The sequence below is a fragment of the Triturus cristatus genome, chromosome 1_1 (assembly GCF_964204655.1).
Source record: "Triturus cristatus chromosome 1_1, aTriCri1.1, whole genome shotgun sequence".
Classification (NCBI taxonomy): domain Eukaryota; kingdom Metazoa; phylum Chordata; class Amphibia; order Caudata; family Salamandridae; genus Triturus; species Triturus cristatus.
The window spans coordinates 486470382-486542470 of record NC_140579.1 but is presented as its reverse complement, the minus strand read 5'-3'; positions in this window follow the sequence as shown (position 1 = coordinate 486542470).

Below are 72089 nucleotides of genomic sequence, written 5' to 3'. Positions count from 1 at the left end.
TACAGGCAGACTGTCACCAGTGTCCACCACATGGGTACACCAGTCAGTTTGACTAGGTATCAAGGAAAACATATGTGAAAATGATTGTAGAACCTGTCTACATTCAGTCTGCTGATGGGCAGTGAGGTTGCCTCCAAGGGTCACTCCTTCAACTGAGCCATCTTCAGGGTTCTGAGACAACAGGTCTGGGAGAGGGTCACTCTATTCCTCCTGTCCCTCATCTGTAGCCATGAGCAAGCCCATGTCTGCCCTGTCAACATATGCTTTAAGCCTGTTAACATGGATTACCCTGTGGGGACTCCTGGGAGTTCCTAGGTCGACCAAGTAGGTGACCTCTCCCTTCTTTTCCAGGATTGTATGGGTGCCAGACCATTTGTCTTGGAGTGCTGCTGGGGCCACTGGCTCCAACACCCATACCTTCTGTCCTGGCTGAAACTCAACCAAGACAGCCTTTTGGTCATGCCAAGCTTTCTGTAAGGCCTGGCTTGCCTCAAGGTTTTTGGATGCCTTCTCCATATACTCAGCCATCCTGGAGCGGAGACCAAGTACATAGTCCACTATGTCTAGCTTAGGCTTTTTGAGAGGTAACTCCCATCCTTCCTTCACCAAACACAGTGGGCCTCTTACAGGGTGCCCAAACAACAATTCAAAGGGGCTGTAGCCAACTCCTTTTTGTGGGACCTCTCTGTAAGCAAACAGAAGGCAGGGTAGAAGGATGTCCCATCTTCGCCTGAGCTTTTCAGGTAATCCTTTGATCATACCCTTTAGGGTCTTGTTGAATCTCTCAACAAGCCCATTGCATTGTGGGTGATAAGGGGTGGTGAACTTGTAGTTGACACCACATTCCTTCCACATAGCTGTCAAGTACCCTGACATAAAGTTGGTTCCTCTGTCAGATACTACCTCCTTAGGAAACCCCACTCTGGAGAATACTCCCAGCAGGGCCCTGGCCACAACAGGAGCTGTAGTGGTCCTAAGGGGAATTGCCTCTGGATACCTGGTGGCATGATCCACTACCACCAGTATAAATCTGTGCCCAGATGCAGTGGGAGGATCCATGGGACCCACTATGTCTATTCCCACTCTTTCAAAGGGGACCCCCACCACAGGTAGTGGTATTAGGGGGGCCTTTGTTGTGCCACCTGATTTGCCACTGGCTTGGCAGGTCACACAGGAGCGACAAAACTCCTTTGTATCTTCATTCATATGAGGCCAGTGAAAGTGAGGGACAAGCCTGTCCCAAGTCTTGTTCTGGCCTAAGTGTCCTGCTAAAGGAATATTATGGGCCAAGGTAAGAAGGAAGCCCCTAAATTGCAGAGGTATAACCAACCTCCTGGTAGCACCAGGCTTGGGGTCTCTAGCCTCTGAATAAAGGAGCCCTTCATCCCAATACACTTTATGGGTACCTTGAGCATTCCCAGCAGCCTCAGCAGCAGCCAGCTGTCTGAGGGGTTCAAGAGAGGGACAGGATAACTGAGCCTGCCTCAAGTCAGCCCTTAAGGGTCCCCCTGTCCCCAGAAACTCAACCTGATCAGGTTCAAGCTCTTCAGGGACAGTTCCTTCAGGGTCCTCTAGATCAGCTTCCTGGGAAGGCTGATCATCACTCTGAGGCAGGGGGGAAGGCACAGCCTTGACCCTCCTGTTCTTCTTCTTGGTAGGTGCTTGGTCCATTGTTCCAGGATCCAAGACCTGAGGTTCAGTGAGGCACTTTTTGGCCTGTGACCTAGTCACAGCAAGGACATGTGATGATATACCTAACATCTCTGCATGAGTCCTGTACTCCACTTCTGACCATAGAGAACTCTCTAGGTCATTGCCCAACAAACATTCTACTGGGAGGTCTGCACTAACCACAACCCTTTTGAGGCCAGTTACCCCTCCCCATGAGAAGTTAACAACTGCCACACTATGTGAAGTAGTGGCATTGCTGGCATTGGTCACCAGGTAGTTCTCACCTGGTATGTACTGTCCAGGGTCCACAAAGCCTGGTGTCACCATAGTGACACTGGCACATGTGTCCCTGTAGGCTTGAGCCACTTTGTCATTAATTAAAGGAGTCTGTCTGTACTTGCCCAGGTTACTGGGGCTCACAGTCAGGGACAAATCAATGTCCCCATCACAGATCAAGACTGCCTGTGTCAGGGTTCTGTCTAAGTCAGAATCTCCTTCAGTTCCCATAGTGATTCCCACTACACCCTTTGTCTGGGGACCAACACTGCTAACAGTAGTACTGGGAGCAGGTGCCTTAGGGGCAACAGTGTTGGGGGCTCCACCCTTTTTGCAATCACTAGTCCAGTGAGTTGTATTCTTGCAATGATTGCACCAGGATTTCTTTTGACCTTCTTTCTTCTTTTTGGACTGTTGTTGGGACCCACCCTCCTTAGCAGTAGTTTGGGGCCCTGTTGAAGACTTCTGGTCTTTAGATTTCTGATCTCCACCCTTTTGGTCTGTTTTCTTCTGATCACCCCCTTGGCCCTGGTTCTGGTTCTTTTGCTTAACCCTGGTTCTGACCCATTTGTCTGCCTTCTTTCCCAATTCTTGGGGAGAGGTCAGATCAGAGTCAACCAAGTGTTGATGCAGTTGCTGGTTTTGACAGTTATTTAAAATCTGTTCTCTCATCATCAAATTATACAATCCTGTAAAATCAGATACCTTACTTCCCAGCAACCAACCCTCCAAAGCCTTAGTGGCACATTCAACATATTCAGACCAGTCCTGAGTCTGTGTCTTTTGGGTGTCTCTGAACATTAACCTGTACTGTTCAGTGGTTAAGCCTAACCCATCTACCAGAACACTCTTCAGGACTCTGTAATTTCTGACATCCTCTTCTCTAACAGTGAGTAGTCTGTCTCTGCCTCTTCCTTCAAAGGAGAGCCAGAGGATTGCTGCCCACTGGTCTTCAGGAACCTGCTGTACTTTGCAGGCTCTCTCAAGAGCAGTTATCCATTTGTGGATGTCATCCCCACTTTTGTAGGGGGGCACAACCTTAGACAGGTTCCTATTATCAAAGACCCTATCTTTGTCCTTAGGGACAATGCTGCCACCAGTGGGTATAGACCCACTCTCTCTAGGTTGCCTAGCCTTGTTCAGTTTTTCTTCCATCAGGGCTACTTCTAGCTCCTGCTTCCTGATCCTCAGCTGGGCTTCCTGCATTCTGGCCTCATGTTCCCTCCTCTGAGGGGTGGTCATCCTTTTCCTGGAGTGACCTTGAGAGCCTCTAGAGCCATGGGAAGCATTGGAGTCACCTGAGCGATTCCTTTGCCTCCCAAGCCCTGTGTTAAGTCCACTGGGGAGATCCAATGGGGTAAACCCACTGTCAATCCCCAATAGCCTTAGTTTAGCTGGGCCAAGTATAACACTTGGCACTGGGCTAGTTCTCCCTTCATCATCACTACTTTCTGTATCCTCACCACTTTCCTCCCCTGTAGTATGATTCTCATCTAAGGGATGGCTATTGGAACTGGGTACCTCTGTAGCATCTTCAGAAGGGGGGCCTCCTGTTCCTGACCCTAAGGGGGCTAACTGGGAAGCTTTCCTGAGTTCTCTCTGATTCTCATCATTTTGTAAGAGTTCTCTGAGCTCAGCAGAGGTAGGGTTCTTGGGCTGTTTAAGGCCTCTAAGAGTTGCCAAATGCCTGAGCTCATTCTGGTTAAGGGTAGCAAAGCTGGATGGTGCCCTCTGGGGGTCACTCTCAACAGAGATGGGTACAGTGGACCCCTCTGCCCCGGCCATTGCTCTTAAGTGTGGGTGGATGTGTTGCAATCTACCTACACTTGGGTTTACCTACTAAACCTATCTAGTAGTTGTAGTCAGGGTGTGCTACTCCCTTTGCTCTACAACAACTAAGTTCAGTAGAACTTATGTATATCTAATCTTGTTTTATATGTACCTACAGGTACCTATGTGATCTTTCAATTGGTAACCAAGAGATTACAATGGTAAAACACAGCAAGCTCAAATCCAACCGCTGCTCACCAATGTGAGAAGTTGGCCTGGTATATGATGCTCACTAGTTAAAGTGATCACCTTGTACCATGCCAAGCAACCCTTATGGTGTGGTTGTAAGTCAACCTTTTCGGACTAGCTGCCCTAGTGGTAGCGTAGGCTAAGCAGTCTTTGAGGCTAAACTCGTGAAGCGTGTTAAGCCAGCTGTTTTACCAAATGTAACCCCCTTTTATACCAATGAAAGGACACCACACAGATATATATTCAAAATATATATGTATTTATTTCTCAAAGTAACCCCTAGTCTCTTTATGAGCACAGGAGCACAAATCGTCAAACAAGATTACAGTAGAATACACAGAAGTTGCACTTTATATGGATAGGCCCTGGTGGCCGCTCAAACCATATACTAAAATAGTGGTATAAGTACCACGAACAGAAAAGGGAAAAGGCCTAGGGCCTCTAGAATCGCTGGGCCTACAAGGAGCTAACGTCAGTTAGTGACCAGGAGGTCCACGGGTGGCGTGTGCAGAGCAAATAGTCACACGTGTGCTCCCATAGGTTTCAATGGGTGCGTAAAAAGTACAAAGTTACTGCAAAGAGGATCTTCCGGATGGACTAGGAACTCAAGATTTGGAACACAGGCACTAGAGATGTAATACTACACTTGGGCACAGGTGTGCCAGCTTTACCTCACCCACAGGAAGCGGGTGCATAGGCCTCGAAGTGCATCGGGTTTCTTCTATCTGTTCCGTGGAGCCTGAAGACAAAGATGCTGCAGGCGGTCGGTCCGGGAGAGATGCAGTGGATCCAAGAGTGGATCGGAGATGTTGAAGACCTGTAAGCAGAGGGGACAGTGTTCTCAGTCACTAGCCAGTGACCAGCGTGGCACCAGGTGGGTACCAGGCGATGTCGGGTGCAAACAGGAAGAAAGATGTAGCTTGTCTCTGCAGCCACGTGGTCCCTGGAGGTCGACGACGTCCAGGAGACGGTTCACGAGCTGTCCCACGCAGGCTCTCGCTGTCGGCGGTGTCGGCGACTTGATTGAAGCAAACAAGCCTTGGCAAAAGCAATTGTTGTAGGAGATGAAATAAGCTGATGGTTCTGACCAGCAAGGTCAGAAGGACTGCTCCTTTGGAGGGGAGCAAGGGCCAGTCTGGAGCAACCAGACCAGCAGTGTATTTCGTAGAGTTCGTCGCCAAGATGGCTACTAGCCAGCGGGCCAGCAACCGGTTAGGCACGTCAAGTGGCAAAATGCAGAAGGGCCCCACGCAGATCGTGGAGATGCTGGAGGGCTCACCTTTGGTGCAGATGCTGCTCGGGTGTTGGGCTTCTCAGATCCCAAAGCACAACTTGGAGGGAGTCTCAGTTGTTGCACTTGTCAGCTTGTCGTAGTCGTTCCAAGATGGCTGGCTCCACGTGTCTCGGTGCCTCCACGGGTCTCCTCTTTTCAGGGACTGTGGATCGGGCGGTGAGAGGTCTGGAGGTCCAGGTCTTGTCAGTCTCTGGGCTTGGGCTCCGGCGGGAGGCGGCGGCAAAGCAGACGTTGATTCGCTGGATGGTGCTTGCGTTAGCAAGGTGGTCACTCCCTGACCACAGGGTAGATTGGCTTCAGTCCTCTGTGCAGCAGAGCGTCGAAGTTCCCGTCTTCTTCTTAGTGTTAAGTTGATTCCAGGATGTCTGAAGTCTTAGGACACAGCTCCTACCTTTAAGCGGATTCTAGGGGCCGGACTACCTGCTAGGTCCCTCCCTATGGGTGGGACCAGGAAGGGGGGTGGTTACACCCCCAATCCTTTGTCCAGCTCGCCCCAGGCCCGGGACTGGTGTGCCCCAGGACCGGTTTGAACTGGCATATGCACCGAGGCTCCTTGTGAGCCACAGGCATGTCTGGTTTCTTTCAAGCCCTACCTGACCAATACACAAAATCCTGTCTGGGGTGGTGCACGCACCTCCCCTGGCAGGAAACCCTTTGTCCACACCTCCCAAGCTGGAAGGACTCCCAGCAGCAGGAGGGCAGACTTGTGTCTGTGGTGGCAGCATCCATTTTGTGGAGCTGAGGCTATGTCTGATTTTACCCGGGTTTCAGGTACTGTACATGTCGTGTCCCTCTAGAAGGGTGGAATGCTAACCCCGTCGCCAGAATTGGCGAGGGGTTAGTATTCCAATTCATATGACACCTTACTCGACATGTTTTGATAAAGCCAAACCAAAGATAGCATTTAACCGCGAGGTTCATAATGCACTTAAGAGTATATGGTATGACGATATCTGGAAACAGTAGAAGGAAGTGGTTCCGACCACTGCAGACAGGCTCAGCTCATGCCAGAGCACCATCTCACACGGAACCAAGCACTCTGCCTTCAGGATTGTTAAGGCCTGCCATAGGAGTGACTTATAGGTTACCAGGTGTCCCATTTAAGGTTAGGTATAGGTATACTACACCTTAGTAAGAGGTGATTACACCAACTTACCCCAGCTGAGTGATCAGCCAGTTGTGTCAAATTGTTAGGCCAAACCTGGGGTGGCATAATACATGCTTCAGCCCCTGGCAGGCCTTGGGTACACCAATGCCCTGGGTACCTAGTGTACACTGGTACAGGGGCTGACAGGGTGATCCACTTCCAATTGGTTATGCACCTAGGATGCATAGGTTTAATTTAGTAGAGAGAACAGCAGGCTGGGGGTCTGATTGGCAGGCCCACAGCCTCAATATGTCAAAAACCAGTGAAGCAAAAAGCAAAAATTTGGGGTGACCATAGGATAGCAGACCCTACTCTCCTACACAACCCCCCCCCAAACGCTGGGACATTAAACTAGCCTTGACCAGTCTCGTCTTCATGTCCTAAGTGGAAGTACCTGGAGAGACCATCTGCATTCCCATGGTCAGTACCTGGCCGGTGCTCCACTGTAAAGTCCATCCCCTGTAGGGAAATGGACCACCTAAGCAGTTTGGGGTTTTCATCCTTCATCTGATTTAGCCACAAGAGGGGCTTATGGTCGGTCTGAATCTTGAAGTGAGTGCCAAACAAGTATGGCCTCAGCTTCTTCAGGGCCCACACCACAGCAAAGGCCTCCCTCTCAATAGCTGACCAATTCTTCTCTCTGGGGGTCAACCTTCTGCTAATAAAAGCAATGGGTTGGTCTTGACCATCTACATTAAGTTGTGACAGCACAGCTCCCACACCCAACTCAGAAGCATCTGTTTGGACAATAAACTCTTTGGAGTAGTCAGGACTTTTCAGGATAGGTGCAGAGCACATGGCCTCCTTCAGGTCATCAAATGCCTTTTGACAGCTTACTGTCCACTGAACCTTTTTGGGCATCTTCTTGGATGTCAGATCATTAAGAGGAGTCACAATGGACCCATAGTTCTTAACAAACTTCCTGTAGTACCCAGTCAAGCCCAAGAAAGCTCGAACTTGAGTCTGGGTGGTTGGAGGGGACCAGTCCTTGATGGATTGTATCTTACTCTCCAGTGGTTGAACTTGGCCTCCACCTACAAGGTGGCCCAAATATACAACCTTACTCTGCCCTATCTGGCACTTAGTAGCCTTGATAGTGAGGCCTGCCCTTTGCAGAGCCTCAAGAGCCTTCTTCAGGTGGATCAGGTGATCCTCCCAGGTGGAGCTAAAGACAGCAATGTCATCAAGATATGCTGCGCAAAAGTCATCCAACCCAGTAAGGACTTGGTTCACCAGCCTTTGGAAGGTGGCAGGTGCATTCTTCAGACCAAAGGGCATCAACACAAACTGGTAGTGACCACCTGGGGTTGAGAATGCTGTTTTGGCCTTAGACTCCTCAGCTAATCTGATTTGCCAATAGCCAGCTGTTAAGTCAAATGTGCTCAAAAACTTTACAGAAGCTAGTTTGTCTATGAGCTCATCTGCCCTTGGAATAGGGTGTGCATCTGTCCTGGTGACAGCATTGAGTCCTCCGTAGTCCACACAGAACCTCATCTCTCTCTTGCCATCTTTGGTGTGAGGTTTGGGGACCAGAACCACTGGGCTAGCCCAGGGGCTCTCTGAGGGTTCAATGACACCTAATTCCAGCATTTTATGTACCTCAGCCTTTATACAGTCCCTGACGTGGTCAGGTTGTCTGTAAAGCTTGTTCTTTACAGGCAGACTGTCACCAGTGTCCACCACATGGGTACACCAGTCAGTTTGACTAGGTATCAAGGAAAACATATGTGAAAATGATTGTAGAACCTGTCTACATTCAGTCTGCTGATGGGCAGTGAGGTTGCCTCCAAGGGTCACTCCTTCAACTGAGCCATCTTCAGGGTTCTGAGACAACAGGTCTGGGAGAGGGTCACTCTCTTCCTCCTGTCCCTCATCTGTAGCCATGAGCAAGCCCATGTCTGCCCTGTCAACATATGCTTTAAGCCTGTTAACATGGATTACCCTGTGGGGACTCCTGGGAGTTCCTAGGTCGACCAAGTAGGTGACCTCTCCCTTCTTTTCCAGGATTGTATGGGTGCCAGACCATTTGTCTTGGAGTGCTGCTGGGGCCACTGGCTCCAACACCCATACCTTCTGTCCTGGCTGAAACTCAACCAAGACAGCCTTTTGGTCATGCCAAGCTTTCTGTAAGGCCTGGCTTGCCTCAAGGTTTTTGGATGCCTTCTCCATATACTCAGCCATCCTGGAGCGGAGACCAAGTACATAGTCCACTATGTCTAGCTTAGGCTTTTTGAGAGGTAACTCCCATCCTTCCTTCACCAAACACAGTGGGCCTCTTACAGGGTGCCCAAACAACAATTCAAAGGGGCTGTAGCCAACTCCTTTTTGTGGGACCTCTCTGTAAGCAAACAGAAGGCAGGGTAGAAGGATGTCCCATCTTCGCCTGAGCTTTTCAGGTAATCCTTTGATCATACCCTTTAGGGTCTTGTTGAATCTCTCAACAAGCCCATTGCATTGTGGGTGATAAGGGGTGGTGAACTTGTAGTTGACACCACATTCCTTCCACATAGCTGTCAAGTACCCTGACATAAAGTTGGTTCCTCTGTCAGATACTACCTCCTTAGGAAACCCCACTCTGGAGAATACTCCCAGCAGGGCCCTGGCCACAACAGGAGCTGTAGTGGGTCCTAAGGGGAATTGCCTCTGGATACCTGGTGGCATGATCCACTACCACCAGTATAAATCTGTGCCCAGATGCAGTGGGAGGATCCATGGGACCCACTATGTCTATTCCCACTCTTTCAAAGGGGACCCCCACCACAGGTAGTGGTATTAGGGGGGCCTTTGTTGTGCCACCTGATTTGCCACTGGCTTGGCAGGTCACACAGGAGCGACAAAACTCCTTTGTATCTTCATTCATATGAGGCCAGTGAAAGTGAGGGACAAGCCTGTCCCAAGTCTTGTTCTGGCCTAAGTGTCCTGCTAAAGGAATATCATGGGCCAAGGTAAGAAGGAAGCCCCTAAATTGCAGAGGTATAACGAACCTCCTGGTAGCACCAGGCTTGGGGTCTCTAGCCTCTGAATAAAGGAGCCCTTCATCCCAATACACTTTATGGGTACCTTGAGCATTCCCAGCAGCCTCAGCAGCAGCCAGCTGTCTGAGGGGTTCAAGAGAGGGACAGGATAACCGAGCCTGCCTCAAGTCAGCCCTTAAGGGTCCCCCTGTCCCCAGAAACTCAACCTGATCAGGTTCAAGCTCTTCAGGGACAGTTCCTTCAGGGTCCTCTAGATCAGCTTCCTGGGAAGGCTGATCATCACTCTGAGGCAGGGGGGAAGGCACAGCCTTGACCCTCCTGTTCTTCTTCTTGGTAGGTGCTTGGTCCATTGTTCCAGGATCCAAGACCTGAGGTTCAGTGAGGCACTTTTTGGCCTGTGACCTAGTCACAGCAAGGACATGTGATGATATACCTAACATCTCTGCATGAGTCCTGTACTCCACTTCTGACCATAGAGAACTCTCTAGGTCATTGCCCAACAAACATTCTACTGGGAGGTCTGCACTAACCACAACCCTTTTGAGGCCAGTTACCCCTCCCCATGAGAAGTTAACAACTGCCACACTATGTGAAGTAGTGGCATTGCTGGCATTGGCCACCAGGTAGTTCTCACCTGGTATGTACTGTCCAGGGTCCACAAAGCCTGGTGTCACCATAGTGACACTGGCACATGTGTCCCTGTAGGCTTTAGCCACTTTGTCATTAATTAAAGGAGTCTGTCTGTACTTGCCCAGGTTACTGGGGCTCACAGTCAGGGACAAATCAATGTCCCCATCACAGATCAAGACTGCCTGTGTCAGGGTTCTGTCTAAGTCAGAATCTCCTTCAGTTCCCATAGTGATTCCCACTACACCCTTTGTCTGGGGACCAACACTGCTAACAGTAGTACTGGGAGCAGGTGCCTTAGGGGCAACAGTGTTGGGGGCTCCACCCTTTTTGCAATCACTAGTCCAGTGAGTTGTATTCTTGCAATGATTGCACCAGGGTTTCTTTTGACCTTCTTTCTTCTTTTTGGACTGTTGTTGGGACCCACCCTCCTTAGCAGTAGTTTGGGGCCCTGTTGAAGACTTCTGGTCTTTAGATTTCTGATCTCCACCCTTTTGGTCTGTTTTCTTCTGATCACCCCCTTGGCCCTGGTTCTGGTTCTTTTGCTTAACCCTGGTTCTGACCCATTTGTCTGCCTTCTTTCCCAATTCTTGGGGAGAGGTCAGATCAGAGTCAACCAAGTGTTGATGCAGTTGCTGGTTTTGACAGTTATTTAAAATCTGTTCTCTCATCATCAAATTATACAATCCTGTAAAATCAGATACCTTACTTCCCAGCAACCAACCCTCCAAAGCCTTAGTGGCACATTCAACATATTCAGACCAGTCCTGAGTCTGTGTCTTTTGGGTGTCTCTGAACATTAACCTGTACTGTTCAGTGGTTAAGCCTAACCCATCTACCAGAACACTCTTCAGGACTCTGTAATTTCTGACATCCTCTTCTCTAACAGTGAGGAGTCTGTCTCTGCCTCTTCCTTCAAAGGAGAACCAGAGGATTGCTGCCCACTGGTCTTCAGGAACCTGCTGTACTTTGCAGGCTCTCTCAAGAGCAGTTATCCATTTGTGGATGTCATCCCCACTTTGTAGGGGGGCACAACCTTAGACAGGTTCCTATTATCAAAGACCCTATCTTTGTCCTTAGGGACAATGCTGCCACCAGTGGGTATAGACCCACTCTCTCTAGGTTGCCTAGCCTTGTTCAGTTTTTCTTCCATCAGGGCTACTTCTAGCTCCTGCTTCCTGATCCTCAGCTGGGCTTCCTGCATTCTGGCCTCATGTTCCCTCCTCTGAGGGGTGGTCATCCTTTTCCTGGAGTGACCTTGAGAGCCTCTAGAGCCATGGGAAGCATTGGAGTCACCTGAGCGATTCCTTTGCCTCCCAAGCCCTGTGTTAAGTCCACTGGGGAGATCCAATGGGGTAAACCCACTGTCAATCCCCAATAGCCTTAGTTTAGCTGGGCCAAGTATAACACTTGGCACTGGGCTAGTTCTCCCTTCATCATCACTACTTTCTGTATCCTCACCACTTTCCTCCCCTGTAGTATGATTCTCATCTAAGGGATGGCTATTGGAACTGGGTACCTCTGTAGCATCTTCAGAAGGGGGGCCTCCTGTTCCTGACCCTAAGGGGGCTAACTGGGAAGCTTTCCTGAGTTCTCTGATTCTCATCATTTTGTAAGAGTTCTCTGAGCTCAGCAGAGGTAGGGTTCTTGGGCTGTTTAAGGCCTCTAAGAGTTGCCAAATGCCTGAGCTCATTCTGGTTAAGGGTAGCAAAGCTGGATGGTGCCCTCTGGGGGTCACTCTCAACAGAGATGGGTACAGTGGACCCCTCTGCCCCGGCCATTGCTCTTAAGTGTGGGTGGATGTGTTGCAATCTACCTACACTTGGGTTTACCTACTAAACCTATCTAGTAGTTGTAGTCAGGGTGTGCTACTCCCTTTGCTCTACAACAACTAAGTTCAGTAGAACTTATGTATATCTAATCTTGTTTTATATGTACCTACAGGTACCTATGTGATCTTTCAATTGGTAACCAAGAGATTACAATGGTAAAACACAGCAAGCTCAAATCCAACCGCTGCTCACCAATGTGAGAAGTTGGCCTGGTATATGATGCTCACTAGTTAAAGTGATCACCTTGTACCATGCCAAGCAACCCTTATGGTGTGGTTGTAAGTCAACCTTTTCGGACTAGCTGCCCTAGTGGTAGCGTAGGCTAAGCAGTCTTTGAGGCTAAACTCGTGAAGCGTGTTAAGCCAGCTGTTTTACCAAATGTAACCCCCTTTTATACCAATGAAAGGACACCACACAGATATATATTCAAAATATATATGTATTTATTTCTCAAAGTAACCCCTAGTCTCTTTATGAGCACAGGAGCACAAATCGTCAAACAAGATTACAGTAGAATACACAGAAGTTGCACTTTATATGGATAGGCCCTGGTGGCCGCTCAAACCATATACTAAAATAGTGGTATAAGTACCACGAACAGAAAAGGGAAAAGGCCTAGGGCCTCTAGAATCGCTGGGCCTACAAGGAGCTAACGTCAGTTAGTGACCAGGAGGTCCACGGGTGGCGTGTGCAGAGCAAATAGTCACACGTGTGCTCCCATAGGTTTCAATGGGTGCGTAAAAAGTACAAAGTTACTGCAAAGAGGATCTTCCGGATGGACTAGGAACTCAAGATTTGGAACACAGGCACTAGAGATGTAATACTACACTTGGGCACAGGTGTGCCAGCTTTACCTCACCCACAGGAAGCGGGTGCATAGGCCTCGAAGTGCGTCGGGTTTCTTCTATCTGTTCCGTGGAGCCTGAAGACAAAGATGCTGCAGGCGGTCGGTCCGGGAGAGATGCAGTGGATCCAAGAGTGGATCGGAGATGTTGAAGACCTGTAAGCAGAGGGGACAGTCTTCTCAGTCACTAGCCAGTGACCAGCGTGGCACCAGGTGGGTACCAGGCGATGTCGGGTGCAAACAGGAAGAAAGATGTAGCTTGTCTCTGCAGCCACGTGGTCCCTGGAGGTCAACGACGTCCAGGAGTCGGTTCACGCGCTGTCCCACGCAGGCTCTCGCTGTCGGCGGTGTCGGCGACTTGATTGAAGCAAACAAGCCTTGGCAAAAGCAATTGTTGTAGGAGATGAAATAAGCTGATGGTTCTGACCAGCAAGGTCAGAAGGACTGCTCCTTTGGAGGGGAGCAAGGGCCAGTCTGGAGCAACCAGACCAGCAGTGTATTTCATAGAGTTCGTCGCCAAGATGGCTACTAGCCAGCGGGCCAGCAACCGGTTAGGCACGTCGAGTGGCAAAATGCAGAAGGGCCCCACGCAGATCGTGGAGATGCTGGAGGGCTCACCTTTGGTGCAGATGCTGCTCGGGTGTTGGGCTTCTCAGATCCCAAAGCACAACTTGGAGGGAGTCTCGGTTGTTGCACTTGTCAGCTTGTCGTAGTCGTTCCAAGATGGCTGGCTCCACGTGTCTCGGTGCCTCCACGGGTCTCCTCTTTTCAGGGACTGTGGATCGGGCGGTGAGAGGTCTGGAGGTCCAGGTCTTGTCAGTCTCTGGGCTCGGGCTCTGGCGGGAGGCGGCGGCAAAGCAGACGTTGATTCGCTGGATGGTGCTTGCGTTAGCAAGGTGGTCACTCCCTGACCACAGGGTAGATTGGCTTCAGTCCTCTGTGCAGCAGAGCGTCGAAGTTCCCGTCTTCTTCTTAGTGTTAAGTTGATTCCAGGATGTCTGAAGTCTTAGGACACAGCTCCTACCTTTAAGCGGATTCTAGGGGCCGGACTACCTGCTAGGTCCCTCCCTATGGGTGGGACCAGGAAGGGGGTGGTTACACCCCCAATCCTTTGTCCAGCTCGCCCCAGGCCCGGGACTGGTGTGCCCCAGGACCGGTTTGAACTGGCATATGCACCGAGGCTCCTTGTGAGCCACAGGCATGTCTGGTTTCTTTCAAGCCCTACCTGACCAATACACAAAATCCTGTCTGGGGTGGTGCACGCACCTCCCCTGGCAGGAAACCCTTTGTCCACACCTCCCAAGCTGGAAGGACTCCCAGCAGCAGGAGGTCAGTCTTGTGTCTGTGGTGGCAGCATCCATTTTGTGGAGCTGAGGCTATGTCTGATTTTACCCGGGTTTCAGGTACTGTACATGTCGTGTCCCTCTAGAAGGGTGGAATGCTAACCCCGTCGCCAGAATTGGCGAGGGGTTAGTATTCCAATTCATATGACACCTTACTCGACATGTTTTGATAAAGCCAAACCAAAGATAGCATTTAACCGCGAGGTTCATAATGCACTTAAGAGTATATGGTATGACGATATCTGGAAACAGTAGAAGGAAGTGGTTCCGACCACTGCAGACAGGCTCAGCTCATGCCAGAGCACCATCTCACATGGAACCAAGCACTCTGCCTTCAGGATTGTTAAGGCCTGCCATAGGAGTGACTTATAGGTTACCAGGTGTCCCATTTAAGGTTAGGTATAGGTATACTACACCTTAGTAAGAGGTGATTACACCAACTTACCCCAGCTGAGTGATCAGCCAGTTGTGTCAAATTGTTAGGCCAAACCTGGGGTGGCATAATACATGCTTCAGCCCCTGGCAGGCCTTGGGTACACCAATGCCCTGGGTACCTAGTGTACACTGGTACAGGGGCTGACAGGGTGATCCACTTCCAATTGGTTATGCACCTAGGGTGCATAGGTTTAATTTAGTAGAGAGAACAGCAGGCTGGGGGTCTGATTGGCAGGCCCACAGCCTCAATATGTCAAAAACCAGTGAAGCAAAAAGCACAAATTTGGGGTGACCATAGGATAGCAGACCCTACTCTCCTACACTTCCCCCCCACAGATGTACACCACACGAAGATAAGGTTTAACGTTCTTTATAAGCAATCTTTAGGTACGATAGAATGGTACAAGGAGGTCAGGACTCAGGGGTCCCCTCGATTCTAGTCTCTTGGTTGGGAAAGGGGGTAGCGGGACAGTCTTGTTACCAATCTGGTAGATGCGATGATATGATGGATAGCTCACAATCCTCGAGCTCGGCGTTCTAGATGGACGGGCCGCGGCAGCGCCGGCAGGTCCCGAGATGATCGTAGGTAGTGACGGTCCGCGGCGGCGCCAGCAGGTCCCGGTGAAGGTTGCAGTTACAACGGTCCGCGGCAGCGCCAGCAGGTCCCGACGAGGATGAAGGATGCAGAAGGTTGCGGCAGCGCCAGCAGGCAGGACAATAGTTCGCAAGGCAGGGCTACGGCAGCGCCAGTAGTCCGTCAAGGATGAGTTCTTCACGGTGTCTCTCGACTCCAGGATACAACTGCCTTCCTGCTCTGGAGCTGCCCCAGTTATAGGTCTGGCACCCTTTGATGTCCGGACCCTCGCACTTGGAGGTCGGGAGGTCCGGGATGAGGGAGTCCAGACACCCAGCAGGGGGGTGGAGCCAGCGCCCGGGGGTGCTGGGGGGCGATCGGCACCTGGCGGGGGAGAGCCATCGACACTTCTTTCTCCCATTGACCTGCCAAGTGGTCCGTTCACCTCCTGGGTGGATGGTGGTGCCGGGATGTCGGGGCCTGGCCAAGCCCAGGGTTAGGGTCGAGCTGAGGCCACGCGGCCTCGTGGTGCAGTGTCCAAGATGGCGGCCGGGCCGGGCGAGGGAGCCGGTAGTGGTTCGGCCCCATGATACAGAGATGTCCGGGGGCAGGAGTCCCGTATGAGACGGGGTGCGGGTTGCTTCTGTGGGTAACACCTGGAGGGCCGGGGCTCGGGCCCTGTCATGCGGGGAGGGAGCAAGACCTTTATATGGCCTGTCCAACACCCACCTTCCTAAGGACTTTGCTGGACTTTGGTGCTTGCTGGCACCCCTAAGCGCCTGGAGGCGCTTTTCTTTCATTTATAGCGCTAGGAGCGCTTTATTGGTGGCCAGCAGCGCGGAGCTGCCATTATTAGCGAGGGAACCCCAATGTAGGGATTCCCTGCTATTTTGCCGTCCTCGCGGGTGCCCACCCCGCTTATTTCCGCCTTGTGTGCTGTTTAGATAGCCCTAGCGGGTGCCCACCCCACCAGGGACTTTGTGCCGCTTTATATCCCTAGCGGGTGCCCACCCCGCCAGGGAACTTGTGTAGAGATCACGGGAGCCTACCCCGCATCAAGGAAATCACCGCCGACTGGCCCGGGAGCCGGGGAAGTACCGTGAGGACTTCCCCCGCAGCGTAGGAAAACGCCACGCTGTGATTGGATGCCGCGGGAGGCGTCCCCTAGCAACCGGGACTCGGCCGACCCGCGTCATCCCAGAAGCCAGGAGAGGACGACCCGGAAGCAGGAGAGCGGAGGCAGTGCGGGAGTCCCCAGAAACGCCCGGTAAGTCCGAAGGGCTGGGGGGACTCCGCGCCTGTGTCGGGGGCATTCTGGTGATTTCTAAGAGCTCCGTGTAGCTCCAACGTGTGGGCATTCTTCTTTCGAGTCCCCCGAGCGGGACTCCAGCGGTGGGGGCCATTGTTGCTAAGGGGGCATTTTTCTTAAGAGCCGTGAAGGCTCCACGGGGGCATTCTTGTTTTTAGAGCCTGCGAGGCTCTGGGGGCATTATTCTTTTTGAGTCCATGAGAAGGACTCCAACGAAGGGGGACTAAGTGTTCACAGAGCCCCGTGAGGCTCTAACGCGGTGCCCAGGTGTTTTCAGAGCCCACGAGACTCCCACGTTATTCGGGGGCATTTCGTTGGTGATTCTGAGTCCCAGAGGGGACTCCAACGTCTGGGGGCATCATTTCTCGAGTCCCTGCGTAGGACTCCAACGTTGTGGGGCAGCCTTTCGCTTTGCTGAGTCCAGAGGGACTCCAACACTTGGGGGCATTCTTTTTGGCAGAGCCCATGGAGGCTCCAAGGCATGCCATATTTGTCTTAAAAAGCACAGTGGTGCCCACGCTCCTTTCCCAGCTGCCCAGCACTTAGTGGGCAGCTGCTACGTTTAGGTTGTGCCCCTCCACGCTGGGGGCTTGCGCAGCCTGCGCAATCTTGCCCTGACTTTGAGACAAAGGGCGCCCTAGCCCCCTGCAAGGCCAGTTGGCCTAGGGACTGCCACAGGTGGTGGCTTATGTGAGTTTTTGCGCAGTTGTTCCTACCTGCACCTCTGAATGTGTTTTTATGCGTCATGTGCCTTGTTCTTACACCGCTGAATGTATTTTATGCATCATGTTTTTTCCTTCCCTACACCTCTGAATGTGATGCATCATGTGTAATGTGCGTTTACCCCTACAGGTATTGTGATACTTAGGTGGTTGTTTTCTCCTAGTACAGGTGGTGCTAGTGAGGTCCTGGTTTCCTGCGTGATATTTTCCTAAGGTGGTTAGGGTTGCGTAGGTGGTACTTACCTGATACCAGTAGTTACTGCTTGTGTGCTAGGTGTTATTTTGTGCTACAGTAATTTTCTATGCTAAGTTCTAAGAGTGCTAATTCCTGACAGTGGTCCATGTGGCCCTGTCCCCTGTACATATAATCCCTTGTAAATTCTGCCCGTGCCTGTTGGCACATTGTAAAGTGTGTGTTTTTATCTAATGTGTTGTGGTATAATACAAAGGTTATTTTCATATAATACCTTGTGTGGAGTTTCCTTTGTGGTGGGCCTTGGGTGTTGTTGCTGGGTGCGCGCGCAAACGCTTTACACATCGCCTCAGAGATAAGCCTGACTGCTCGTGCCAAGCTACCAAGGGGATGAGCAGGGGTTATCTTTGGCGTGTACCTTCCTTGCCCTGACTAGAGTGGTGGTTTCTGCCTCGCTTTGGCGCAAGCCTTAGCCAACCAGAAATCGCCATTTCTAACACTGCTGCACGCCACACACTGCTGCACACTGCTGCATTACTCACTGCTGCATGCTGCACAACACTGCTGCACGCAGCACACTGCTGCACGCCGCACACTGCTGCACGCCACACACTGCAGCACGAAACACTGCTGCATGCCACACACTGCTGCATGCCACACACTTCTGCACGCCACACACTGCTGCGCGCCACACACTGCTGCACGCCACACAATGCTACATGAAACACTGCTGCACGCCACACTCTGCTGCATGGCACACACTGCTGCATGCCGCACACTGCTGCACGCCACACACTGCTGCATGCCGCTGCACACCACACAGTGCTGCATGCCTCACACTGCTACACGAAACACTGCTGCACACCACACACTGCTGCACGCCACACACTGCTGCACGCCGCACAATGCTACACGAAACACTGCTGCACGGCACACACTGCTGCACACCACACACTGCTGCACGCCACACACTGCTGCACACTGCTGCATTACTCACTGCTGCATGCTGCACGTCACTGCTGCACGCAGCACACTGCTGCATGCCGCACACTGCTGCATGCCACACACTGCTGCACGCTGCTGCACACCACACAGTGCTGCATGCCTCACACTGCTACACGAAACACTGCTGCACGCCACAAACTGCTGCACGCCGCACACTGCTGCACGCCGCACAATGCTACACGAAACACTGCTGCACGCCACACACTGCTGCATGCCACACACTGCTGCACGCCACACACTGCTGCACACTGCTGCATTACTCACTGCTGCATGCTGCATGACACTGCTGCACGCAGCACACTGCTGCACGCAGCACACTGCTGCACGCCGCACACTGCTGCACGCCACACACTGCTGCACGCCACACACTGCTGCACGCCACTGCACACCACACAGTGCTGCATGCCTCACACTGCTACACGAAACACTGCTGCACGCCACAAACTGCTGCACGCCGCACACTGCTGCACGCCACACACTGCTGCACGCCGCACACTACCGCACACCACACACTGCTGCATTACACACTGCTGCATTACAAACTGCTGCACGGCGCACACTGCTGCACGCCTCACACTGCTACACGAAACACTGCTGCACGCCTCACACTGATGCACGCCTGTGCACGCCACACATTGATGCACGCCACACACTGCTGCATGCCACACACTGCTGCATGCAGCACACTGCTGCACGCCACACACTGCTACACGAAACACTGCTGCACGCCACGCACTGCTGCATGCCACACACTGCTGCATGCCACACACTGCTGCATGCCATACACTGCTGCACGCCGCACACTGCTGCACACCTCACACTGCTACACGAACACTGCTGCACGCCGCACACTGCTGCATGCCGCACACTGCTGCATGCCTGTAGGAGAGTAGGGTCTGCTATCCTATGGTCACCCCAAATTTTTGCTTTTTGCTTCACTGGTTTTTGACATATTGAGGCTGTGGGCCTGCCAATCAGACCCCCAGCCTGCTGTTCTCTCTACTAAATTTACACTATGCACCCTAGGTGCATAACCAATTGGAAGTGGATCACCCTGTGAGCCCCTGTACCAGTGTACACTAGGTACCCAGGGCATTGGTGTATCTAAGGCCTACCAGGGGCTGAAGCATGTATTGTGCCACCCCTGGCCTGGCCTAACAAATTTGACACAACTGGCTGATCACTCAGCTGGGGTAAGTTGGTGTAACCACCTCTTACTTAGGTGTAGTATACCTATACCTAACCTTAAATGGGACACATGTCAACCTATAAGTCACTCCTATGGCAGGCCTTAACAATCCTGAAGGCAGAGTGCTTGGTTCCATGTGAGATGGTGCTCTGGCATGAGCTGAGCCTGTCTGCAGTGGTCGGAACAACTTCCTTCTACTGTTTCCAGATATCGTCATACCATATACTCTTAAGTGCATTATGAACCTAGCGGTTAAATGCTATCTTTGGTTTGGCTTTATCAAAACATGTCGAGTAAGGTGTCATACGAATTGGAATACTAACCCCTCGCCAATTCTGGCGACGGGGTTAGCATTCCACCCTTCTAGAGGGACACGACATGTACAGTACCTGAAACCCGGGTAAAATCAGACATAGCCTCAGCTCCACAAAATGGATGCTGCCACCACAGACACAAGTCTGCTCTCCTGCTGCTGGGAGTCCTTCCAGATTGGGAGGTGTGGACAAAGGGTTTCCTGCCAGGGGAGGTGCGTGCACCACCCCAGACAAGATTTTGTGTATTGGTCAGGTAGGGCTTGAAAGAAACCAGACATGCCTGAGGCTCACAAGGAGCCTCGGTGCATATGCCAGTTCAATCCGGTCCTGGGGCACACCAGTCCCGGGCCTGGGGCGAGCTGGACAAAGGATTGGGGGTGTAACCACCCCCCTTCCTGGTCCCACCCTTAGGGAGGGACCTAGCAGGTAGTCCGGCCCCTAGAATCCGCTTAAAGGTAGGAGCTGTGTCCTAAGACTTCAGACATCCTGGAATCAACTTGAAACTAAGAAGAAGACGGGAACTTCGACATTCTGCTGCACAGAAGACTGAAGGAAATCTCCCCTGTGGTCAGGGAGTGACCGCCTTGCTAACGCAAGCACCATCCAGCGAATCAATGTCTGCTTTGCCGCTGCCTCCCGCCGGAACCCGAGCCCAGAGACTGACAAGACCTGGACCTCCAGACCTCTCACCGCCCGATCCACAGTCCCTGAAAAGAGGAGACCCGTGGAGGCAACGAGACACGTGGAGCCAGCCATCTTGAAACGACGACGACAAGCTGCAAGTGCAACAACCGAGGCTCCCTCCAAGTTGTGCTTTGGGATCTGAGAAGCCCAACCCTCGAGCAGCATCTGCACCAAAGGTGAGCCCTCCAGCATCTCCACGATCTGCGTGGGGCCCTTCTGCATTTTGCCACTCGACGCGCCTAACCGGTTGCTGGCCCGTTGGCTAGTGGCCATCTTGGCGACGAACTTCAAGAAATACACCACTGGTCTGGTTGCTCCAGACGGGCCCTTGCTCCCCTCCAAAGGAGCAATCCCTCTGACCTTGCTGGTCAGAACCATCAGCTTATTTCGTTTTCCACAACAATTGCTTTTGCCAAGGCTAGTTTAATTCGATCAAGTCGCCGATAGCGCCGACAGCGAGAGCCGGCGTGGGACAGCTCTTGAACCGACTTCTGTATATCGTCGACCTTCAGGGACCACGTGGCTGCAGAGACAAGCTACACCTTTCTTCCTGTTTGCACCCGACATCGCCTGGTACCCACCTGGTGCCACGCTGTTCACTGGCTAGTGACTGTGAACACTGTCCCCTCTGCTTACAGGTCTTCTACAACTCCGATCCACCCTTGGATCCACCGCATCCCTTCCGGACCGACCGCCTGCAGCATCTTTGTCCACAGGCTCCATTGAACAGATAGAAGAAACCCGACGCACTTCGACACCTATGCACCCGCTTCCTGTGGGTGAGGTAAAGCTGGCACTCCGGTGCCCAAGTGTAGAGTCACATCTCTAGTGTCTGTGTTTCCAATCCTGAGTTCATAGTCCATCCGGAAGATCCTTTTTGCAGTAACTTTGTACTTTTTACGCACCCATTGAAAACCTATGGGAGCACGCGTGTGACTATTTGCTCTGCACACGCAACCCGTGGACCTCCTGGTCACTAACTGAAGTTAGCTCCTTGTAGGCCCAGCGATTCTAGAGGCCCTAGGCCTTTTCCCTTTTCTGTTCGTGGTACTTATACCACTATTTTAGTATATGGTTTGAGCGGCCACCAGGGCCTATCCATATAAAGTGCAACTTCTGTGTATTCTACTGTAATCTTGTTTGACGATTTGTGCTCCTGTGCTCATAAAGAGACTAGGGGTTACTTTGAGAAATAAATACATATATATTTTGAATATATATCTGTGTGGTGTCCTTTCATTGGTATAAAAGGGGGTTGCATTTGGTAAAACAGCTGGCTTAACACGCTTCACGAGTTTAGCCTCAAAGACTGCTTAGCCTACGCTACCACTAGGGCAGCTAGTCCGAAAAGGTTGACTTACGACCACACCATAAGGGTTGCTTGGCATGGTACAAGGTGGTCACTTTAACTAGTGAACATCATATACCAGGCCAACTTCTCACAATGCCTCACACTGCTACACGCCTCACACTGCTGCACACCGCACACTGCTGCACACCGCACACTGCTGCACGCCGCACACTGCTGCACGCCGCACACTGCTGCACGCCACACACTGCTGCACGCCACACACTGCTACACGCCACACACTGCTGCACACCACACACTGCTGCACGCCACAAACTGCTGCATGCCGCTTCACGCCACACACTGCTGCACGCCACACACTGCTGCACGCCTCACACTGCTGCACGCCTCACACTGCTGCAGGCAGCAGACTGCTGCACACCGCACACTGCTGCACGCCTCACACTGCTGCACGCCGCAGACTGCTGCATGCCGCACACTGCTGCACGCCACACACTGCTGCACGCCACACACTGCTACACGCCACACACTGCTGCACACCACTCACTGCTGCACGCCACAAACTGCTGCATTCCACTGCACACCACACAGTGCTGCACGGCACACACTGCTGCATGCCTCACACTGCTGCACACCTCACACTGCTGCACACAGCAGACTGCTGCACACCGCATACTGCTGCACGCCTCACACTGCTGCACGCCACAGACTGCTGCACGCCGCACACTGCTACATGCCACACACTGCTGCACGCCACACACTGCTGCATGCCACAAACTGCTGCATGCTGCTGCACGCCACACACTGCTGCACGCCACACACTGCTGCACGCCACACACTGCTACACGCCACACACTGCTGCACACCACACACTGCTGCACGCTACAAACTGCTGCATGCCGCTGCATGCCACACACTGCTGCACGCCGCACACTGCTGCACGCCACACACTGCTGCACGCCACACACTGCTGCACACCGCACACTGCTACACACCGCACAATGCTACACGAAACACTGCTGCATGGCACACACTGCTGCACGGCACACACTGCTGCATGGCGCACACTGCAGCACGCCGCACACTGCTGCACACCGCACACTGCTGCACGCCGCACACTGCTACACGAAACACTGGTGCACGCCACACACTGCTGCATGCCACACACTGCTGCACACCACACACTGCTGTGCGCCACACACTGCTGCACGCCGCACAATGCTACACAAAACACTGCTGCATGGCACACACTGCTGCACGCCGCACACTGCTGCACACTGCTGCATTACTCACTGCTGCATGCTGCACAACACTGCTGCACGCAGCACACTGCTGCACGCCACACACTGCTGCACGCCGCTGCACACACACAGTGCTGCATGCCTCACACTGCTACACGAAACACTGCTGCACGCCACAAACTGCTGCACGCCGCACACTGCTGCACGCCACACACTGCTGCATGCCGCACACTGCTGCACGCCGCTCACTACCGCATGCCACACACTGCTGCATTACACACTGCTGCATTACACACTACTGCATGCCGCACACTGTTGCACGCCTCACACTGCTACACAAAACACTGCTGCACGCCTCACGCTGCTGCACGCCGCACACTGCTGCATGCCGCACACTGCTACACGCCGCACACTGCTGCACACCACACACTGCTGCACGCCATACACTGCTGCACACCACACACTGCTGCACGCAGCACACTGCTGCTCACCGCACACTGCTGCACGCCGCACACAGCTGCACACCGCACACTGTTGCATGCCGCTGCATGCAACACACTGCTGTGTGCCACACAGTGCTGCACGCAGCACACTGCTGCACGCCGCACACTGCTACACGAAACACTGCTGCACGGCAAAAACTGCTGCATGCCGCACAATGCTACACGAAACACTGCTGCACGCCACACACTGCTGCACGCCACACACTGCTGCACGCCACACACTGCTGTATGCCGCTGCACGCCACACACTGCTGTATGCCACACAGTGCTGCACGCAGCACACTGCTGCAAATCGCACACTGCTGCATGCCGCACACTGCTGCACGAAACACTGCTGCACGCCACACACTGATGCACGCCGCACAATGCTACACGAAACACTGCTGCATGCCACACACTGCTGCAAGGCACACACTGCTGCACGCTACACACTGCTGCATGCTGCTGCATTACTCACTGCTGTATACTGCACGACACTGCTGCAAGCAGCACACTGTTGCATGCCACACACTGCTGCATTACACACTGCAGCATTACGCACTGCTGCACGCCGCACACTGCTGCATGCCTCACACTGCTACATGAAACACTGCTGCACGCCGCACACTGCTGCACACCGCACACTGCTGCATGTCGCACACTGCTACACGCCGCACACTGCTGCACTCCACACACTGCTGCACACCACACACTGCTGCATGCCACTGCTCGCCACACACTGCTGCATGCCACACACTGCTGCACGCCACACACTGCTGCACGCAGCACACTGCTGCTCACCGCACACTGCTGCACGCCGCACACTGCTACACGAAACACTGCTGCACGCCACACACTGCTGCACACCACTCACTGCTGCATGCCACACACTGCTGCACACCGCAGAATGCTACACGAAACACTGCTGCATGCCACACACTGCTGCACACCACACACTGCTACACGCCTCACACTGCTGAATGCCGCACACTGCTGCATACCACACACTGCTGCACGCCGCATAATGCTGCACGCCACACACTGCTGCATGCCGCTGCACGCCACACACTCCTGCACGCCAAACACTGCTGCACGCCACACTCTGCTGCACGCCACACACTGCTGCATGCCACACACTGCTGCATGCCACACACTGCTGCATGCCACACACTGCTGCATGCCGCTGCTAGCCACACACTGCTGCACGCCACACACTGCTGCATGCCGCACACTGCTGCACACCGCACACTGCTACACGAAACACTGCTGCACACCACACACTGCTGCATGCCACACACTGCTGCATGCCACACACTGCTGCACGCAGCACACTGCTGCTCACACCAACACTGCTGCATGCCGCACACTGCTACACAAAACACTGCTGCAGCATTACTCACTGCTGTATGCTGCACGACACTGCTGCACGCAGCACACTGCTGCACGCCGCTGCACGCCACACAGTGATGCATGCCTCACACTGCTACACGAAACACTGCTGCACGCCACACACTGCTGCACACCGCACACTGCTGCATGCCACACACTGCTGCACGCCGCACACTGCTGCACGCCGCACACTACCGCACGCCACACACTGCTGCATTACACACTGCTGCATTACACACTGCTGCACGCTGCACACTGCTGCACGCCGCACACTGCTGCATGCCTCACACTGCTGCACGCCTCACACTGCTGCACGCCTCACAATGCTGCACGCCACACACTGCTGCACGCCACACACTGCTGCACGCCACACACTGCTGCATGCCGCTGCAAGCCACACACTGCTGCACGCCACACACTGCTGCACGCCGCACACTGCTGCACGCCACACACTGCTGCATGCCACACACTGCTGCATGCCACACACTGCTGCACACCGCACACTGCTACACGCCGCACAATGCTATACGAAACACTGCTGCACGGCACACACTGCTGCACGGCACACACTGCTGCTCGCTGCAGACTGCTTCACGCTGCACACTGCTGCACGCCGCACACTGCTGCACGCCACACACTGCTGCACGCCGCACAATGCTACACGAAACACTGCTGCATGCCACACACTGCTGCACACCACACACTGCTGCATGCCGCTGCATGCAACACACTGCTGCGTGCCACACAGTGCTGCATGCAGCACACTGCTGCAGGCCGCACACTGCTGCACGCCGCACACTGCTACACAAAACACTGCTGCACGCTACAAACTGCTGCACGCTGCACAATGCTACACGAAACACTGCTGCATGCCACACACTGCTGCAAGCCACACACTGCTGTATGCCGCTGCACGCCACACACTGCTGCACGCCACACACTGCTGCATGCCACACAGTGCTGCACGCAGCACACTGCTGCAAATCGCACACTGCTGCACGCCGCACACTGCTGCACGAAACACTGCTGCACGCCACACACTGCTGCACGCAGCACAATGCTACACGAAACACTGCTGCATGCCACACACTGCTGCAAGGCACACACTGCTGCACGCTACACACTGCTGCACACTGCTGCAATACTCACTGCTGTATACTGCACGACACTGCTGCACGCAGCACACTGCTGCATGCCACACACTGCTGCATTACACACTGCTGCATTACTGTGAGAAGTTGGCCTGGTATATGATGTTCACTAGTTAAAGTGACCACCTTGTACCATGCCAAGCAACCCTTATGGTGTGGTTGTAAGTCAACCTTTTCGGACTAGCTGCCCTAGTGGTAGCGTAGGCTAAGCAGTCTTTGAGGCTAAACTCGTGAAGCGTGTTAAGCCAGCTGTTTTACCAAATGTAACCCCCTTTTATACCAATGAAAGGACACCACACAGATATATATTGAAAATATATATGTATTTATTTCTCAAAGTAACCCCTAGACTCTTTATGAGCACAGGAGCACAAATCGTTAAACAAGAATACGTTAGAATACACAGAAGTTGCACTTTATATGGATAGGCCCTGGTGGCCGCTCAAACCATATACTAAAATAGTGGTATAAGTACCACGAACAGAAAAGGGAAAAGGCCTAGGGACTCTAGAATCGCTGGGCCTACAAGGAGCTAACTTTATTTAGTGACCAGGAGGTCCACGGGTTGCGTGTGCAGAGCAAATAGTCACACGCGGGCTCCCATAGGTTTTCAATGGGTGCGTAAAAGTTACAAAGTTACTGCAAAACGGATCTTCCGGGTGGACTATGAACTCAAGATTGGAAACACAGACACTAGAGATGATACTCTACACTGGGGCACCGGAGTGCCAGCTTTACCTCATCCACAGGAAGCGGGAGCATAGGTGTCGAAGTGCGTCGGGTTTCTTCTATCTGTTCAATGGAGCCTGTGGACAAAGATGCTGCAGGCGGTCGGTCCGGAAGGGATGCGGTGGATCCAAGGGTGGATCGGAGTTGTAGAAGACCTGTAGGCAGAGGGGACAGTGTTCACAGTCACTAGCCAGTGACCAGCATGGCACCAGGTGGGTACCAGGCGATGTCGGGTGCAAACAGGAAGAAAGGTGTAGCTTGTCTCTGCAGCCACGTGCTCCCTGAAGGTCGACGACATCCAGGCATCGGTTCACAAGCTGTCCCACGCAGGCTCTCGCTGTCGGCGGTGTCGGCCACTTGATCGAAGCAAACAAGCCTTGGCAAAAGCAATTATTGTGGAAAACGAAATAAGCTGATGGTTCTGACCAGCAAGGTCAGAGGGACTGCTCCTTTGGAGGGGAGCAAGGGCCAGTCTGGAGCAACCAGACCAGTGGTGTATTTCTTGAAGTTCGTCGCCAAGATGGCCACTAGCCAGCAGGCCAGCAACCGGTTAGGCGCGTCGAGTGGCAAAATGCAGAAGGGCCCCACGCAGATCGTGGAGATGCTGGAGGGCTCACCTTTGGTGCAGATGCTGCTCGAGGGTTGGGCTTTTCAGATCCCAAAGCACAACTTGGAGGGAGCCTCGGTTGTTGCACTTGCAGCTTGTCGTGGTCGTTTCAAGATGGCTGGCTCCACTTGTCTCGTTGCCTCCACGGGTCTCCTCTTTTCAGGGACTGTGGATCGGGCGGTGAGAGGTCTGGAGGTCCAGGTCTTGTCAGTCTCTGGGCTCGGGCTCCGGGGGGAGGCGGCAGCAAAGCAGACGTTGATTCGCTGGATGGTGCTTGCGTTAGCAAGGTGGTCACTCCCTGACCACAGGGGAGATTTCCTTCAGTCTTCTGTGCAGCAGAATGTCGAAGTTCCCGTATTCTTCTTAGTTTCAAGTTGATTCCAGGATGTCCGAAGTCTTAGGACACAGCTCCTAGCTTTAAGTGGATTCTAGGGGCCGGACTACCTGCTAGGTCCCTCCCTAAGGGTGGGACCAGGAAGGGGGGTGGTTACACCCCCAATCCTTTGTCCAGCTCGCCCCAGGCCTGGGACTGGTGTGCCCCAGGACCGTATTGAACTGGCATATGCACCGAGGCTCCTTGTGAGCCTCAGGCATGTCTGGTTTCTTTCAAGCCCTACCTGACCAATACACAAAATCCTGTCTGGGGTGGTGCACGCACCTCCCCTGGCAGGAAACCCTTTGTCCAAACCTCCCAAGCTGGAAGGACTCCCAGCAGCAGGAGGGCAGACTTGTGTCTGTGGTGGCAGCATCCATTTTGTGGAGCTGAGGCTATGTCTGATTTTACCCGGGTTTCAGGTACTGTACATGTCGTGTCCCTCTAGAAGGGTGGAATGCTAACCCCGTCGCCAGAATTGGCGAGGGGTTAGTATTCCAATTCGTATGACACCTTACTCGACATGTTTTGATAAAGCCAAACCAAAGATAGCATTTAACCGCGAGGTTCATAATGCACTTAAGAGTATATGGTATGACGATATCTGGAAACAGTAGAAGGAAGTTGTTCCGACCACTGCAGACAGGCTCAGCTCATGCCAGAGCACCATCTCACATGGAACCAAGCACTCTGCCTTCAGGATTGTTAAGGCCTGCCATAGGAGTGACTTATAGGTTAACATGTGTCCCATTTAAGGTTAGGTATAGGTATACTACACCTAAGTAAGAGGTGGTTACACCAACTTACCCCAGCTGAGTGATCAGCCAGTTGTGTCAAATTTGTTAGGCCAGGCCAGGGGTGGCACAATACATGCTTCAGCCCCTGGTAGGCCTTAGATACACCAATGCCCTGGGTACCTAGTGTACACTGGTACAGGGGCTCACAGGGTGATCCACTTCCAATTGGTTATGCACCTAGGGTGCATAGTGTAAATTTAGAAGAGAGAACAGCAGGCTGGGGGTCTGATTGGCAGGCCCACAGCCTCAATATGTCAAAAACCAGTGAAGCAAAAAGCAAAAATTTGGGGTGACCATAGGATAGCAGACCCTACTCTCCTACAGGCATCTTCTTGGATGTCAGATCATTAAGAGGAGTCACAATGGACCCATAGGTCTTAACAAACTTCCTGTAGTACCCAGTCAAGCCCAAGAAAGCTCGAACTTGAGTCTGGGTGGTTGGAGGGGACCAGTCCTTGATGGATTGTATCTTACTCTCCAGCGGTTGAACTTGGCCTCCACCTACAAGGTGGCCCAAATACACAACCTTACTCTGCCCTATCTGGCACTTAGTAGCCTTGATAGTGAGGCCTGCCCTTTGCAGAGCCTCAAGAGCCTTCTTCAGGTGGATCAGGTGATCCTCCCAGGTGGAGCTAAAGACAGCAATGTCATCAAGATATGCTGCACAAAAGTCATCCAACCCAGTAAGGACTTGATTCACCAACCTTTGGAAGGTGGCAGGTGCATTCTTCAGACCAAAGGGCATCACCACAAATTGATAATGCCCACCTGGGGTTGAGAATGCTGTTTTGGCCTTAGACTCCTCAGCTAATCTGATTTGCCAATAGCCAGCTGTCAAGTCAAATGTGCTCAAAAACTTAGCAGAAGCTAGTTTGTCTATGAGCTCATCTGCCCTTGGAATAGGGTGTACATCTGTCCTGGTGACAGCATTGAGTCCTCTGTAATCCACACAGAACCTTATCTCTCTCTTGCCATCTTTGGTGTGAGTTTTGGGGACCAGAACCACTGGGCTAGCCCAGTGGCTCTCTGAGGATTCAATGACACCTAATTCCAGCATTTTATGTACCTCAGCCTTTACACAGTCCCTGACGTGGTCAGGTTGTCTGTAAAGCTTGTTCTTTACAGGCAGACTGTCACCAGTGTCCACCACATGGGTACACCAGTCAGTTTGGCTAGGTATTAGGGAAAACAGATGTTGAAATGATTGTAGAACTTGTCTACATTCAGTCTGCTGATGGGCAGTGAGGTTGCCTCCAAGGGTCACTCCTTCAACTGAGCCATCTTCAGGGTTCTGAGACAACAGGTCTGGGAGAGGGTCACTCTCTTCCTCCTGTCCCTCATCTGTAGCCATGAGCAAGCCCATGTCTGCCCTGTCAACATATGCTTTTAACCTGTTAACATGGAGTACCCTGTGGGGACTCCTGGGAGTTCCTAGGTCCACCAAGTAGGTGACCTCTCCCTTCTTTTCCAGGATTGTATGGGGTCCAGACCATTTGTCTTGGAGTGCTGCTGGGGCCACTGGCTCCAACACCCATACCTTCTGTCCTGGCTGAAACTCAACCAAGACAGCCTTTTGGTCATGCCAAGCTTTCTGTAAGGCCTGGCTTGCCTCAAAGTTTTTGGATGCCTTCTCCATATACTCAGCCATCCTGGAGCGGAGACCAAGTACATAGTCCACTATGTCTTGTTTAGGCTTTTTGAGAGGTAACTCCCATCCTTCCTTCACTAAACACAGTGGGCCTCTTACAGGGTGCCCAAACAACAATTCAAAGGGGCTGTAGCCAACCCCCTTTTGTGGGACCTCTCTGTAAGCAAACAGAAGGCAGGGTAGAAGGATGTCCCATCTTCGCCTAAGCTTTTCAGGTAATCCTTTGATCATACCCTTTAGGGTCTTGTTGAATCTCTCAACAAGCCCATTGCATTGTGGGTGATAAGGGGTGGTGAACTTGTAGTTGACACCACATTCCTTCCACATAGCTGTCAAATATCCTGACATGAAGTTGGTACCTCTGTCAGAAACTACCTCCTTAGGAAACCCCACTCTGGAGAATACTCCCAGCAGGGCCCTGGCCACAACAGGTGCTGTAGTGGTCCTAAGGGGAATTGCCTCTGGATACCTGGTGGCATGATCCACTACCACCAGTATAAATCTGTGCCCAGATGCAGTGGGAGGATCCATGGGACCCACTATATCTATTCCCACTCTTTCAAAGGGGACCCCCACCACAGGTAGTGGTATTAGGGGGGCCTTTGTTGGGCCACCTGATTTGCCACTGGCTTGGCAGGTCACACAGGAGCGACAAAACTCCTTTGTATCTTCATTCATGTGAGGCCAGTGAAAGTGAGGGACAAGCCTGTCCCAAGCCTTGTTCTGGCCTAAGTGTCCTGCTAAAGGAATATCATGGGCCAAGGTAAGAAGGAAGCCGCTAAATTGCAGAGGTATAACCAACCTCCTGGTAGCACCAGGCTTGGGGTCTCTAGCCTCTGAATAAAGGAGCCCTTCATCCCAATACACTTTATGGGTACCTTGAGCATTCCCAGCAGCCTCAGCAGCAGCCAGCTGTCTGAGGGGTTCAGGAGAGGGACAGGATAACTGAGCCTGCCTCAAGTCAGCCCTTGAAGGTCCCCCTGTCCCCAGAAACTCAACCTGATCAGGTTCAAGCTCTTCAGGGACAGGTCCTTCAGGGTCCTCTAGATCAGCTTCCTGGGAAGGTTGATCATCACTCTGAGGCAGGGGGGAAGGCACAGCCTTTACCCTCCTGTTCTTCTTCTTGGTAGGTGCTTGGTCCATTGTTCCAGGATCCAAGACCTGAGGTTCAGTAAGGCACTTTTTGGCCTGTGACCTGGTCACAGCAAGGACATGTGGTGATATACCTAACATCTCTGCATGTGTCCTGTACTCCACTTCAGACCATAGAGAACTCTCTAGGTCATTGCCCAACAAACATTCTACTGGGAGGTCTGCACTAACCACAACCCTTTTGAGGCCAGTTACCCCTCCCCATGAGAAGTTAACAACTGCCACACTATGTGAAGTAGTGGCATTGCTGGCATTGGTCACCAGGTAATTCTCACCTGGTATGTACTGTCCAGGGTTCACAAAGCCTGGTGTCACCACAGTGACACTGGCACATGTGTCCCTGTAGGCTTGAGCCACTTTTTCATTAATTAAAGGAGTCTGTCTGTACTTGCCCAGGTTACTGGGGCTCACAGTCAGGGACAAATCAATGTCCCCATCACAGATCAAGACTGCCTGTGTCAGGGTTCTGTCTAAGTCAGAATCTCCTTCAGTTCCCATAGTGATTCCCACTACACCCTTTGTCTGGGGACCAACACTGCTAACAGTAGTACTGGGAGCAGGTGCCTTAAGGGCAACAGTGTTGGGGGCTCCACCCTTTTTACAATCACTAGTCCAGTGAGTTGTATTCTTGCAATGATTGCACCAGGGTTTCTTTTGACCTTCTTTCTTCTTCCCTTTAGGCTGGGACCCACCCTCTTTAGCAGTAGTTTGGGGCCCTGTTGAAGACTTCTGGTCTTTAGATTTCTGATCTCCACCCTTTTGGTCTGTTTTCTTCTGATCATCCCCTTGGCCCTGGTTCTGGTTCTTTTGCTTAACCCTGGTTCTGACCCATTTGTCTGCCTTCTTTCCCAATTCTTGGGGAGAGGTCAGATCAGAGTCAACCAAGTGTTGATGCAGTTGCTGGTTTTGACAGTTATTTAAAATCTGTTCTCTCATCATCAAATTGTACAATCCTGTATAATCAGATACCTTACTTCCCAGCAACCAACCCTCCAAAGCCTTAGTGGCACATTCAATGTATTCAGACCAGTCCTGAGTCTGTGACTTTTGGGTGTCTCTGAACATTAACCTGTACTGTTCAGTGGTTAAGCCTAACCCATCAACTAGGACACTCTTCAGGACTCTGTAATTTCTGACATCCTCTTCTCTAGTAGTGAGGAGTCTGTCTCTGCCTCTTCCTTCAAAGGAGAGCCAGAGGATTGCTGTCCACTGGTCTTCAGGAACCTGCTGCACTTTGCAGGCTCTCTCAAGAGCAGTCATCCATTTGTGGATGTCATCCCCACTTTTGTAGGGGGGCACAACCTTAGACAGGTTCCTATTATCAAAGACCCTATCTTTGTCCTTATGGACAATGCTGCCACCAGTGGGTATAGACCCACTCTCTTTATGCTGCCTAGCCTTGCTCAGTTTCTCTTCCATCAGAGCTACTTCTAGCTCCTGCTTCCTGATCCTCAGCTGGGCTTCTTGCATTCTGGCCTCATGCTCCCTCCTCTGAGGGGTGGTCATCCTTCTCCTGGAGTGACCTTGAGAGCCTCTAGAGGTATGAGAAGCATTAGATTCACCTGAGTGATTCCTTTGCCTCCCAGACCCCTGGTTAAGTCCACTAGGGAGATCCAATGGGGTGATCCCATTGTCAGTCCCCAGTAGCCTTAAGTTAGCTGGGCCACGTATAACACTTGGCACTGGGCTAGTTCTCCCTTCATCCTCACTACTTTCTGTATCCTCACCACTTTCCTCCTCTGTAGTATGATTCTCATCTAAGGGATGGCTATTGGAAAGGGGTACTTCAGTAGCATCTTCAGAAGGGGGGCCTCCTGTTCCTGTCCCTAAGGGGCCTAACTGGGAGGCTTTCCTGAGAGCTTTCTGATATTCATCAGCCTGTAAAAGCTCCCTGAGTTCAGCAGAAGTAGGATTCTTGGGCTGTTTAAGGCCCCTGATATTTGCCAACTGCCTGAGCTCATTTTGATTAAGGGTAGCAAAGATGGATGGTGCCCTCTGGGGGTCACTCTCAACAGAGATGGGTACAGTGGACCCCTCTGCCCCGGCCATTGCTCTTAAGTGTGGGTGGATGTGTTGCAATCTACCTACACTTGGGTTTACCTACTAAACCTATCTAGTAGTTGTAGTCAGGGTGTGCTACTCCCTTTGCTCTACAACAACTAAGTTCAGTAGAACTTAAGTATATCTAATCTTGTTTTATATGTACCTATAGGTACCTATGTGATCTTTCAATTGGTAACCAAGAGATTACAATGGTAAAACACAGCAAGCTCAAATCCAACCGCTGCTCACCAATGTGAGAAGTTGGCCTGGTATATGATGTTCACTAGTTAAAGTGACCACCTTGTACCATGCCAAGCAACCCTTATGGTGTGGTTGTAAGTCAACCTTTTCGGACTAGCTGCCCTAGTGGTAGCGTAGGCTAAGCAGTCTTCAAGGCTAAACTTGTGAAACGTGTTAAGCAAGCTGTTTTACCAAATGCAACCCCCTTTTATACCAATGAAAGGACACCACACAGATATATATTCAAAATATATATGTATTTATTTCTCAAAGTAACCCCTAGTCTCTTTATGAGCACAGGAGCACAAATCGTCAAACAAGATTACAGTAGAATACACAGAAGTTGCACTTTATATGGATAGGCCCTGGTGGCCGCTCAAACCATATACTAAAATAGTGGTATAAGTACCACGAACAGAAAAGGGAAAAGGCCTAGGGCCTCTAGAATCGCTGGTCCTACAAGGAGCTAACTTCAGTTAGTGACCAGGAGGTCCACGGGTTGCGTGTGCAGAGCAAATAGTCACACGCGTGCTCCCATAGGTTTTCAATGGGTGCGTAAAAGTTACAAAGTTACTGCAAAACGGATCTTCCGGGTGGACTATGAACTCAAGATTGGAAACACAGACACTAGAGATGATACTCTACACTGGGGCACCGGAGTGTCAGCTTTACCTCACCCACAGGAAGCGGGTGCATAGGTGTCGAAGTGCGTCGGGTTTCTTCTATCTGTTCAATGGAGCCTGTGGACAAAGATGCTGCAGGCGGTCGGTCCGGAAGGGATGCGGTGGATCCAAGGGTGGATCGGAGTTGTAGAAGACCTGTAAGCAGAGGGGACAGTGTTCACAGTCACTAGCCAGTGACCAGCGTGGCACCAGGTGGGTACCAGGCGATGTCGGGTGCAAACAGGAAGAAAGGTGTAGCTTGTCTCTGCAGCCACGTGGTCCCTGAAGGTCGACGACGTCCAGGAGTCGGTTCACAAACTGTCCCACGCAGGCTCTCGCAGTCGGCGGTGTCGGCGACTTGATTGAAGCAAACAAGCCTTGGCAAAAGCAATTATTGTGGAAAACGAAATAAGCTGATGGTTCTGACCAGCAAGGTCAGAGGGACTGCTCCTTTGGAGGGGAGCAAGGGCCAGTCTGGAGCAACCAGACCAGCAGTGTATTTCTTGAAGTTCGTTGCCAAGATGGCCACTAGCCAGCGGGCCAGCAACTGGTTAGGTGCGTCGAGTGGCAAAATGCAGAAGGGCCCCACGCAGATCGTGGAGATGCTGGAGGGCTCACCTTTGGTGCAGATGCTGCTCGAGGGTTGGGCTTCTCAGATCCCAAAGCACAACTTGGAGGGAGCCTCGGTTGTTGCACTTGCAGCTTGTCGTGGTCTTTTCAAGATGGCTGGCTCCATGTGTCTCGTTGCCTCCACGGGTCTCCTCTTTTCAGGGACTGTGGATCGGGCGGTGAGAGGTCTGGAGGTCCAGGTCTTGTCAGTCTCTGGGCTCGGGCTCCGGCGGGAGGCGGCGGCAAAGCAGACGTTGATTCGCTGGTTGGTGCTTGCGTTAGCAAGGTGGTCACTCCCTGACCACAGGGGAGATTTCCTTCAGTCTTCTGTGCAGCAGAATGTCGAAGTTCTTAGTTTCAAGTTGATTCCAGGATGTCCGAAGTCTTAGGACACAGCTCCTACCTTTAAGCGGATTCTAGGGGCCGGACTACCTGCTAGGTCCCTCCCTAAGGGTGGGACCAGAAAGGGGGGTGGTTACACCCCCAATCCTTAGTCCAGCTCGCCCCAGGCCCGGGACTGGTGTGCCCCAGGACCGGATTGAACTGGCATATGCACCGAGGCTCCTTGTGAGCCTCAGGCATGTCTGGTTTCTTTCAAGCCCTACCTGACCAATACACAAAATCCTGTCTGGGGTGGTGCACGCACCTCCCCTGGCAGGAAACCCTTTTTCCACACCTCCCAAGCTGGAAGGACTCCCAGCAGCAGGAGGGCAGACTTGTGTCTGTGGTGGCAGCATCCATTTTGTGGAGCTGAGGCTATGTCGGATTTTACCCGGGTTTCAGGTACTGTACATGTCGTGTCCCTCTAGAAGGGTGGAATGCTAACCCCGTCGCCAGAATTGGCGAGGGGTTAGTATTCCAATTCGTATGACACCTTACTCGACATGTTTTGATAAAGCCAAACCAAAGATAGCATTTAACCGCGAGGTTCATAATGCACTTAAGAGTATATGGTATGACGATATCTGGAAACAGTAGAAGGAAGTTGTTACGACCACTGCAGACAGGCTCAGTCATGCCAGAGCACCATCTCACATGGAACCAAGCACTCTGCCTTCAGGATTGTTAAGGCCTGCCATAGGAGTGACTTATAGGGTAACATGTGTCCCATTTAAGGTTAGGTATAGGTATACTACACCTAAGTAAGAGGTGGTTACACCAACTTACCCCAGCTGAGTGATCAGCCAGTTGTGTCAAATTTGTTAGGCCAAGCCTGGGGTGGCATAATACATGCTTCAGCCCCTGGCAGGCCTTAGATACACCAAATGCCCTGGGTACCTAGTGTACACTGGTACAGGGGCTCACAGGGTGATCCACTTCCAATTGGTTATGCACCTAGGGTGCATAGTGTAAATTTAGTAGAGAGACCAGCAGGCTGGGGGTCTGATTGGCAGGCCCACAGCCTCAATATGTCAAAAACCAGTGAAGCAAAAAGCAAAAATTTGGGGTGACCATAGGATAGCAGACCCTACTCTCCTACAAAACCCCCCCCACTAAACGCAGGGACATTAAACTAGCCTTGACCAGTCTCGTCTTCATGTCCTAAGTGGAAGTACCTGGAGAGACCATCTGCATTCCCATGGTCAGTACCTGGCCGGTGCTCCACTGTAAAGTCCATCCCCTGTAGGGAAATGGACCACCTAAGCAGTTTGGGGTTTTCACCCTTCATCTGATTTAGCCACAAGAGGGGCTTATGGTCGGTCTGAATCTTGAAGTGAGTGCCAAACAAGTATGGCCTCAGCTTCTTCAGGGCGCACACCACAGCAAAGGCCTCCCTCTCAATAGCTGACCAATTCTTCTCTCTGGGGGTCAACCTTCTGCTAATAAAAGCAATGGGTTGGTCTTGACCATCTACATTAAGTTGTGACAGCACAGCTCCCACACCCAACTCAGAAGCATCTGTTTGGACAATAAACTCTTTGGAGTAGTCAGGACTTTTCAGGATAGGTGCAGAGCACATGGCCTTCTTCAGGTCTTCAAATGCCTTTTGACAGCTTACTGTCCACTGAACCTTTTTGGGCATCTTCTTGGATGTCAGATCATTAAGAGGAGTCACAATGGACCCATAGTTCTTAACAAACTTCCTGTAGTACCCAGTCAAGCCCAAGAAAGCTCGAACTTGAGTCTGGGTGGTTGGAGGGGACCAGTCCTTGATGGATTGTATCTTACTCTCCAGTGGTTGAACTTGGCCTCCACCTACAAGGTGGCCCAAATACACAACCTTACTCTGCCCTATCTGGCACTTAGTAGCCTTGATAGTGAGGCCTGCCCTTTGCAGAGCCTCTAGAGCCTTCTTCAGGTGGATCAGGTGATCCTCCCAGGTGGAGCTAAAGACAGCAATGTCATCAAGATATGCTGCACAAAAGTCATCCAACCCAGTAAGGACTTGGTTCACCAGCCTTTGGAAGGTGGCAGGTGCATTCTTCAGACCAAAGGGCATCACCACAAATTGGTAGTGCCCACCTGGGGTTGAGAATGCTGTTTTGGCCTTAGACTCCGAAGCTAATCTGATTTGCCAATAGCCAGCTGTCAAGTCAAATGTGCTCAAAAACTTAGCAGAAGCTAGTTTGTCTATGAGCTCATCTGCCCTTGGAATAGGATGTGCATCTGTCCTAGTGACAGCATTGAGTCCTCTGTAATCCACACAGAACCTCATCTCTCTCTTGCCATCTTTGGTGTGAGGTTTGGGGACCAGAACCACTGGGCTAGCCCAGGGGCTCTCTGAGGGTTCAATGACACCCAATTCCAGCATCTTGTGTACCTCAGCCTTTATACAGTCCCTGACGTGGTCAGGTTGTCTGTAAAGCTTGTTCTTTACAGGCAGACTGTCACCCGTGTCCACCACATGGGTACACCAGTCAGTTTGGCTAGGTATTAGGGAAAACAGATGTTGAAATGATTGTAGAACTTGTCTACATTCAGTCTGTTGTTGGGCAGTGAGGTTGCCTCCAAGGGTCACTCCTTCAACTGAGCCATCTTCAGGGTTCTGAGACAACAGGTCTGGGAGAGGGTCACTCTCTTCCTCCTGTCCCTCATCTGTAGCCATGAGCAAGCCCATGTCTGCCCTGTCAACATATGCTTTTAACCTGTTAACATGGAGTACCCTGTGGGGACTCCTGGGAGTTCCTAGGTCCACCAAGTAGGTGACCTCTCCCTTCTTTTCCAGGATTGTATGGGGTCCAGACCATTTGTCTTGGAGTGCTGCTGGGGCCACTGGCTCCAACACCCATACCTTCTGTCCTGGCTGAAACTCAACCAAGACAGCCTTTTGGTCATGCCAAGCTTTCTGTAAGGCCTGGCTTGCCTCAAGGTTTTTGGATGCCTTCTCCATATACTCAGCCATCCTGGAGCGGAGACCAAGTACATAGTCCACTATGTCTTGTTTAGGCTTTTTGAGAGGTAACTCCCATCCTTCCTTCACTAAACACAGTGGGCCTCTTACAGGGTGCCCAAACAACAATTCAAAGGGGCTGTAACCAACTCCTTTTTGTGGGACCTCTCTGTAAGCAAACAGAAGGCAGGGTAGAAGGATGTCCCATCTTCGCCTGAGCTTTTCAGGTAATCCTTTGATCATACCCTTTAGGGTCTTGTTGAATCTCTCAACAAGCCCATTGCATTGTGGGTGATAAGGGGTGGTGAACTTGTAGTTGACACCACATTCCTTCCACATAGCTGTCAAGTATCCTGACATGAAGTTGGTACCTCTGTCAGAAACTACCTCCTTAGGAAACACCACTCTGGAGAATACTCCCAGCAGGGCCCTGGCCACAACAGGAGCTGTAGTGGTCCTAAGGGGAATTGCCTCTGGATACCTGGTGGCATGATCCACTACCACCGGTATAAATCTGTGCCCAGATGCAGTTGGAGGATCCATGGGACCCACTATATCTATCCCCACTCTTTCAAAGGGGACCCCCACCACAGGTAGTGGTATTAGGGGGGCCTTTGTTGTGCCACCTGATTTGCCACTGGCTTGGCAGGTCACACAGGAGCGACAAAACTCCTTGGTATCTTCATTCATGTGAGGCCAGTGAAAGTGAGGGACAAGCCTGTCCCAAGTCTTGTTCTGGCCTAAGTGTCCTGCTAAAGGAATATCATGGGCCAAGGTAAGAAGGAAGCCCCTAAATTGCAGAGGTATAACCAACCTCCTGGTTGCACCAGGCTTGGGGTCTCTAGCCTCTGAATAAAGGAGCCCTTCATCCCAATACACTTTATGGGTACCTTGAGCATTCCCAGCAGCCTCAGCAGCAGCCAGCTGTCTGAGGGGTTCAAGAGAGGGACAGGATAACTGAGCCTGCCTCAAGTCAGCCCTTGAAGGTCCCCCTGTCCCCAGAAACTCAACCTGATCAGGTTCAAGCTCTTCAGGGACAGTTCCTTCAGGGTTCTCTAGATCAGCTTCCTGGGAAGGTTGATCATCACTCTCAGGCAGGGGGGAAGGCACAGCCTTGACCCTCCTGTTCTTCTTCTTGGTAGGTGCTTGGTCCATTGTTCCAGGATCCAAGACCTGAGGTTCAGTAAGGCACTTTTTGGCCTGTGACCTGGTCACAGCAAGGACATGTGGTGATATACCTAACATCTCTGCATGTGTCCTGTACTCCACTTCAGACCATAGAGAACTCTCTAGGTCATTGCCCAACAAACATTCTACTGGGAGGTCTGCACTAACCACAACCCTTTTGAGGCCAGTTACCCCTCCCCATGAGAAGTTAACAACTGCCACACTATGTGAAGTAGTGGCATTGCTGGTATTGGTCACCAGGTAATTCTCACCTGGTATGTACTGTCCAGGGTCCACAAAGCCTGGTGTCACCATAGTGACACTGGCACGTGTGTCCCTGTAGGCTTGAGCCACTTTTTCATTAATTAAAGGAGTCTGTCTGTACTTGCCCAGGTTACTGGGGCTCACAGTCAGGGACAAATCTATGTCCCCATCACAGATCAGGACTGCCTGTGTCAGGGTTCTGTCTAAGTCAGAATCTCCTTCAGTTCCCATAGTGATTCCCACTACACCCTTTGTCTGGGGACCAACACTGCTAACAGTAGTACTGGGAGCAGGTGCCTTAGGGGCAACAGTGTTGGGGGCGCCACCCTTCTTACAATCACTAGTCCAGTGAGTTGTATTCTTGCAATGATTGCACCAGGGTTTCTTTTGACCTTCTTTCTTCTTTCCCTTAGATTGTTGTGGGGACCCACCCTCCTTAGCAGTAGTTTGGGGCCCTGTTGAAGACTTCTGGTCTTTAGATTTCTGATCTCCACCCTTTTGGTCTGTTTTCTTCTGATCACCCTCTTGGCCCTGGTTCTGGTTCTTTTGCTTAACCCTGGTTCTGACCCATTTGTCTGCCTTCTTTCCCAATTCTTGGGGAGAGGTCAGATCAGAGTCAACCAAGTGTTGATGCAGTTGCTGGTGTTGACAGTTATTTAAAATCTGTTCTCTCATCATCAAATTGTACAATCCTGTATAATCAGATACCTTACTTCCCAGCAACCAACCCTCCAAAGCCTTAGTGGCACATTCAATGTATTCAGACCAGTCCTGAGTCTGTGTCTTCTTGGTGTCTCTGAACATTAACCTGTACTGTTCAGTGGTTAAGCCTAACCCATCAACTAGGACACTCTTCAGGGCTCTGTAATTTCTGACATCCTCCTCCCTAACAGTGAGGAGTCTATCTCTGCCTCTTCCTTCAAAGGAGAGCCATAAGATTGCTGCCCACTGGTCTTCAGGAACCTGCTGCACTTTGCAGGCTCTCTCAAGAGCAGTCATCCATTTGTGGATGTCATCCCCACTTTTGTAGGGGGGCACAACCTTGGACAGGTTCCTATTGTCAAAGACCCTATCTTTGTCCTTAGGGACAATGCTGCCACCAGTGGGTATAGACCCACTCTCTTTAGGTTGCCTAGCCTTACTCAGTTTCTCTTCCATCAGAGCTATTTCTAGCTCATGTCTCCTGATTCTCAGCTGAGCTTCCTGCATTCTGGCCTCATGCTCCCTCCTCTGAGGGGTGGTCATCCTCCTTCTGGAGTGACCTTGAGAGCCTCTAGAGGCATGAGAAGCATTAGATTCACCTGAGTGATTCCTTTGCCTCCCAAGCCCCTGGTTAAGTCCACTGGGGAGATCCAATGGGATGATCCCATTGTCAGTCCCCAATAGCCTTAGGTTAGCTGGGCCACGTATAACACTTGGCACTGGGCTAGTTCTTCCTTCATCCCCACTAACATCTGTATCCCTATCACTTTCATCCTCTGTAGTATGAATCTCATCTAAGGGGTGATTATTGGAAAGGGGTACCTCAGTTGCATCTTCAGAAGGGGGGCCTCCTGTTCCAGTCCCTAAGGGTCCTAACTGGGAGGCTTTCTTGAGAGCTTTCTGATCTTCATCAGCTTGTAAAAGCTCTCTGAGTTCAGCAGAAGTAGGGTTCTTGGGCTGTTTAAGGCCCCTGATATTTGCCAACTGCCTGAGCTCATTTTGATTTAGGGTAGCAAAGAGAGTTGGTGCCCTCTGGGGGTCACTCTCGACAGAGATAGGTACCTTGGACCCCTCTGCCCCCTCCATTGCTCTTAAGTGTGGGTGGATGTGTTGCAATCTACCTACACTGGGGTTTACCTACTAAACCTATCTAGTAGTTGTAGTCAGGGTGTGCTACTCCCTTTGCTCTACAACAACTAACTTCAGTAGAACTTAAGTACATCTATCTTGTTTTATATGTACCTACAGGTACCTATGTGATCTTTCAATTGGTAACCAAGAGATTACAATGGTAAAACACAGCAAGCTCAAATCCAACCGCTGCTCACCAATGTGAGAAGTTGGCCTGGTATATGATGTTCACTAGTTAAAGTGACCACCTTTTACCATGCCAAGCAACCCTTATGGTGTGGTTGTAAGTCAACCTTTTCGGACTAGCTGCCCTAGTGGTAGCGTAGGCTATGTAGTCTTTGAGGCTAAACTCGTTAAAGCGTGTTAAGCAGGCTGTTTTACCAAATGCAACCCCCCTTTATACCAATGAAAGGACACCACACAGATATATATTGAAAATATATATGGATTTATTTCTCAAAGTAACCCCTAGACTCTTTATGAGCACAGGAGCACAAATCGTTAAACAAGACAACGTTATAATATACAGAAGTTGCACTTTATATGGATGGGCCCTGGTGGCCACTCAAACCATATACTAAAATAGTGGTATAAGTACCACGAACAGGAAAGTGAAAAGGCCTAGGGCCTCTAGAATCGCTGGGCCTACAAGGAGATAACTTCAGTTAGTGACCAGGAGGTCCACCGGTCGCGTGTGCAGAGAGGAAAGTTACACGCGGGCTCCCATAGGTTTTCAATGGGTGCGTAAAAGTTAAAAAGTTACTGCAGAAAGGGTCTTCTGGGTGGACTACGATCTCAAGATTCGAAACACAGACACTAAAGATGATTCTCTACACTTGGGCACCGGAGTGCCAGCTTTACCTCACCCACAGGAAGCGGGTGCATAGGTCTCGATGTGCGTCGGGTTTCTTCTATCGATTCAATGGAGCCTGATGACAAAGATGCTGCAGGCGGTCGGTCCAGAAGAGCTGCGTTGGATCCAAGGGTGGATCGGAGTTGTAGAAGACCTGAAAGCAGAGGGGACAGTGTTCACAGTCACTAGCCAGTGACCGGTGTGGCACCAGGTAGGTACCAGGCGATGTCGGGTGCAACCAGGTGGTTAGGTGTAACTTGTCTCTGCAGCCACGTGGTCCCTGAAGGTTGACGACGTCCAGGAGTCGAGTCATGAGCTGTCCCACGCAGGCTCTTGCTGTCGGCGGTATCAGCGACTCGAAAGAAGCAAACAAGCCTTGGCAAAGGCAGGAGTCGTGGAAAGAGAGGAAAGCTGATTGATCTGACCAGCAAGGTCAGAGGGGCTGCTCTTTTGGAGAGCAGCTAGGGCCAGTCTGGAGCAACCAGACCAGCATCGTTGATTTCAAAGTTCATCGCCAAAATGGCCACTAGCCAACGGGCCAGGGACCGGGCAGGCGCGTCGAGATGCAAAGTGCAGAGGGGCCCCACGCAGATCGTGGAGATGTTGGAGGGCTCACCTTTGGTGCAGATGCTGCTCGATGGTTGGGCTTCTAAGGACCCAAAGCACAACTTGGAGGGAGCCTCTGTCGTTGCGCTTGCAGCTTGTCGTCGGTCTTCCAAGATGGCTGGCTCCACGTGTCTCGGTGCCTCCACGGGTTCCTTCTTTGCAGGGACTGTGGATCGGGCTGTGAGAGGTCTGGAGGTCCAGGTCTTGTTGGGCTCTGGGCTCGGGCTCCGGCAGGAGGCGGCGGCAAAGCAGACGTTCAATAGCTGGTTGGTGCTTGCGTTAGCAAGATGGTCACTCCCTGACCATAGGGGAGATTTCCTTCAGTCCTCTGTGCAGCAGAGCATCGAAGTTCCTGTCTTCTTCTTGTTTTTAAGTTGATTCCAGGATGTCTAAAGTCTTTGGACACAGCTCCTACCTTTAAGCGGATTCTAGGGGCCGGACTACCTGCTAGGTCCCTCCCTAAGGGTGGGACCAGGAAGGGGGTGGTTACACCCCCAATCCTTTGTCCAGCTCGTCCCAGGTCCGGGGCTGGTGTGCCCCAGGACCGGATTGAACTGGCATATGCACCGAGGCTCCTTGTGAGCCTCAGGCATGTCTGGTTTCTTTCAAGCCCTACCTGACCAATACACAAAATCCTGTCTGAGGTGGTGCTCGCACCTCCCCTGGCAGGAAACCCTTTGTCCACGTCTCCCAAGCTGGAAGGACTCCCAGCAGCAGGAGGGCAGACTTGTGTCTGTGGTGGCAGCATCCATTTTGTGGAGCTGAGGCTATGTCTGATTTTACCCGGGTTTCAGGTACTGTACATGTCGTGTCCCTCTAGAAGGGTGGAATGCTAACCCCGTCGCCAGAATTGGCGAGGGGTTAGTATTCCAATTCGTATGACACCTTACTCGACATGTTTTGATAAAGCCAAACCAAAGATAGCATTTAACCGCGAGGTTCATAATGCACTTAAGAGTATATGGTATGACGATATCTGGAAACGGTAGAAGGAAGTTGTTCCGACCACTGCAGACAGGCTCAGCTCATGCCAGAGCACCATCTCACTTGGAACCAAGCACTCTGCCTCCAGGATTATTAAGGCCTGCCATAGGAGTGACTTATAGGTTAACATGTGTCCCATTTAAGGTTAGGTATAGGTATACTACACCTAAGTAAGAGGTGGTTACACCAACTTACCCCAGCTGAGTGATCAGCCAGTTGTGTCAAATTTGTTAGGCCAAGTCTGGGGTGGCATAATACATGCTTCAGCCCCTGGCAGGCCTTAGATACACCAATGCCCTGGGTACCTAGTGTACACTGGTACAGGGGCTCACAGGGTGATAAACTTTCAATTGGTTATGCACCTAGGGTGAATAGTGTCAATTTAGTTAGAGAGAACAGCAGGCTGGGGGTCTGATTAGCAGGCCCACAGCCTCAATATGTCAAAAACCAGTGAAGCACAAAGCAAAAATTTGGGGTGACCATAGGATAGCAGACCCTACTCTCCTACAGGCATGCAGCAGTGTGTGGTGTGCAGCAGTGTTTTGTGTCGGAGTGTGCGGCGTGCAGCAGTGTGCGGCGTGCAGCAGTGTGCGGCATGCAGCAGTGTGTGGCGTGCAGCAGTGTGTGGCTTGCAGCGGCATGCAGCAGTGTGTGGCATGCAGCAGTGTGTGGCATGCAGCAGTGTGTGGCGTGCAGCAGTGTGTGGCGTGTAGCAGTGTGCGACATGCAGCAGTGTGCGGCGTGCAACAGTGTGCGGCGTGCAGCAGTGTGAGGCATGCAGCAGTGTTTCGTGTAGCAGTGTGAGCCGTGCAGCAATGTGCGGCGTGCAGCAGTTTGTAATGCAGCAGTGTGTAATGCAGCAGTGTGTGGCATGCAGCAGTGTGCTGTGTGCAGCAGTGTCGTGCAGTATACAGCAGTGAGTAATGCAGCAGCGTGCAGCAGTGTGTAGCGTGCAGCAGTGTGTGCCTTGCAGCAGTGTGTGGCATGCAGCAGTGTTTCATGTAGCATTGTGCGGCGTGCAGCAGTGTGTGGTGTGCAGCAGTGTTTCGTGCAGCAGTGTGCGGCATGCAGCACTGTGCGATTTGCAGCAGTGTGCTGTGTGCAGCACTGTGTGGCATGCAGCAGTGTGTGGCGTGCAGCAGTGTGTGGCGTGCAGCGGCATACAGCAGTGCGTGGCGTGCAGCAGTGTGTGGCGTGCAGCAGTGTTTCGTGTAGCATTGTGCGGCGTGCAGCAGTTTGTGGCGTGCAGCAGTGTTTCATGTAGCAGTGTGCGGTGTGCAGCAGTGTGCGGCCTGCAGCAGTGTGCTGCGTGCAGCACTGTGTGGCACGCAGCAGTGTGTTGCATGCAGCGGCATGCAGCAGTTTGTGGCGTGCAGCAGTGTGTGGCATGCAGCAGTGTTTCGTGTAGCATTGTGCGGCGTGCAGCAGTGTGTGGCATGCAGCAGTGTGTGGTGTGCAGCAGTGTGCAGCATGCAGCATCTGCGGCATGCAGCAGTGTGTGCCGTGCAGCAGTGTTTCGTATAGCATTGTGCGGCGTGTAGCAGTGTGCGGTGTGCAGCAGTGTGTGGCGTGCAGCAGTGTGTGGCATGCAGCAGTTTGTGGCATGCAGCAGTGTGCGGCGTGCAGCAGTGTGTGGCGTGCAGCAGTGTGTGGCTTGCAGCAGCATGCAGCAGTGTGTGGTGTGCAGCAGTGTGTGGAGTGCAGCAGTGTGTGGCGTGTAGCAGTGTGCGGTGTGCAGCAGTGTGTGGCATGCAGCAGTGTGTGGCATGCAGCAGTGTGTGGCGTGCAGCAGTGTGCGGCGTGCAGCAGTGTGTGGCGAGCAGCAGTCTTTGGCGTGCAGCAGTGTGTGGCGTGCAGAGGCATGCAGCAGTGTGTGGCGTGCAGCAGTGTGTGGCGTGCAGCAGTGTGTGGCATGCAGCAGTGTTTCGTGTAGCATGGTGTGGCTTGCAGCAGTGTGCGGCATGCAGCAGTGTTTCGTGTAGCAGTGTGAGGCATGCAGCAGTGTGCGGCGTGCAGCAGCGTGCAGCAGTGTGTAATGCAGCAGTGTGTGGCGTGCGGTAGTATGCGGCGTGCAGCAGTGTGCGGCGTGCAGCAGTGTGTGACGTGCAGCAGTGTGCGGTGTGCAGCAGTGTGTGGCGTGCAGCAGTGTTTCGTGTAGCAGTGTGAGGCAAGCAGCACTGTGTGGCGTGCAGCGGCGTGCAGCAGTGTGCGGCGTGCAGCAGTGTTTCGTGTAGCAGTGTGAGGCATGCAGCAGTGTGCGGCGTGCAGCAGCGTGCAGCAGTGTGTAATGCAGCAGTGTGTGGCATGCGGTAGTGTGCGGCGTGCAGCAGTGTGCGGCGTGCAGCAGTGTGTGGCGTGCAGCAGTGTGCGGTGTGCAGCAGTGTGTGGCATGCAGCAGTGTTTCGTGTAGCAGTGTGAGGCATGCAGCACTGTGTGGCGTGCAGCGGCGTGCAGCAGTGTGCTGCGTGCAGCAGTGTCGTGCAGCATACAGCAGTGAGTAATGCTGCAGCAGTGTTTCGTGTAGCAGTGTGCGGCGTGCAGCAGTGTGGGGTGAGTTGCAGTGTGCTGCATGCAGCAGTGTGTGGCGTGCAGCAGTGTGTGGCGTGCAGCAATGTGCGGCGTGTAGCAGTGTGCGGCATGCAGCAGTGTGCTGCATGCAGCAGTGTGAGGCATGCAGCAGTGTTTTGTGTAGCAGTGTGAGGCGTGCAGCAGTGTGCGGCGTGCAGCAGTGTGTCATGCAGCAGTGTGTAATGCAGCAGTGTGTAATGCAGCAGTGTGTGGCGTGCGGTAGTGTGTGGCATGCAGCAGTGTGTGGCGTGCAGCAGTGTGCAGTGAGCAGCAGTGTGCTGCGTGCAGCAGGGTAATCGTATTCCTCCTGAGGCACAGCCGGGAGACTTGTATTTGTATTCACTCATTTGCTTTTAAAACTGAAAAATTGTAATTTTATCTGCACTTCCTACACACGATTGCTGTGTGCAGGCACCTGTCCCTGCGGTAAAACGAGCGCTGGGAAGGCTACAATTACACCTTTTGGAAACCCCATTCTCCCCGCCCGGAGCAGGACATGCTCACTCCGAGGCCACGCCCTCGTAGGAATCTCAGACTACAAGAATGTGCATGAATAGGAAGCGCAGCGGGCGCGACGATTGCGCGCCGAAGGCGCGCATAAGGCAAGCTCGTCTGCGCTCGTCCGCGCCGAGTCCGGGCCTTGGGCCACCCCCCTTGCCCCCCAGCCGTCAGCACAAAGATGCTATACGCTAGCAACCCTCTACAAGTTAAGGCCTTCTGTTAACTCATGCCCTCGGCACTCCCTCCAAGCCATGGACCTTCCTTCAACCTGTCCTACCTGTTCTGCGCCTCTCAAACCTAACTCGCGCACAACAGCCACACAGGAATTCCAAATGCTCCTACTAAACTGCCGCTCGCTGCCTAAGCATAGCGCCGAAATGGCCTTATTGATAGACGAGTACACCCCGGATATATTGTTCCTTACGGAAACCTGGCTTACCAGTGAGTCCAACCCGGCGATAGTAGATGCCCTCCCCACCGGCTATCAAATAACACGGCAAGACCGGCCAAAAGGGAGAGGAGGAGGCCTTGCTATCATCCATAAGGAGCAATATCATTGTCGACTCTCTCCTGAGACCATCTCGGACTGCGAGAGCATGGGTGTGAGACCGGCCTCACGGCGTTGCCCTCTCCATCATCCCGCCAACCTGCAACCACCCTCAAGACACGACATCCCCGACTCCGGCCGCCCCAGTCACCCCCGATCCACGGGCCGGCCAGAGACCTGACAGACTCAACACCCTACCACGCATGCCCAACCGAGGGAGCGGGAACCCTCGAGCCAGACCCAGAGGCGCCAGCCCAGTCACACCTCGGGTCGCCTTCCCCGGGAGGACTCAATCGGCCACCAGGCCCCTGGGGAGCAGGCGCCTCCCCTACCGAGCGTCTGGGGTCCCTCCCAGACCCACCTGAAAAGACCAAAGAAGTGAGCGGCAGGAAATCCCGCCAACCCCCCTCCGTCACCCCAGTCCCCCCCCTGCGAGCACTCCGGACTTCAAAGAACCAGCGGAGTATAACAAGGGGTGCCGGAGGAACAAGGACAGAGAAGACCTGGAACCATCTCAGCCTGCTGACGCTGTCGCGGCTCCTGAACGCTGAAGTCACCTGGGCCTGCTGAGTGACTCGCAGCCTCTTGCTATTGAACCATCTGAGCCCTGCGGACGAGGTCGCGGCTCCCGAACACTGATCCACCTAGGCCTGCTGAGTGACTCGCGGCCCCCCAGCTATTGAACCATCTGAGCCCTGCGGACGGAATCGCGGCTCCTGAACTCCGACCACCTGTGCCTGCTGAGAGACTCGCGGCGCTCCCCTTGAGGACGACTCGATAAGAGATCGCCCAGAGACACGACACCCTCCAGCTCGAGGATTGTGAGCTTCCGCAGGGTATTTCGCAGAGACACTATCTTGAAAGACTGTCCCGCTACCCCCATTCCCCACGACTGATTGGTGGTACGTTGTGCCACTGCTGTACTATTTGCCTTTTGGGTCATAAAGATCCCTGAAATCATCGATAAAAGAACTTATCGTCCTACAAAGAATACGTGTGGTGTCCCTCTGTTCACAGTGCAGATCAGGGTGTGCGCGCCTGGTTCGGCTTACTTGGGAGAGGTGGGTCGAAGGGGTGGGCAAGACGTGTATCGAACCCCCTTCCGGCGGGCGCCTTTCCAACATTTGGTGGCAGACGACGGGATCCGAGCCGACACCGAAGGAGAGCGTGCAGTAAACGACTGACGCACTACCAAACAGAAATGGAAGGAGAAACCTCCCTGGGTGCCACAGGTACCGAAATAAGCTCACCGTTCCGAGAAGATCAATTGGACTATTACACGCATAGAGAACTAAAACAGTTTTGCAAAGACCTTGGCATCGCTACCACCGGACTGAGCACAAAGGAAGACTACCAGAAAGTACTGAAAGCCTGGGTCGAGACGGGGGCGCCCCCGACCCAAACGGAAAGAGACTCTACCCATGAACAAACAAGCACCCCGGCGAGAAACAACGGACCAGAGGGGAGCCTGTCCTCCGAGGAACTAGCGGACCGAGAGAGAAGCCGCAACCACGAACTGGAACTGGCAAAACTAAAAATCGAGGGAGAGATAAAACTGGCAGAGAAGAAGTTAGCCGTCGAGCAGTTACGGCTACAAGGGGAACTCGAAGAGAAGAGACTCCAAAGGGAGCACGACGAAAAGAAACTCCAGCTAGAACATGAACGCGGCCTGAAGGAAATTGAGTGGCGGGCTAGACACGAAAAGTCACAGCCGCCCGGGAATCCCCAGCCCGCTCCCGCCGGGGAAACCAAAGTTCACATCCCCAAGGATGTGGTCAAGGAGTATTATAAGAACGATGATATCCAGCAGTGGTTTAAAGCCTACGAAGTCGCCATGACCTCTCACCGAGTCCCGCAGAAGGATTGGGGGGCTGGCCTATGGGGCCGGTTCTTAAGCGAAGGAAGGGACACTCTGCTCGATCTGCCCTCCGCGGTCATGAACTCCTACAGCCACATGAAGGAAGCCCTCGTGGGCCGGTACGGACTCACCCCCGAAATGTACCGACAACGGTTCCGAGATTGCAAAAAGATACCGGGCACCACGTGGGTCGAATACGTGAACTTTTACAGCCGAGCTCTGGACGGGTGGATCAAGGGCAGCAAGGTCTCCACCTTCGAAGAACTGTTCGATCTGATCGCCTGGGAACATTTAGCGGCCAATTGCTTTATAGAACTGCGCCAGCATCTCCTAGACAGTAAACTCACCGACCCTCGGAAGCTGGCCGCTGAGGCTGATCGTTGGGTGAACACCCGGGCCACCCGGGGCCCCGTGGGGGACTACGGCCGCAACAGTCAGGGTCCCCCCCGCCAGAGGGGCGGAGGGAACCACGGCCGACCAAGAGACTTTGCCGGGGGGTCCTCCACCAGCCCCCCCAGCAGCCCGCCAGCGGCGGGTTCGGCCCAGTCTCCAGCCAGCACCGGAGCCCCAGGACGACCAGGTCCACGAGCTAGGATCACCTGCTTCCGCTGCCAGCAGCCCGGACACTACGCCAATGACCCCCAGTGTCCCCAGTATCAGCGAACCACAACGACCAACCCCACGACCCGGCAGATGGCCTCCGTGGCTCTGGGGGAAGAAATGGAAGACTCCGAGGAATGGGAACCGGCGGCCATGGCCCTGGTCTCCCTTGGTGATCGAGAAATGGTCCCCGGGACACCCTTGCCCGCCAACACAGAGAAATACCGACAGCAGGTGACTATCAACGGCCACCGAGTCGAGGGCCTTCGTGACACCGGGGCGAGTGTCACCGCGGTCCACCACAGCCTAATTTCCGAAGATCAGATCCTAGCCGGGGCCCTCTGTCCGGTCGTATCCTCCGACAATTCTGAGAGCCTCTGCCAGATGGCCCTGGTGCCCTTCGAGTGGGGAGGGGTCTCCGGAGAACTGAAGGTAGCGGTCCGGACCTCGCAGCCCGTAGACTGCCTCCTGGGCAACGACCTGGAAAATTCCCCGTGGGGGCAGGTAGAACGAAGAGCCCACCTAGAGATGATGGGCCTACCGGAATGGGTCTGCGCCACCACACGCTCCATGACCGCACAAGTGGCCCCCTCCAAGGGCGGTGAAGCCCTCTTACCGAACACTTTCCCCGAGAACAGGGACCCCCTACCAGAAGCAGACAACCCTCCTTCCGAGGAAGAAGGAGACACTAACCCAGGGGAAGGACCGGAACCTTCCGCCCCAGAGGCCCCGATGGAACCCGAAGAACTGCCTGAGTTGGCCCAGTGGCACTGCGAAGGGGGGCCCTCCCGCGAAGAGTTCTGCCAGGAACAGACCACTTGCCCCTCCCTCGAGGGACTTAGACAACAAGCCGAAGCCCAGGTCGCCGGTGATCAAACCGGAACCCATTGGGTTTATTGGGACAATGGCCTCCTCTACAGCGAGCAAAAGTCCGCCGAGCTAGGCGCAGCACGAGTACTGGTGGTACCCCTGCGATTCCGGAGCCTCCTCCTGGGCCTGGCCCACGATGTACCCTTGGCAGGACACTTAGGCCAAGACAAGACATACCAGCGATTGCTGACCCACTTCTATTGGCCCAAGATGCGAGCGAATGTAGAAACACACTGCAAGTCCTGCCTCACGTGCCAGGGCAGTGGGAAGAGTGGCGGAAAACGCAAAGCTCCCTTACAACCGTTCCCCGTTGTAAGTACCCCGTTCGAGCGGGTCGGCATCGACATCGTGGGACCCCTGGATCCGAAGACCGCCCAGGGCCAAAGATTCATCCTCGTCCTGGTGGACCATGCCACCCGCTACCCCGAGGCCATCCCCCTCCGCACCGTGACGGCTCCCGTGGTGGGCCGGGCTCTCATGGGGATCTTCTCCCGGGTCGGATTTCCCCGCGAGGTTGTGAGTGATCGCGGCACGAACTTTATATCCCGCTACATGAAGTCCCTGTGGCAGCAGTGCGGAGTCACGTATAAATTCACGACCCCCTACCACCCCCAGGGCAACGGCCTGGTGGAACGCTTCAACCGAACTCTGAAGGGAATGATCCTGGGCTTCGAAGAGCCCCTGCGCCGGAAATGGGACGTCCTCCTCCCTTGCCTCCTGTTCGCGTACCGGGAGGTTCCCCAAAAGTCTCTAGGGTTCAGCCCCTTCGAACTGCTGTACGGACATCCCATTCGAGGGCCCCTAAGCCTGGTCAAAGAGGGCTGGGAGACAAGCCCCCGGGGGACACCCCCAGATGTGTTCCGCTACATCCTGGCGCTCCGCAACCAGACGAGGAAGTTTAGGGAACTTGCAGAGGCTAACCTCGAGGCCAGCCAAGAAGAAATGAAGCGCTGGTATGACCAGAACGCAACCTTGGTCGAGTTCCAGCCGGGCCAGCAGGTTTGGGTCATGGCTCCGGTGAGACCCTGCGCCCTACAAGACAAATGGACTGGTCCATTCAAGGTGGTCGAACGGAAGAGCCAGGTCACGTATCTGGTCGACGTACAATCCCCACGGAACCCCCTCCGGGTCCTCCACGTAAACCGTCTCAAGCCCCACTTCGTAAGGACAGAACTGAGTTTGCTACTGGCCACCGATGAGGGGGCAGAGGAGGACACTGAACCCCTGCCCGATCTCCTGTGCACAAAAGAACTGGACGGTTCCATGGAGGGTGTGAAACTGTCGGACACCCTCACTCCCCAGCAGGCCGACGACTGCCGCCAGCTGCTCGGACAATTCGCAGACCTTTTCTCCCTCATTCCAAGGGTGACCGACTGGTGTGTCCAAGACGTGGACACCGGCGACTGCCCGCCTGTGAGACACCGAGCCTACCGGGTGCCTGACCGGGTCCGCACCTGCATCAAGACCGAGGTACAGAAAATGCTCAACCTAGGGGTCATCGAGCCCTCCGACAGCCCCTGGGCCAGCCCGGTGGTTCTGGTCCCAAAGGCTGCCTCCCCAGGGGTCGCCCCCGAACTAAGATTCTGTGTAGACTATCGGGGGCTCAATGCGGTCACCCGCGCAGACGCTCACCCTATTCCCCGAGCCGACGAGCTCATCGACCGCCTGGGGGCCGCCCAGTTCCTCAGCACTTTCGACCTGACCTGCGGGTACTGGCAGATCGCTCTCACGGAAGGGGCGAAGGAGCGCTCTGCCTTCTCCACGCCAGATGGCCACTACCGCTTCAGGGTCATGCCGTTCGGGATGAAAAACGCCCCAACCACGTTCCAGCGGTTGGTGAACAAGGTCCTGGCCGGACTCGAGGAGTTCAGCGCAGCGTACCTTGACGACATCGCCGTATTCAGCTCTCAATGGCACGAGCAGCTCCAGCACCTCCGACAAGTACTAATGGCCCTGCGCCAAGCGGGTCTGACAGTGAAAGCCAGCAAATGCCAGCTCGGACAAGGCTCCGTGGTCTACCTGGGGCATCAGGTGGGCAGAGGCCAGGTCGCCCCTCTCCAGCCGAAGATCGATGCCATCAAGTCCTGGGAGCCCCCCACCACGCAGACAGAGGTTCGGGCCTTCCTGGGCCTTACGGGGTACTACCGGAGGTTCATTAAAAATTATGGTAGTATCGCAGGGCCCCTCACAGAGTTGACCTCCAAAAAGCTTCCGCAGAAGGTGCAGTGGACCCCCCAGTGCCAGCAGGCGTTCGACGCCTTGAAAACCGCCATGTGCACCGCTCCCGTACTCAAGGCCCCCGACTACTCCCGAGAGTTCGTGGTCCAGACCGACGCATCCGAACATGGCATCGGGGCCGTGCTCTCGCAGTTCGACGACAAGGGCATTGATCAGCCCATAGCCTTCATCAGCCGAAGGCTGCTGCCGAGAGAGCAGCGTTGGAGCACTATAGAGCGAGAGGCCTTTGCCGTAGTCTGGGCCCTCAAGAAACTGCGGCCCTACTTGTTCGGAACCCATTTTCGAGTACAGACGGACCACCGGCCCTTGCAGTGGCTAATGCGGATGAGGGGGGAGAACCCCAAGCTACTACGATGGTCCATCTCTCTCCAAGGGATGGATTTCACTGTCGAACATCGCCCCGGGACGGATCATGCCAACGCCGACGGCCTGTCCCGGTTCTTCCGCTTCGGCGAGGAGAACCCCCCAGTGGATGGGTAGTTCTCCACGCCTTTCAGCTGGGGGGGACGCGTGTGAGACCGGCCTCACGGCGTTGCCCTCTCCATCATCCTGCCAACCTGCAACCACCCTCAAGACACGACATCCCCGACTCCGGCCGCCCCAGTCACCCCCGATCCACGGGCCGGCCAGAGACCTGACAGACTCAACACCCTACCACGCATGCCCAACCGAGGGAGCGGGAACCCTCGAGCCAGACCCAGAGGCGCCAGCCCAGTCACACCTCGGGTCGCCTTCCCCGGGAGGACTCAATCGGCCACCAGGCCCCTGGGGAGCAGGCGCCTCCCCTACCGAGCGTCTGGGGTCCCTCCCAGACCCACCTGAAAAGACCAAAGAAGTGAGCGGCAGGAAATCCCGCCAACCCCCCTCCGTCACCCCAGTCCCCCCCCCTGCGGGCACTCTGGACTTCAAAGAACCAGCGGAGTATAACAAGGGGTGCCGGAGGAACAAGGACAGAGAAGACCTGGAACCATCTGAGCCTGCTGACGCTGTCGCGGCTCCTGAACGCTGAAGTCACCTGGGCCTGCTGAGTGACTCGCGGCCTCTTGCTATTGAACCATCTGAGCCCTGCGGACGAGGTCGCGGCTCCCGAACACTGATCCACCTAGGCCTGCTGAGTGACTCGCGGCCCCCCAGCTATTGAACCATCTGAGCCCTGCGGACGGAATCGCGGCTCCTGAACTCCGACCACCTGTGCCTGCTGAGAGACTCGCGGCGCTCCCCTTGAGGACGACTCGATAAGAGATCGCCCAGAGACACGACACCCTCCAGTTCGAGGATTGTGAGCTTCCGCAGGGTATTTCGCAGAGACACTATCTTGAAAGACTGTCCCGCTACCCCCATTCCCCACGACTGATTGGTGGTACGTTGTGCCACTGCTGTACTATTTGCCTTTTGGGTCATAAAGATCCCTGAAATCATCGATAAAAGAACTTATCGTCCTACAAAGAATACGTGTGGTGTCCCTCTGTTCACAGTGCAGATCAGGGTGTGCGCGCCTGGTTCGGCTTACTTGGGAGAGGTGGGTCGAAGGGGTGGGCAAGACGTGTATCGAACCGCCTTCCGGCGGGCGCCTTTCCAACAATGGGTTTTAACATCAACCTCTCTCCTAACATCTGCTTCTCAGGCACCTTTATTTATCGCCCGCCCGGCCTCCCGAAGCAGTTTCTTCTAACTCTGCCATCGAATGTGGCCAGCAGAGTCAGCACCTCCTCTAGCTTTACCGTGTTGGGTGACTTGAATCTACATTTTGACTCCCCCTCAGACCTTTCAGCTGCTATCCTATCAGATGATCTAGCAGCTCTACAACTCACTCAACGTGTCTCCTCCCCCACCCACGAAAAAGGCCATCTACTGGATCCAATTTTTTCAAATCGTTCTGAGATCACAGTGGACCCAGGCATTACCCTACCCTGGACTGACCACTTTTTAATCCCCTTTAAATGGACCACACCTAAATTCTCTCCTCCGGCTCCCACCACCAAACTCAGGCGAGCCTGGATGCGCCTTGAGGTTGATAAGTGGTGCACTAAACTGGCTAGCTCACAACCAGAAATTCAGGATGATCCCGCCCTAGCAAACCAGGCATATACCAACTGGATCTCCTACACTCTTGACTCTACTCTCCCAATGAGCAAGACTGTACTGAAGCGGCCTCAAAAAACCGCCCCTTGGTACACCCAGTCTCTCAGAGAAAAAAAGCGTCTCTGTAGAAGGGCGGAAAGACGCTGGCGCTTAGACAAATCGGCGGATAACAAAACCCGGTACCGTGAAACCATCAACGAGTACAAAACTCAAATAAAAGCAGCTCAGTCGACGTATTTCGCCGAAAAAATCCTGAATGCTAGATCTAAACCCAAAGAGATCTTCCAGATCATTAAAAGCTAACGAACCCATCCCCTGTGGTGCATGTCGAGAAATCTGTCACCCAATGTAATGACATTGCCGAATTTTTCTATCAGAAAATCAACAAAATGTATTCAACTTTTTCTCCCCCAAACACCGACCTGTCTACTCAACCTAATAACCTCCCTAGCCTGCCACATTCCCCCACCCCTTACAGCTTAACTCACTTTCCCCCACTAGACCTCCCCACTTTAGAATCACTAGCCCTCAGTGTCAAGTCAGGTTCTCCGGCAGACCCTGCCCCTCCTGACATCCTAATGGCAGCATCCCATACCATCCTGCCCGTCATCAGAGAGGTATTAAACTCTTCCATCTCCTCTGGCACCCATATGGAAGCAGGCCATGGTTAGGTCACTGATCAAGAAACCCAATCTGGACCCGTCTGATCTGGCTAACTACCGCCCTATTTCTCTGCTCCCTTGGTTGAGCAAGGTTTTGGAGAAATATGTGAACCAACAGTTAGTGAACTATCTAGAGGACCACCACATACTGGATCCCACTCAGACGGGTTTCAGACCTAAGCACGGGACAGAGACCGCCCTCCTCATGGTCGTAGAGGAAGCGAGAAAAATCTTGGATCAGGGAGGATCAGTGGCAGTGATCCTCCTTGATCTAAGCGCGGCCTTCGACACAGTGTGTCATGACACCCTACTAAGCCGCCTGTCCTGTGTGGGGATCAAGGATAAAGCTTGGGCATGGTTTGAATCCTTTCTGGGGAACAGATCTTTCAGGGTTTTTGATGGCGATTCAGTTTCCTCCAGTAGACCTCTAAATTGTGGAGTTCCTCAGGGCTCCTCTCTGAGCCCTGCTCTATTCAACCTATATATGAGACCACTGGCCAGTGTCGTCCGCCCATTTGGAGTTAAAATCATCTCATATGCGGACGACACGCAGCTGGTGGTCTCACTGGCGCAGGAGGCATCTCGAACTGCGCCAGGCGGGCTCAGAGAATGCCTGGAGGAAGTGAGGAGCTGGATGTCGTCATCATCCCTGAAATTGAACGGAGAAAAAACTGAGCTGATGCTCCTAGGACCTTCAGAGCCGGCACTTCCCCCTTCCCTATGGCCCCCATGCCTAGGACCGCCTCCAACCCCAAAAAACACCATCAAAAGTCTTGGGGTATGGCTGGACAGCTCACTATCTTTCAATGTCCAAGCCACAAAACTGTCAGCCACATGTTTTGGCATTCTGAGAGTGCTAAATAAAATCTTCCCCCTCCTCCCCCTGGAAGCCAAACAGGCTGCCATTCAAGGGCTCATTCACTCCCGTCTTGATTTTAACAACGCACTTTATCTGGGTGCACCAGAATACACCCTTCGGAGGCTGCAAACTGTACAGAACAGCGCAGCTCGCCTTCTACTTAAAATCCCGCACAGACACTCAGTGAGGACCGGACTGACTAGCCACCATTGGTTACCGGTCCGGCAGAGAGTTCTGTTCAAGGCGCTATGTATAGCCCATCAAGCCTTCTGGGACATGGGACCTATCATTACCCGTGATCTGATCACTCATTACATCCCAAATCGTAGTCTTCGTTCCAGCCAGACTCTCTTAGCAGTAGTCCCAAGAATAAAAAGATCTAGAACCGGCGGAAGGACATTCATGTACAACGCAGCTAAGGCCTGGAATGCTCTACCACTTCATCTTAGAGCCACCCAGAACCTTACTATGTTTCGCAAGCAACTGAAGACCCACCTTTTCACATCTGCCTGCTAAACCGTTGTCTTTTTTTTTTTTTTTTTTCCCCTTCCCTGCTCTCTGTAGGTCACGGTTATCCTAGCGCTTGGACGCCTTCGGGCAACAACTGCGCTCTATAAATCCCAAAGTTTACAAGTTTACAAGTGTGTGGCGTGCAGCAGTGTATGGCATGCAGCAGTGTGTGGCATGCAGCGGCATGCAGCAGTGAGTGGTGTGCAGCAGTGTGTGGTGTGCAGCAGTGTGCGGCGTGTAGCAGTGTGCGGCATGCAGCAGTGTGCGGCGTGCAACAGTGTGCTGTGTGCAGCAGTGTGCGGCGTGCAGCAGTGTGCGGCCTGCAGCAGTGTTCGTGTAGCAGTGTGAGGTGTGCAGCAGTGTGCGGTGTGCAGCAGTGTGCTGCGTGCAGCAGTGTCGTGCAGCATACAGCAGTGAGTAATGCAGCAGTGTGCAGCAGTGTGTGCCGTGCAGCAGTGTGTGGCATGCAGCAGCGTTTCGTGTAGCATTGTGCGTCGTGCAGCAGTGTGTGGCGTGCAGCAGTGTGGCGTGCAGCAGTGTGAGGCGTTCAGCAGTGTGAGTCGTGCAGCAGTGTGCGGCGTGCGGCGTGCAGCAGTGTGAGGCGTGCAGCAGTGTGAAGCATGCAGCAGTGTTTTGTGTAGCAGTGTGAGGCGTGCAGAAGTGTGCGGCGTGCAGCAGTGTGCGGTGTGCAGCAGTGTGTAATGCAGCAGTGTATAATGCAGCAGTGTGTGGCGTGCGGTAGTGTGCGGCATGCGGCAGTGTGCGGCGTGCAACAGTGTGTGGCGTGCAGCAGTGTGCGGCGTGCAGCAGTGTGTGGCATGCAGCGGCATGCAGCAGTGTGTGGCATGCAGCAGTGTTTGGCGTGCAGCAGTGTGTGGCGTGCAGCAGTGTTTCATGTAGCATTGTGCGGCGTGCAGCAGTGTGTGGCATGCAGCAGTGTGTGGCATGCAGCAGTGTTTCGTGTAGCAGTGTGAGGCGTGCAGCAGTGTGCAGTGAGCAGCAGTGTGCTGCGTGCAGCAGTGTGTGGCGTGCAGCAGTGTGTGGCATGCAGCAGTGTGTGGCGTGCAGCGGCATGCAGCAGTGTGTGGCATGCAGCAGTGTGTGTTGTGCAGCAGTGTGCGGCATGTAGCAGTGTGCGGCGTGCAGCAGTGTGCTGTGTGCAGCAGTGTGTGGCGTGCAGCAGTGTGCGGCCTGCAGCAGTGTTCGTGTAGCAGTGTGAGGTGTGCAGTAGTGTGCGGCGTGCAGCAGTGTGTGGCGTGCAGCAGTGTGTGGCATGCAGCAGTATGTGGCGTGCAGCAGTGTTTCGTGTAGCAGTGTGCGGCGTGCAGCAGTGTGCTGCGTGCAGCAGTGTGTGGCGTGCAGCAGTGTGTGACGTGCATCAATGTGTGGCGTGCAGTGGCATGCAGCAGTGTGTGGCGTGCAGCAGTGTGTTGCATGCAGCGGCATGCAGCAGTGTGTGGCGTGCAGCAGTGTGTGGCGTGCAGCAGTGTGTGGTGTGCGGCAGTGTGTGGCGTGCAACAGTGTGTGGTGTGCAGCTGTGTTGGAAACGGGTAGCGTGGTGCAGAGCGGGCGGGCCAAACTCCAGAGGAAATGTGCAAAGCATCCACGCAGTACACACAGGCGACACACAAGGCACACTACAAAAAGAGACACCACACCAGTTTAGGTAAAAGAACTATTGTATTGTCCAAAACCACAAGGTGTCAGGTAATCTCTACACTGCGCCAACTGGCGCTGGGTCAAATTTACAGGGGGGAATTATATACAGGGCAGGGCCAATCGGGCCCCTGCCGGAATCATTGCGATTTAGCAGATACTAAACGTAAGTCCATTAGCTGCAACCTGCAATAAAATACATCAGGGCATGACGTTGAACATTAGGCCGGTACACCTGTAAATGAAACCTCACAGCATCACAATATACCTGACCGTCCTGGGCATCCCCTTAGGCAGGAAATTAGGGTAGGCAGTGCACCAATACATCAAACCCTGACCTCTGAAACTAGCGCTGCACAGAACAAATGACTAGCACTTTAAATCAGGCATCTAAACATAGGGCTACGCCTATCAATCTATTAGCGCTTCAAACAGGGCACTCTAGCATAGGCACATTCCCCAGGGCTGGTCCTTGAAGCACTACCTAGCCGCTCACTGGAGCCTTAATCATCGCAAGCTCTTGGCACATTACACGTAGCAAGTCCTTACAGCGCTTCCCCATTTCAGGGATCCAAGCGCTACCTCTGGCTCTGGCTTGGAGCCTTCCTTGGGGGGAATATTCCCCCGGGTCCCTTCTTCCCGTGTCCCGCCGTTGGACAGAGTCCCACTGGTGCAAGGGGGGGGCGGGCACCGACAATGTGCCCCGTCGCCCCCTCAATCCCCCCGCTTTTAGAGAGGCCCTGTCAATGGCTGGGCTGTGAAGGGGAGCCTTTGCTCCTGAAAGGGGCTCCCAGGCTCTGAGGCCGGCTCGTTGCAGCTGCCCGCTGACCGGTGGGGCAGCTGTGCAGGCGGGGGCGACCAGTCCGGGCACTAGGGGCGGGCACCGGCAATGTGCCCCGACACCCCCCCACCGAGCAAAACCCCAGGCCCCACTCACCAGCTCCTGGGGCAGGCTCCGGACTTCTGTTGCTGCAGGCGCCGCATGCGGGGCTCTCCTCAGTCCCGGGGAGCCCCCGACCACAGCAGCGCGTCTTCCGACTTCGCCTGGGACCTGGGACTTCTTCCGCGGGGCTCTCCTCTCCTCACGGGGAGCCCCCAACGTCACTGTGGCACTTCCTCGCCAGGGGGGGAGACGGGGTAGGCTCCCGCTCTCCCCGGGCTTCTTCGTTCGGCGTCCTCCGGCCTTCTTCTCGGGCCTGAGCCCGACAGCCAATCCAGTCGCGGCTTCCCGGGGGCGCGGCCACTGACACGGCCGGCGCCCCGGTTGCCGGGCAACGACTGCTTGCGTGCCTCAGGCCTAGCGCGGCCTTCGCTGAAGCCGCGGCGGCTCTCCCTGGGCCTCGGGGGCCGCGGCGGTGATTTCGGCGGCGGCAAAGTGCAGGGTGGGCTCCCGCGATGAGGGTGGCAAAAATGCGGGGTAGGCTCCCGCTATAATTTCAAATCTTTAAAGGTGGCACCCACGCGGGGTGGGCTCCCGCTGGACTCCTAAGTAGGCTGGCACACGGGGTAGGCTCCCGATATGTCTTTCAGCGCCCAGCTCTCCCTGGCCACACACTCCTCACCTCCTTTGGGCCACGAGGTGTAGCGCTTTGCAGGCGCTAGGCGGTCCCACCAGCTTTAGGGGCAGTGCACAGTCACTTCCAAGATAGCGCTCACCAAACCTAGCGCTCTCCTTCCAGGGGGCTTGTAAATAGCGCTCTCCTTCCAGGGGCTTGTAACTAGCGCTCTCCTTCCAGGGGCTTGTAACTAGCGCTCTCCTTCCAGGGAGCTTGTAGATAGCGTTCTCTGGTCCCTGCCCCTTGATTGAGGGTTTCTTGAGGGGGGGGGAAGTTGCGTTGGTGGCTGCAGGCGGGCTACTCAGTCTCTGCCTGTCGTCCCTGGATTCTCATCTCGCCGGGCCAGATCAGTGGGTAGTTCAGGATCCCTCACTCACTTAAAGGGCAGTGCCTAAACCCTGTCACCTTCAGAGGCATAGGTCCCTGACTGATCCTACCGCCTAAAACTCCGGCGAGGGCTTCTCCAGGTTTGCGTTGCCCCAACTATATCTTTCCCTCGCCCTGTGGACAGTAGGGGGGGGTAGGTAGGCTCAGGGCCCAGCACACAGGCCTATGTGGCGGTAACCCCTGGCAGCAGGTCCCCTCTCTCCCAGGTCCACCCTCTGACTGACTGCATGGCAACCCAGCTCCTCCCTTTAGACGCCCCTCACCCCACCTTCCAGACAGTGTCAGAAGCTTCTAGAAGCGTCCGGGGAAACTGGCTCTAACTGGCCTAGGGGGAGGGGTAGAGCACCCTGGGTGCCAGGCTTCCCTCCAAAAGCTGGGGCTGCTGGGAAATAACGCCTAGACTGTCAACCTAGCTCAGTCAAACGGCGCAACCACACAGCTTTGGCATCCATCTTAAATTACATTTTTAAAATGGGGAAACTCAGTCTGCACACATTCATACAGCATTCATATGTGGTTCCACAGAAAAGCGAAAAATTTCTGGGAAAAGGGCCAAGTCCAACACAACCCCCTTCCAGCCAAAAGCCAGGGTAGACCGATCAATGCCTTGATGGGCTTCCCTGCTTAGGGCGAGAAAAGGTGGACGCAGGCCCACAACTGCAGGAGCACCCGCAGGTTCTCCTCCACTCTGGAACCCGAAGGTTCCCTCTCTCAAGCCTTACTCGACCGACTGAGCCACCACCCGGGGGTCCCCTAGCTGGTTGTGGCCAGGACTGGCCCCTAGGCCACCCAGATGTCTCTGGCCCTTGCGGTCTCACAAAGTGGGGGGCAGTAACCCCAGGCCCGTAGTACCCGTTGACCACTCTCCTCCTCCTCCTTCTTGCAGTTCCGAACTGCCACTGGTCCTCCCACCTGGGGTCCGCACCCTCAGGCTGACCAGCCCTCAGGGGCGAGGCTCTCGTCCCCCTACCTCTCCTTCTGGGGTTGCTCCTCCCATGCGAGGCACCCTCAGACCACCACTCTCTCCCCAGTCCAGGGCCTTGACCCTCCAACTGGTTCCCCAGCCTAGGGTCTAAACCCTTAGGTTGCACCGGTGCCAGGGGTGAGACCTCCCTCCCCCTGCACCCTCTCCCAGAGTTCCGCACCCTCCCAACGGGAGTAGCACCCCTGGAAGACAATTCTGGGGGGACACTGCTAACAGATGTCCCACCCGCCAGGTCAGGCAGTACCCATCCCTGGCCTCCCAACCCAGGATCTAAGCCCTGTGGCTGAGCCGGTGCCCGAGGTGAGACCTTCCTCCCTCTGCACCCCCTTCCAGAGTTCCGCACCCTCCCACCTGGAGAAGTACCCCTGGAAGTCAATTCTGGGGGGACACTGTTAACAGATGTCCCACCCGCCAGGTCAGGCAACCCCTGAACCTGGCATCCCAGCCCAGGATCTAAACCCTGCAACTGGGCCAACCCCAGGACCTCAGGAGCTCTGATTACAGATGCCCCGGGTCCTCCTGACACTAGGGGCTCCCCCTCACCGGGCGGCACATCAGGACAGCCTAGGCTCCCAACCTGGGGCTCCCTTACGGAACTCTCCAGGCCCTGAGACTGCGGTTGGGGCACCTCGGGACACCTCCCCGTCTCACTCCTTCCTATGGATAGGTCGTGAGGCCCTACAACCCTCTCTCTTCCCGGGGACCTAGCTGGGCTATTCGCCACCTCTCCCACCTCGCTGGGTTGGAAGATCCCTGCACCACCCCCTTCAGGGTCACTCCCCAATGCCTCCTCAGACACCCTGGCCCTCACCCAGAGGTCTGCCTCCTGTGCAAGCTCCCTGGGGTCAGAGAACCCACACTGTACTAGGTGGTGACGCAACCTTGGGGAACAATTCCTGAGCATGTGCTCCCGGATGACTACCTGGCACAGCCCTTCCCACTCATTCACTGCACTCCTCACCACCCAATCCTCCAATGCAGTCCCACACACCTCCGCAAACTCCCCCCAGGACTGGTGGGACAGTTTTCCCCTGCCCCTGAACTCTAACCTGTCCCCCTCTTCCTGGGAATCAGGCACCATCTCCTTGGCTCTGGGAGTGGGACACCCTACATTGGATCCACTCTCGCTGCCACCACTGGATCCCACCCTTACTGGTGAATCCAGACCACAAAAACCACTCTCAGGGGACAACCTACCCTCCCGAGCTGGTCTCTCCCTGGCAAAGGCCCTCTCTGCCTCCGCCATCCTCTCCTGCGCTAGGACCTTCTCCGTCTCTAGCTTCTTCTCCTGCACACTCAGCCGCGCTAGCTCCACCTTGAGCCTTCCCAGCGCCAGCTGATGCTCCCTCTCTTCCCTCCTATCTACCCACTCTTCTGGGGACAGGGAAAGGGATGGGGTAGTGCCCCCGGGACTGGACCCAGCGCGGGACTCCCTAACTCTGGTGTCCTCACTCACTACTGGCGTCTCCCCCCGGTCATCTTCCTCCTCCTCGTCAGTGTCACCTCCCTCCTGGGTTATGGACTGGGCCCCCTCACTCTCGGAGTCCTCCCTACACTGGCGGTCCTCCTCCGGGTCTCCCCTAAATACACCCTTTAAATATGCGGAGGGGTAATCTGACAGGTCCCCACCAATCTCTAAGGGTTCCCCCCTCTTGAGGGCCTCATAGAGAAATAACTTCCTGCGTATGTTGCCTACTGGGGGTATCCCTCTCTCCCTGCAGAAATCCACTACTTCCTGCTCCGTGTATTCCATAAGATCATCCTCGTTGTAGGTTGACCCCATCCTGGCACGGTACACCCGGGACACACCACCCACAGTGCAACAAGGGGACACAATTTAAAAACACACTTCCAGGAGGAAATCACAATTAAGGAAAAAAAAACAATAATTCCCCACAACCTGAGATTCCTTCAATCCTCAGTTTGCAGTGCAACCCGTGGTCGCTGCGGTACTGCGCAAACACAAGTCCTATCCCACCGCTGAACACCAATGTTGGAAACGGGTAGCGTGGTGCAGAGCGGGCGGGCCAAACTCCAGAGGAAATGTGCAAAGCATCCACGCAGTACACACAGGCGACACACAAGGCACACTACAAAAAGAGACACCACACCAGTTTAAGTAAAAGAACTATTGTATTGTCCAAAACCACAAGGTGTCAGGTCATCTCTACACTGCGCCAACTGGCGCTGGGTCAAATTTACAGGGGGGAATTATATACAGGGCAGGGCCAATCGGGCCCCTGCCGGAATCATTGCGATTTAGCAGATACTAAACGTAAGTTCATTAGCTGCAACCTGCAATAAAATACATCAGGGCATGACGTTGAACATTAGGCCGGTACACCTGTAAAGGAAACCTCACAGCATCACAATATACCTGACCGTCCTGGGCATCCCATTAGGCAGGAAATTAGGGTAGGCAGTGCACCAATACATCAAACCCTGGCCTCTGAAACTAGCGCTGCACAGAACAAATGACTAGCACTTTAAATCAGGCATCTAAACATAGGGCTACGCCTATCAATCTATTAGCGCTTCAAATAGGGCACTCTAGCATAGGCACATTCCCCAGGGCTGATCCTTGAAGCACTACCTAGCCGCTCACTGGAGCCTTAATCATCGCAAGCTCTTGGCACATTACACGTAGCAAGTCCTTACAGCGCTTCCCCATTTCAGGGATCCAAGCACTACCTCTGGCTCTGGCTTGGAGCCTTCCTTGGGGGGAATATTCCCCCGGGTCCCTTCTTCCCGTGTCCCGCCGTTCGACAGAGTCCCACTGGTGCAAGGGGGGGGCGGGCACCGACAATGTGCCCCGTCGCCCCCTCAATCCCCCCGCTTCTAGAGAGGCCCTGTCTATGGCTGGGCTGTGAAGGGGAGCCTTTGCTCCTGAAAGGGGCTCCCAGGCTCTGAGGCCGGCTCGTTGCAGCTGCCCACTGACAGGTGGGGCAGCTGTGCAGGCTCCTGGCACCAGGGGCGGGCACCGGCAATGTACCCCGTTGCCCCCCCCCCTCCTCCGACTCCTGGGCCTCGTTGCCGCTGCCCTCTGTCAGACGGGGCAGCGGGGGCGACCAGTCCGGGCACTAGGGGCGGGCACCAGCAATGTGCCCCGACACCCCCCCACCGAGCAAAACCCCAGGCCCCACTCACCAGCTCCTGGGGCAGGCTCCGGACTTCTGTTGCTGCAGGCGCCGCATGCGGGGCTCTCCTCAGTCCCGGGGAGCCCCCGACCACAGCAGCGCGTCTTCCGACTTCGCCCGGGCCCCCTCCTGGGACCCGGGACTTCTTCCGCGGGGCTCTCCTCTCCTCACGGGGAGCCCCCAACGTCACTGGGCACTTCCTCGCCAGGGGGGGAGACGGGGTAGGCTCCCGCTCTCCCCGGGCTTCTTCGTCCGGCGTCCTCCGGCCTTCTTCTCGGGCCTGAGCCTGACAGCCAATCCCGTCGCGGCTTCCCGGGGGCGCGGCCACTGACACGGCCGGCGCCCCGGTTGCCGGGCAACGCCTGCTTGCGTGCCTCAGGCCTAGCGCGGCCTTCGCTGAAGCCGCGGCGGCTCTCCCTGGGCCTCGGGGGCCGCGGCGGTGATTTCGGCGGCGGCAAAGTGCGGGGTGGGCTCCCGCGATGAGGGTGGCAAAAATGCGGGGTAGGCTCCCGCTATAATTTCAAATCTTTAAAGGTGGCACCCACGCAGGGTGGGCTCCCGCTGGACTCCTAAGTAGGCTGGCACACGGGGTAGGCTCCCGATATGTCTTTCAGCGCCCAGCTCTCCCTGGCCACACACTCCTCACCTCCTTTGGGCCACGAGGTGTAGCGCTTTGCAGACGCTGGGCGGTCCCACCAGCTTTAGGGGCAGTGCACAGTCACTTCCAAGATAGCGCTCACCAAACCTAGCGCTCTCCTTCCATGGGGCTTGTAAATAGCGCTCTCCTTCCAGGGGCTTGTAACTAGCGCTCTCCTTCCAGGGGCTTGTAACTAGCGCTCTCCTTCCAGGGAGCTTGTAGATAGCGTTCTCTGGTCCCTGCCCCTTGATTGAGGGTTTCTTGAGGGGGGGGGAAGTTGCGTTGGTGGCTGCAGGCGGACTACTCAGTCTCTGCCTGTCGTCCCTGGATTCTCATCTCGCCGGGCCAGATCAGTGGGTAGTTCAGGATCCCTCACTCACTTAAAGGGCAGTGCCTAAACCCTGTCACCTTCAGAGGCATAGGTCCCTGACTGATCCTACCGCCTAAAACTCCGGCGAGGGCTTCTCCAGGTTTGCATTGCCCCAACTATATCTTTCCCTCGCCCTGTGGACAGTAGGGGGGGGTAGGTAGGCTCAGGGCCCAGCACACAGGCCTATGTGGCGGTAACCCCTGGCAGCAGGTCCCCTCTCTCCCAGGTCCACCCTCTGACTGACTGCATGGCAACCCAGCTCCTCCCTTTAGACGCCCCTCACCCCACCTTCCAGACAGTGTCAGAAGCTTCTAGAAGCGTCTGGGGAAACTGGCTCTAACTGGCCTAGGGGGAGAGGTAGAGCACCCTGGGTGCCAGGCTTCCCTCCAAAAGCTGGGGCTGCTCGGAAATAACGCCTAGACTGTCAACCTAGCTCAGTCAAACGGCGCAACCACACAGCGTTGGCATCCATCTTAAATTACATTTTTAAAATGGGGAAACTCAGTCTGCACACATTCATACAGCATTCATATGTGGTTCCACAGAAAAGCGAAACATTTCTGGGAAAAGGGCCAAGTCCAACAAGCTGCATGCAGCAGTGTGTGGCATGCAGCAGTGTGTGGCATGCAGCAGTGTGCGGCGTGCAGAATTGTGCGGCGTGCAGCAGTTTGAGGCATGCAGCAGTGTGAGGCGTGCAGCAGTGTGTTGTGTGCAGCGGCATGCAGCAGTGTGTGGCGTGCAGCAGTGTGTGGCATGCAGCAGTGTGTGGTGTGCAGCAGTGTGCGGCGTGCAGCAGTGTGCGAAGTGCAGCAGTGTGCGGCATGCAGCAGTGTGTGGCATGCAGCAGTGTGTGGCGTGCAGCTGCATGCATCAGTGTGTGGCATGCAGCAGTGTGCGGCATGCAGAATTGTGCGGCATGCAGCAGTGTGCGGCGTGCAGCAGTTTGAGGCGTGCAGCAGTGTGAGGCGTGCAGCAGTGTGAGGTGTGCAACAGTGTTTGGCGTGCAGCAGTGTGTGGCGTGCAGCAGTGTGTGGCATGCAGCAGTGTGTGGCATGCAGCAGTGTGTGGTGTGCAGCAGTGTTTCGTGTAGCAGTGTGCGGCGTGCAGCAGTGTGCGGCGTGCAGCAGTGTGCGGCATGCAGCAGTGTAGGAGAGTAGGGTCTGCTATCCTATGGTCACCCCAAATTTTTGCTTTTTGCTTCACTGGTTTTTGACATATTGAGGCTGTGGGCCTGCCAATCGGACCCCCAGCCTGATGTTCTCTCTACTAAATTTACACTATGCACCCTAGGTGCATAACCAAGTGGAAGTGGATCACCCTGTGAGCCCCTGTACCAGTGTACACTAGGTACCCAGGGCATTGGTGTATCTAAGGCCTACCAGGGGCCGAAGCATGTATTGTGCCACCCCTGGCCTGGCCTAACAAATTTGACACAACTGGCTGATCACTCAGCTGGGGTAAGTTGGTGTAACCACCTCTTACTTAGGTGTAGTATACCTACACCTAACCTTAAATGGGACACATGTTAACCTATAAGTCACTCCTATGGCAGGCCTTAACAATCCTGAAGGCAGAGTGCTTGGTTCCATGTGAGATGGTGCTCTGGCATGAGCTGAGCCTGTCTGCAGTGGTCGGAACAACTTCCTTCTACTGTTTCCAGATATCGTCATACCATATACTCTTAAGTGCATTATGAACCTCGCGGTTAAATGCTATCTTTGGTTTGGCTTTATCAAAACATGTCGAGTAAGGTGTCATACGAATTGGAATACTAACCCCTCGCCAATTCTGGCGACGGGGTTAGCATTCCACCCTTCTAGAGGGACACGACATATACAGTACCTGAAACCCGGGTAAAATCAGACATAGCCTCAGCTCCACAAAATGGATGCTGCCACCACAGACACAAGTCTGTCCTCCTGCTGCTGGGAGTCCTTCAAGCTTGGGAGGTGTGGACAAAGGGTTTCCTGCCAGGGGAGGTGCGTGCACCACCCCAGACAGGATTTTGTGTATTGGTCAGGTAGGGCTTGAAAGAAACAGACATGCCTGAGGCTCACAAGGAGCCTCGGTGCATATGCCAGTTCAAACCGGTCCTGGGGCACACAAGCCCTGGACCTGGGGTGAGCTGAACAAAGGATTGGGGGTGTAACCACCCCCCTTCCTGGTCCCACCCTTAGGGAGGAACCTAGCAGGTAGTCCGGCCCCTAGAATCCGAATAAAGGTAGGAGCTGTGTCCTAAGACTTTAGACATCCTGGAATCAGCTTAACTACAAGAAGAAGACAGGAACTTCGACGCTCTGCCGCACAGAGGACTGAAGCCAATCTCCCCTGTGGTCAGGGAGTGACCACCTTGCTAACGCAAGCACCATCCAGCGAATCAACGTCTGCTTTGCCGCCGCCTCCCGCCGGAGCCCGAGCCCAGAGACTGACAAGACCTGAACCTCCAGACCTCTCACCGCCTGATCCACAGTCCCTGAAAAGAAGGAACCCGTGGAGGCACCGAGACACGTGGAGCCAGCCATCTTGAAAAGACCACGACAAGCTGCAAGCGCGACAACCGAGGCTCCCTCCAAGTTGTGCTTTGGGATCTGAGAAGCCCAACCCTCGAGCAGCATCTGCACCAAAGGTGAGCCCTCCAGCATCTCCACGATCTGCGTGGGGCCCTTCTGCATTTTGCCACTCGACGCGCCTAACCGGTTGCTGGCCCGTTGGCTAGTGGCCATCTTGGTGAAGAACTTCAAGAACTACACTGCTGGTCTGGTTGCTCCAGACTGGCCCTTGCTTCCCTCCAAAGGAGCAGTCCCTCTGACCGTGCTGGTCAGAACCATCAGCTTATTTCGTTCTCCACAACAATTGCTTTTGCCAAGGCTTGTTTGCTTCGACCAAGTCGCCGACACCGCCGACAGCGAGAGCCTGCGTGGGACAGCTCGTGAACCGACTCCTGGACGTCGTCGACCTTCAGGGACCACGTGGCTGCAGAGACAAGCTGCACCTTTCCTCCTGTTTGCACCCGACATCGCCTGGTACCCATCTAGTGCCACGCTGGTCACTGGCTAGTGACTGTGAACACTGTCCCCTCTGCTTACAGGTCTTCTACAACTCCGATCCACCCTTGGATCCACCGCATCCCTTCCGGACCGACCGCCTGCAGCATCTTTGTCTTCAGGCTCCATTGAACATATAGAAGAAACCCGACTCACTTCGAGACCTATGCACCCGCTTCCTGTGGGTGAGGTAAAGCTGGCACTCCGGTGCCCAAGTGTAGAGTATCATCTCTAGTGTCTGTGTTTCCAATCTTGAGTTCATAGTCCATCCGGAAGATCCTTTTTGCAGTAACTTTGTAACTTTTACGCACCCATTGAAAACCTATGGGAGCTCGCGTGTGACTATTTGCTCTGCACACGCAACCCGTGGACCTCCTGGTCACTAACTAAAGTTAGTTCCTTGTAGGCCCAGCGATTCTAGAGGCCCTAGGCCTTTTCCCTTTTCTGTTCGTGGTACTTATACCACTATTTTAGTATATGGTTCGAGTGGCCACCAGGGCCTATCCATATAAAGTGCAACTTCTGTGTATTCTAACGTATTCTTGTTTAACGATTTGTGCTCCTGTGCTCATAAAGAGTCTAGGGGATACTTTGAGAAATAAATACATATATATTTTCAATATATATCTGTGTGGTGTCCTTTCATTGGTATAAAAGGGGGTTACATTTGGTAAAACAGCCTGCTTAACACGTTTCACGAGTTTAGCCTCAAAGACTGCTTAGCCTACGCTACCACTAGGGCAGCTGGTCCGAAAAGGTTGACTTACAACCACACCATAAGGGTTGCTTGGCATGGTACAAGGTGGTCACTTTAACTGGTGAACATCATATACCAGGCCAACTTCTCACATTGGTGAGCAGCGGTTGGATTTGAGCTTGCTGTGTTTTACCTCTGTAATCTCTTTGTTACCAATTGAAAGATCATACAGGTACCTTTAGGTACATATAAAACAAGAATAGATATACTTAAGTTCTACTGAACTTAGTTGTTGTAGAGCAAAGGGAGTAGCACACCCTGACTACAACTACTAGATAGGTTTAGTAGGTAAACCCAAGTGTAGGTAGATTGCAACACATCCACCCACACTTAAGAGCAATGGCTGGCCAGAGGGGCCCAAGGTACCCATCTCTGTTGAGAGTGACCCCCAGAGGGCATCATCCATCTTTGCTACCCTAAATCAAAATGAGCTCAGGCAGTTGGCAAATATCAGGGGCCTTAAACAGCCCAAGAATCCTACTTCTGCTGAACTCAGAGAGCTTCTACAGGCTGCTGAAGATCAGAAATCTCAGGAAAGCCTCCCAGTTAGGCCCCTTAGGGACAGGAACAGGAGGCCCCCCTTCTGAAAATGCTACTGAAGTACCCCTTTCCAATAGTCATCCCTTAGATGAGAATCATACTACAGAGGAGGAAAGTGGTGGGGATACAGGAGGTAGTGAGGATGAAGGGAGAACTAGCCCAGTGCCAAGTGTTATACGTGGCCCAGCTAACTTAAGGCTACTGGGGACTGACAATGGGATCACCCCATTGGATCTCCCTAGTGGACTTAACCAGGGGCTTGGGAGGCAAAGGAATCACTCAGGTGAATCTAATGCTTCTCATGCCTCTAGAGGCTCTCAAGGTCACTCCAGGAGAAGGATGACCACCCCTCAGAGGAGGGAACATGAGGCCAGAATGCAGGAAGCTCAGCTGAGAATCAGGAAACAGGAGCTAGAAGTAGCTCTGATGGAAGAGAAACTGAGTAAGGCTAGGCGACCTAAAGAGAGTGGGTCTATACCCACTGGTGGCAGCATTGTCCCTAAGGACAAAGATATATATGATATGGTCTTTGATAATAGGAACCTGTCTAAGGTTGTGCCCCCCTACAAAAGTGGGGATGACATCCACAAATGGATGACTGCTCTTGAGAGAGCCTGCAAAGTGCAGCAGCTTCCTGAAGACCAGTGGGCAGCAATCCTCTGGCTCTCCTTTGAAGGAAGAGGCAGAGACAGACTCCTCACTGTTAGGGAGGAGGATGTCAGAAACTACAGAGTCCTGAAGAGTGTCCTAGTTGATGGGTTAGGCTTAACCACTGAACAGTACAGGTTAATGTTCAGAGACACCCAGAAGACATAGACTCAGGACTGGTCTGAATACATTGAATGTGCCACTAAGGCTTTGGAGGGTTGGTTGCTGGGAAGTAAGGTATCTGATTATACAGGATTGTACAATTTGATGATGAGAGAACAGATTTTAAATAACTGTCAAAACCAGCAACTGCATCAACACTTGGTTGACTCTGATCTGACCTCTCCCCAAGAATTGGGAAAGAAGGCAGACAAATGGGTCTGAACCAGGGTTAAGCAAAAGAACCAGAACCAGGGCCAAGGGGGTGATCAGAAGAAAACAGACCGAAAGGGTGGAGATCAGAAATCTAAAGACCAGAAGTCTTCAACAGGGCCCCAAACTAGTACTAAAGAGGGTGGGTTCCAGCCTAAAGGGAAGAAGAAAGAAGGTCAAAAGAAACCCTGGTGCAATTCTTGCAAGAATACAACTCACTGGACTAGTGATTGTAAAAAGGGTGGAGCCCCCAACACTGTTGCCCCTAAGGCACCTGCTCCCAGTACTACTGTTAGCAGTGTTGGTCCCCAGACAAAGGGTGTAGTGGGAATCACTATGGGAACTGAAGGAGATTCTGACTTAGACAGAACCCTGACCCAGGCAGTCCTGATCTGTGAAGGGGACATAGATTTGTCCCTGACTGTGAGCCCCAGTAACCTGGGCAAGTACAGACAGACTCCTTTAATTAATGAAAAAGTGGCTCAAGCCTACAGGGACACATGTGCCAGTGTCACTATGGTGACACCAGGCTTTGTGGACCCTGGACAGTACATACCAGGTGAGAATTACCTGGTGACCAATGCCAGCAATGCCACTACTTCACATAGTGTGGCAGTTGTTAACTTCTCATGGGGAGGGGTAACTGGCCTCAAAAGGGTTGTGGTTAGTGCAGACCTCCCAGTAGAATGTTTGTTGGGCAATGACCTAGAGAGTTCTCTATGGTCAGAAGTGGAGTACAGGACACATGCAGAGATGTTAGGTATATCACCACATGTCCTTGC